We start from the raw sequence: 72,089 nt of genomic DNA on the forward strand, positions 1-72,089 counted from the left end.
TATTCATTATCTATGTAGACTAATCATAAACAGATGGCTACGTCCATACTGTGTCTACAAAAGTCTATTAAAATGATGTACTGCAAGATCATTCATGTATCAGAATAGTTAGTCCATTAGTTAAATTTTTGAATCTGAGTATGGGAATGCCTACCTCAGTGATGATATAATCTTATCCATGTATTTTGTGTTGAAAATTGCAAGTTCCTCCCAGGGTCCATCAAGGGTTTTCCTCTACTTTGACAAAGCTCACCCTCTTCCAAGTAGAATCAAGTAAAGATAATCTCTCCTTACAAAGGCTCTAATGGAAGACATAAATCCTGCAGCATTTACCCAAAGAAAATGTATAGCTCCAAGCTCTCCTCCTTCTGGCTCAATGCCTTTATTTATAGTGCTGTAAAGAGGTTATTCAGGTCCACTATCAATGGGATCATCCCCCTCTTTGGGTGGGATAGCTCCCTTATTGATGGGATTAGTTCCCCCTTAATAGAGATACATGAACCAACTGGAGGCGCATCCATTTCATCAAACCGACCTCTAGAATGTCCTAGAAGTAACCACAAGTAACTTTTTCAAGATAAAACTCGCGCATTTTGCCTTTTACAGAGGGACGCACCTGTCCCTTAACATACAGAGCGTCCATGGACGCAGATTTTGTGAACATGGTCAGCGTCCCCGCAGGTAAGGCTAGAGAGAACCTGCGACCCCAGAGATAAACATAGTTTTTACAAGACTTTCTCTCTTCTTTGAGTTTGAGATGGATAATAGAGGCATGAGACTTGCCTAAGAGGGTAGCATGACTGTTGATTTGAGCCATACTAACTGTAAGTAGTCAAGGTGACATTTTTTAGTGTAACAATGTCCACCTGAGAAACATTCAATCATCATTGGTATCCTTGTTATGAATGAAAAATACTGTACTTTTGAAATTTGTGTTCTAGCAAAGCATAAAAGTGACAGCGTTCTGACTTCTTCCTCTAGGGAAAAAGAGCCTTTAGAGTTATTCCATAAAGATGTATGTGGCTCAATGTAGATCCAGTCCATTAGTGGTAATATTTACTTTCAAACCTTTATTGATTATTATAGAAAGAATATTTGGGTGTATTTTCTCAAAAGTAAATTAGATACTTTCTCAAGATCTAAAGAGTTCAAAGCAGAAGATGAAATGTAGAGTGGAAAGCCTTTGAAAGTACTCATATTCAACAAAGGAGGAGAATAGAGCTCCAAATAATTCAAAGTCTTTTGTCAAAAATAAGGAATTATCATGCATAACACAATAAGATATACCGCAAAGCATAAAGGATTAGCAGAAAGGAAAAATCAGTCGATCATGAACATGACCAGATGTATGCTTCATGAAAATAAGTTGACAAATGACTAGTGGGCTGAAGCAGTTTTGACAACAGTGTATTTTCTCAACAGATTGCCAACAACCATTCTCAAAAATACAATATATCAAGAAGCATGGGATGGTAAAAAGGTAAATGTATCTCACTTTAGAATTTTTGGATCAATAGCATTTTCACATGTTCCTCAACAGCCAAGGAAAAAGCTTGAAAATAGGAGTAAAAGATATATTTTTGTAGGCTATAGTGAGTAGTAAAATCCTACAGAATTTACAATAGATTTACTAAGAATGTTGTTTTAAGTAGAGATGTTAAATTTTTAAAAAGTAATTCTTGGTTTGATCAGATTAATGAAGCTACAAATCAGCCAGTTTATACACCACATCTACCAGGATTGCAGGTTGAACAAGAATTATACCATTGTGAAAATGGTACATCTTCAAGCAGTTAATCCATCCATGATTGAACATCTTCATAAGGAAATCATAAAACAAGAAGCCTCAGAGAAATATATGAATAGGAGGATGAGTTTGGCCAGTAAAATATGTTTCCATTTATTTCATCTCAAGAAACTCATTTTGAAGAAGCATTTAAAGAAATGCATTGGGTTGATCCAATGAATCAAGAAAGTTCTTCCATAGAGAAGAACAAGACTTGGGAATTAGCTAATCTTGCAATAGACAAAACTAGAATTGGTGTAAAATGGGTATATACAACCAAGCTAAATGAAAAAGGTGAAAGTGATAAACATAAGGCAAGGGTGTCCACCAAAGGATTCTCACAATAGTTTGGTATCGACTATGGTGAAAACATTGCTCCAGTACCAAGGTTATACACAGTGAGAATCATTTTATCCACGTCATCTCAGCAAAAATGGAAAGTCTATCAGCTTGATGTAAAATTAGCCTTACTAAATGGTATATTGATGGAAGAAGTTTATGTTGGAGAAGCCTCCCTATTTTAATGTTCGAGGACATGATCATAAGGTAGAAAAAGTGAATATATATATTTGTATGGTTTGAAAGAAGCTCCAAGAGCTTGGTATAGTCGCATCGACACTTATCTAGTCAAAAGTGGTTTTTGAAGAAGCGATCATGAGCCAATTTTGTATACCAAAACTCATGAAGGTAAAATTCGTATTGTATGCCTTTATGTAGATGATCTTCTTTATAAAATAAATATGATGTTAAAATATTTCAAAGCAGCAATGAAAAAAAAGTTGTATATAATTGATCTAGGAACCATGAAGTACTTCTTAGGCATTGAAATTCAACAATCTGCTAATGGCATTTTTGTTGTTAAAAACAATATGCCACTAACATCATACAAAAATTCTGAATGGCCAATTGAAAACCAGCTAATACAACAATTGCTCAAGGAGCCAAACTAACATGAGAAGATGTAACACCACACGTTGATCCCACATTGTATAAAAGTCTAGTTGGTAGTTTGTTATATCTTACTACAACTAGACTTGATATCATGTTTGTTTCTAGCTTTGTCTCTAGGTTTATGCAATCACAAAATATTACTCATTGGAAGGTTGCAAAAAGGACCTTAATGTATATTAAATGCATATTGCAGGGACCATAGAATATGGTTTTTTCTATACACATGTTAAAAATTGTTAATTTTCATGTTATACAGATAGAAATTATGTAGGGAGTTTAGATGATCGCAAAAGCACCTCATGGTATGCTTTCCATCTTGGAACCAATCTAATTTCATGGGTATCCAAGAAACAATCAATCATTTCAATATCTTCACCGGAGGAAGAATATGTAGCAAATTTTCAAGAAATGTGGTTAAGAAGATTATTGGAAGATCTATCAAATGTTCAAAAGGATCAAACTCATATTTACTATGACAACAGTTGAGCAATGTCTTTATAATAAAATCATGTTTTCCATAAAAAGAGAAATCACATTGACACACGTTTTCATTTCATCTGTGAGCTTGTCAACGATGGGGACATGATACTTTCATTTTGTGGTTCCAAAGATCATCTTGCAAATATCTTCACAAATCCATTAGGCAAATATGTATTTGAATTTCAAAGAGAGAAATTAGGCATTGTAAATTCCTCCAATTGTAACAATTGTGGTTAGGAGGGGATGCTGAGATATTAATTTCATTGCCTGCTAGTTGCCATTGGTTTTGATTCTCTTACCTGCTAGGTGTCATAGAAATTCAGTTTTACTTGATAGTTCAATTTTATTTCAGTTCTACAACATAGGCATCGAGTTCTACTCCAATCATTTATTATTGATGTTTTCAATGTAATCTTATTTAACTATTTTGAATATTGAGAAGAGCAATCTTTGCTCCACTTTCCATTTTTCATTATTTGTCATGGTATCATAGCTGCAATTCATATAAGACTCCAAAGAGAGTAGAAGTGACCAAGAACTCAAACAAGCCCTATAATAAAATGATCAAGAAGCCTTTCAATATATTCAATAGCCTGATCATCTTCAATAAAAGACTGCAACTACGAACCAAAATTATATATATTTATTTTGTGTGCAGCACACCCATGCTCAATAAAGCAAATGAGTTGATCTAGGCCAAATTAAGATTTCCAAAAAAAGCGTGGCTCAATGTTTCCATATAGTGTCAAAAATGCGGTGAACGAGCATGAGCTTTAGTCACATTAAATTTTAAAAAAACACATCATGAATGAACCAACCCGGAATAAGGAGTCAGAGAAGTTGAGAATTCAGTAATTGAATCAGTCATTGAACCCGTTCAATGTTGCGTACCAAGGTTAATATTTTTTAAAATTTCAAAAATCTTTAACATGAGCCCTTAAGAATATTCAACAAGCTTTCGTTTGTTTAAAAAAAAATGGTTATGTTTGAAGGGTTCCCATATTCAAAAAGGAGGATGCTCTTTTTATAAAGAGTCTCATTTTTGTAAAGTGATCTTATTTAAAAATGGCCTGTTGTGTTATTCTTTTTATTTAAAGTAAACCTTTTCAAATAAATATTATTTTTCCAAAAAAGGAAAGATAAAGAGTATTCTATTAAAACAAATATGAGCGTTGGTTTTTAAGAATCAAGACATTTCTGCAAGCCCAAGAATGTTGTGATACCTAGTTGAATGTTTATGTATAGCCAAACCAATAACAACTGGCATTTATGAATAACAATCAGAGAAATTTTACTGCAGAACTCAGAAAGAAAGAACACAGAGCGAAATGTTGGATACAAAACTTAGTTGACAACTCTCCCTTCTACAAGACAACTGGTGCATCAACAGGAAAAGAAGCTTGGGATATTTTAAAAAGTGTGTATCATGGTAATGATAGAGTGAAGATGACTAAATTTTAGACATTGATAGGACAGTTTGAAACCTTGAAGATGACTGACACAAAGAATGTGGATCAGTTCATGCCAAGAGTCATGGGAGTAGTCAGTCAGGTCAAACTCATTGGAAAAGCCATTATAGATTAGAAGATTGTTGAAAATTTCCTTTCGAAGCCTTCCCAGAAAGTATGACAGGATTGTAACAACATTATGGAATCCAAATATTTTACAGCCTTCTTCGTAGAATAGTTGATTGGATCACTTCTAGCATAAGAAACAAGAGTAAACTTGGCATAATATTCCATGGAACAAGATTTCAAAGCACAACTCTCTTTTTGTAGAGGAAGAGATAGATGATATAGAGGTGGGAACAAGCAAGGAAGAGGCCAAAGAAGAGGTAGACCAGAACATCAATATGTATCAGAGTAGTGGGGACCTCCACAAAACCAAACTCAGAGAAGCAGACCATAGAGAAAATCTAATTTCCAATGCTATTACTGCAAGAAATTTGGGCATTATAAACATGAATGCAAAAAAAAATAGTTAGATAAGCAAAAAGACAGTGTCAATCTCTCCAACAATGAAGGGGAACTCTCTAAAACAATATTTCTTTCATGCCATCTTTCTGAAGACACTCACAACAAGGACCTTTGGTTGTTGAACAGTGGCTGCAACAATCATATGACAAGTAACAAAAATGTGCTTTCTTATCTTGATGCTTCCATAACATCAGAAAATAATCTTAGAGATTGTTCTTGTATTAAAGTTGAAGGGAAACGTGTTGTCCCTACTCTTACTAAACAAAATAAGGAGAAATGCATACATGATGTTTATTATGTTCCACATCTGAGGCATAACCTCATTAGTGTAGGACAGTTGATGGAACATGGTTATGATGTAGTATTTAAAGGGAACACATGTTATATCTATGACAAACCTCGCAATAGAGGATTGATAGTAAATGTTGAAAAAAGCAAGAATAGAATGTTTCCAATGACTCTTAGATGTCGAAATATCTCACAGTCTTTTCTCCACAATGTGTCAAGTATAGATGAGTCGCAGCTATGGAATTCAAGATATGGCTACATGCCATTTAAAGGTCGAATTATGCTTCACAAAAATTCAATCGTCATTGGTCTCATTGTTATGAATGAAAAATATTGTACTTGTGAAATTTGTGTTCTAGCAAAGCATAAAAGAGATAGCTTTCTGACATCTTCCTCTAGAGAAAAAGAGCCTTTAGGGCTATTCCATAAATATGTATGTGGCCCAATGCAGACATGGTCCATTAGTGGTAGCCTTCACTTTCTAACCTTCATTGATGATTATAGCAAGAAGATATGGGTGTATTTTCTAAAAAATAAATCAGATATTTTCTCAATATTTAAAGAGTTCAAAGCAGAAGAAAAAATGTAGAGTGGAAATCCTATGAAAGTACTCTGATGTGACAAAGGAGGAAAATACATCTTCGATGACTTCAAAGTTTTTTTTCAACAACAAGGAATCATAATGTATAACACAACAAGATATACTCCACAACAAATTGGAGTAGTAGAAAGGAAAAATCAGTCAATCATGGACATAGACAGATGTATGATTCATGAGAAGAAGTTGTCCAATGGCTACTAGGCTGAAGAAATTTTGACAACATTGTATGTTCTCAATGGATCTCCAACAACAATTCTCCAAGATATAGTATATCAAGAAGCACGGGATGGTAAAAAGGTAAATGTATCTCACTATAGAATTTTTGGTCAGTAGCATTTTCACATGTTCCTAAGAAGCTAAGAAAGAAGCTTGATGATAAAAGTGAACGATGTATTTTTGTAGGCTATGGTGAGAAGTAAAAGTCCTACAAACTTTACAATTAGGTTGCTAAAAAGTTTATTTTAGGTGAAGATGTTAAATTTATAAAAATAAATCTTGGTCTGATCATGTTAATGAAGGTTTAAATTAGAAATTTTATACACCACAAATACCATGATTGTAGTTTTAAGAAGAGTCATACCATGAAGTGAATCCACCCATGATTCAACATCCTCAGAAGGCAATCAGAAAACAAGAAGCATCAAATAAATATATGAGCAGGAGCATGAGTATGGCCATTAGAATATGTTTCCATTTGTTTCATTTCAACCAATTCATTTAGAACAAGCAGTTGAAGAAACGCATTGGGTTGATGCAATGAACCAAGAAATTGTTACCATAGAGACCAGACTTGAGAATTAGCTAATCTCCCAAGAGACAGAACAAGAATTGGTGTAAAATGGGTATATAAGACCAAGATGACTGAAAAAGGATAAATTGAGAAAAATAAGGCAATGATGACTTCCAAATGATTCTCACAATAGTTTGGTATCAACTATGGTGAAATCTTTTCTCTAGTAGCAAGGTTAGACACTATCAGAACCGTTTTATCCATATCATCTCAACACAAAATGAAAGTCTGCTAGCTTGATGTAAAATTTTCCTTCCTAAATGGTTTATTGTAGGAGGAATTTTACGTTTTGAGCAACCTCCTGGTTTTGACATTCTAGGACAAGAGCATAAGTTATAAAGATTGAAGAAAGATTTGTATGGTTCAAACAAGCTCCAAAACTTGGTACGGTCACATCGACACTAATCTCATCAAAAGTGGGCTTTGTAGAAGCGGTCATGAGCCAACTTTGTATACCAAATCTCATGAAGGTGAAATTCTTATTGTATGTCTTTATGTAGATGATCTTATTTATACAAGAATTATGATGTTAGAATATTTCAAAGAAGCAACACAAACAATTTTGTATATGAAAGATCTAGGAGTCATGATATACTTCTTAGGCATTAAAATTCAACAATATTCTAATGGAACTTTTGTTGGTCAATAAAAATATGCCATTGACATAATACAAAAGTTCAGAATGAATAATTTCAAACTAGCTAATGCACTAATTTCTCAAGGCACCAAAATGAGCAAAGAAGATGTAGCACCACAAGTTAATCCCACATTGTATAAAATTCTAGCTAGTAGTTTCTTATATCTCACTGCAACTAGGCCTCATATCATGTTTTCTGCTAGCTTTGTTTTGAGGCTTATGCAATCACCAAATATTACTCATTGGAAGGTTGAAAAAATGATCCTAAGGTCTATTGCAGGGACCATAGACTATGGTTTGCTCTATAAACATTATGAAAATTATTCGCTTTCAGGTTATACAGATAGAAATTATGAAGCGAGTTTAGATGATTTCAAAAGCACCTCATGTTATGGTTTTCATCTTGGAACCAATCTGATTTCATGGGCATCCAAGAGATAGTCAATCATTTCAATATCTCCTGTAGAGGAATGATATGTAGTAGCTTTTCAAGTAGTGTGGTTAAGAATATTATTCAAATATCTATCAATTGTTCAAAAGGATCCAACTCCTATCTACTGTGACAATAGTTCAACAATTTCTTAATAAAGAAATCATGTTTTCCACAAAAAGAAGAAGTACATTGACAGATGTTTCTATTTCGTCCATGAGCTTGTCAATGATGGGGACATAGTACTTTCTTTTTGTGGTTCCAAATATCAACTTGCAAATATTTTCACAAATCCAGTGGGAAAGAATGTATTTGAATTTCAAATAGAGAAATTAGGAATTGTAAGTGCCTCCAATTGTAACTGTTGAGATTAGGAGGGGTTGTTGAAATATTAATGTCAATGTCCACTGGGTGTCATCAAATTTGATTCTCTTATCTTGTAGGTGTCATAGACAACTAAGTTTTACTAGACAATTCATTTTTACTTCAGTTCTACTAGATAGGTTTCAAGTTCTACTCCAGTCATTTATTATTGACGTTTTCAATGTAACCTTATTTAACTGTTTTGAATATTTGGAAGAGAAATATCTGCTCCACTTTTCGTTTTTCATTCTTTCTCATGGTATTATAGCTTCACGTGACATAAGACTTTAGAGAGAGTAGAAGAGACCAAGAACTTGAACAAGCGGTAGAGTAGAAGGATCGAAAATCCTTTCAATGTATTCGACAATCTCATTCATCTTCACTAGAACATGGTGCCTACGAACCAAAATAATTTTATTTTAAATTTTTTGTGGCAACACAGCTGTGCTCAATAGAAAAATGCACTGATTGAGGCCAACTTATTATTTCATAAAAAAGTGCATTTCAATGATGTCGTATAGTGTTGGGAAATGTGGTGCATGAGAATGAGGTTTACCCATGTCAAAGTTTAAAAAAATACAACATGAATGAACCAACACGGAACGAGTAGTCAAAGAAGTTGAGAATCCGGTCATTGAACCTATCCAAAGCTACGTACCAAGGTTAAACAAAACATAAAATTTCAAGATCCCTTAAGAAGATTCAACGAGCCTTCGTTTCTTTAAAAAACAATTTAAAATGGCTATTTTTAAAGGTTTCTCATATTAAAAATGGAGGATGCTCTTTTTATAAAGAGTCTCGTTTTTGTAAAGTGTTTTTTTTAAAAGGGTCTTTTCTGTTATTGTTTTATATTTAAAATAAACCTTTTCAAATAAAACGTTTTATTTAAATAAAATATTATTTTCCAAAAAAGGGAAAGAGAATGAGTTTTCTATTGAAACAAATATGATTTTTGGTATTTAAGAATGAAGACTTTTTTGCAAGCTCAAGAATGTTGTGATACCATGTCGAATAATTATGTAGAGTTGATCCAAGAAGAACTAGGATCCATGAACAATAATCAAAGGAGTGTCACTATAGAAATCAGAAAGAAAGAGCACAAAACCAAATGTTGGATACAAAACTTAGTCAATGACACTACCTTCAACAAGATAACCGGTTATCAACAACAAAAGAATCTTGGTGTATTTTGAAAGGTGTGTCTCAAGGTAATGATATAGTGAAGACAATTAAATTACAGATATATAGAGCACATCTCGAAGCCCTAAACATTATTAACATAGATATTGTGGATTAATTCATGACTAGATTCATGGGTATCAGGTCAAACTCATTGGTGAAACCATTATAGATCAAAAGATAGTTGAAACGTTCCTTGGAAGCCTCCCTAAGAAATATGACATGATTGTAACAACCATTCATTAATCCAAATATTCTACAACCTTCTCAGTAGAATAGTTGATTGGATCTCTTCTAGCAAAGGAAACAATAATGAACTTGGAAGAATATTCCATGGAACAAGCTTTCAAATAACAATATCTTTTTAGATAGGTAGAGATAGAGGATATAGAAGCAACAAAAAGCGAGGTAGAGGCCGCAGAAGAGGCAGATCAAAACATCATCATGTAGTAAAGCAATGGAGATCTCCAAAAATCCAAGCTCAAAGAAGAAAACCATGGATAAAATATAAGGTCCAATGTTATTACTACAATAAATTTGGGCAATATGAAGATGAATGCAAAAAGAAATAGTCATATTAGAAAAGACGCAGTTCCCATCTCTCGAACAATGAAGGAGAACACACTCAAACAATGTTTCTTTCCTGCCATATTTCTGAAGACACTCACAACAAGGACTTTTGGTTGTTGAACAATGGCTGTAGCAATCATATGACAGGTAACAAAAATATTCTTTCTTATATTGATGTTTCCATAACATCATAAATTACTCTTCGATATCATTCTTGTATTAAAGATGAAGGGAAAGGTATTGTCCCTGTTCTTAGTAAACCAAATAATAAGAAATACATGACTGATGTTTATTATTTTCCACATCTAAAGCATAACCTCATTAGTGTAGGGCAGTTGATGAAACATGGTTATGGTGTAGTATTTCAAGGGAACAAATGTTATATCTATGACAAACCTCCTAATAGAATACTGATAGAAAAGGTTAAAAAAACAAGAATAGGATGCTTCTATTTACTCTCAAAACTTGAAATATCTCACGGTCTTTTGTCCACAATGTTTCAAGAATATATGAGTCTTGGCTATGGAATTATAGGTATGGCCACATTTCATTCAAGAGTCTAAGTATGCTTCAAAGATATATGATCATCATTCGTCTCCCTATTATGAATGAAAAATACTGTATTTGTGAAATTTTTGTTTTAGCAAATAATAAAAGAGATAGCTTTCTGACATCTTGCTCTAGATAAAAAGAGCCTTAAGAGGTATTCCATAAATATGTATGTGGCCCAATGCAACAAAGTCCATTGGTGGTAGTCTTTACTTTCTAACCTCCATTGATTATTATAGCAAGAAGATATGGTTGTATTTTCTCAAAAGTAAACCAGATACCTTTTCAATTTTTAAGGATGTATGCTTCATGAGAATAAGTTGTCAAATGACTTCTAGGAAAAGCAGTTTTGACAACAATATATGTTCTCAAAGGATATTTAACAACGAGTCTCCAAGATATAGTATCTCAAGAAGCATGGGATGGTAAAAAGGTAAATGTATCTCACTGTAGAATTTTCAGATTAGTAGCATTTTCACATGTTCCCATGGAGATAATAAAGAAGCTTGACACTAATACTGCAAGATGTATTTTCATAGCCTATAGTGAGTAGTGAAAGACCTATAGACTTTACAATCCAATTAATAAGAAGTTTGTTTTAAGCATATATGTTAAATTTTCAGAAAATAAATCTTGGTCTAATCATGTCAATGAATATTCAAATCAACAATTTTATACACCACAACTACAATGATTTTAGGTTGAAGAAGAGCCATACCATTCTAAAAATGGTACATCTTCAAGCAATGAATCCACCCATGATTCAACATCTTCAAAAGATAATCAGAAAACAAGAAGTGTCAGAGAAATATATGAGCAGGAGCATGAGTTTGGCCAGTAGAATATCTTTCCATTTGTTTCATCTCAACCAACTCATTTTCAAGAAGTAGTTAAAGAAACACATTGGGTTGAAGCAATGAACCAAGAAATTGTTACCATAGAGAAGAACTAGACTTGCGAATTAGCTAATCTCGCAAGAGAAGAAACCATAATTGGTGTTAAATGGGTATATAAAACCAAGCTGAGTGGAAAAGGATATATTGTGAAACATAGGGCAAGTGTGGCTTCCAAAGGATTCTCACAACAGTTTGGTATAGACTATTGTGAAACCATTTCTCCTGTAGCAAGGTTAGACATTGTCAGAACCATTTTATCCACATCATCTCAATGCAATTGGAAATCCTATCAGCTTCATTTAAAATATGCCTTACTCAATGGTATATTATAGGAATAAGTTTATGATGGAGTAGCCTCCTAGTTTTGACGTTCCAGGATAAGATCATAAGGTATACAAATTGAAGAAATATTTGTATGGTTTGAAACAAGCTCCAAGAGCTTGTCATAGTCACATCGACACCTATCTCATCAAAATGGTTTTTGCAGAAGTGGTCATGAACCAACTATGTATACCAAAAGCCATAAAGGTAAAATTCTTATGGTATTCCTTTATGTAGATGATCTTATTTATACAAGAAATATGATGTATAATATTTCAAAGAAACAATGAAAATGAAGTTTTATATGATTGATCTAGGAGTCATGAAATACAACTTAGGTATTGAAATTCAACAATATGCTAATGGCATTTTTGTTGGTCAAGAAAAATATGCCACCGACATCATCCAAAAGTTCACAATGACAAATTGTATATCAATTAATACACCAATTTCTCAAGTCACTGAACTCACCAAAGAGGATGCATCTCCACCAATTGATCCCATATTATATAAAAGTCTACCTGATAGTTCGTTATATCTCATTGCAACTAAACCTGAAATCATGTTTGCTGCTAGTTTTGTCTCTAGTTTTATGCAATCATAAAAGATTACTCATTGGAATGTTGCAAAAAGGATCTTAAGGTATATTGCAGGGACCATAGACTATGGTTTGTTCTATATACATTCTGAAAATTCTTCACTTTCAGTTTATATAGATAGTGATTATGTAGAGAGTTTAGGTAACCAAAAAACTAACTCACGGTATTTTCTTCATCTTTAGACCAAACTGATTTCATGGGCATCCAAGAAATAGTCAATCATTTGAATATCTTCCCTAGAGGAAGAATATGTAGTAGCAAATTCAGCAGCTTTTCATGTAATGTTATTAAGAATATTATTGAAAGATCTATAAATTGTTCAAAAGGAGAAAACTCCTATCTAATGTGACAACATTTCAATAATTCCTTTATCAAAAAATCACGTTCTCCGCAAAAAGAGAAAGCACATAGACACATGTTTTCATTTCATCGGTGAGCTTCTCAATTATGGGTACATAGTACTTCCATTTCGTGGTTCCAAAGACCAGATGCAAAATATTTTCACAAATCCATTCAGAAAGAATTTATTTGAAATTCAAAGAGAAATTAGGCATTGTAAGTGCCTCCAATTGTAACAGTTGAGATTAGGAGGCGGTGTTGTAATCTCATTGTCTACTAGGTATCTTCACATTTGATTCTCTTGTCTGCTAGGTGTCGTAGACAATTCATTTTTACTTGACAGTTAATTTTTACTTCAATTCTACTCCATAGGTGTCAAGTTCTACTCCAGGAAAATATTATTGATGTTTTCAATGTAATATTATTTAGTTGTTTTGAATATTGAGAAGAGTAATCTTTGCTCCACTTTTCATTTTTCATTCTTTATCATGGTAACATAACTTTAGGTTGCATAAGGTTCTAGAGAGAGCAATAGATACCAAGAACTCGAAGAGGCCATATATTAGAAGGATCGAGCAATCTCTTATTGTATTCAACAACCTCATCGTCTTCAGTAAAAGATGGTGCCTACTAACCATAATAGGTTTTATTTTTATTTTTTGTGTGTGCAACACACTCATGCTTAGCATAGCAAGTGTGTTGATCCCGACCAACTTTCTATTGCCCAAAAAAATGTAGTTCGACACTTCCATATAGTGTCGGGAAATGTGGTGCACCAGAAAGAGGTTTAGTCACGTCAAAGTTAAAAAAAAAACCACCGTGAACAAACCAACATGGAACAAGGAGTCAGAGCAATTGAGAAGTCGGTCGTCATTGAACCTATTCAAAGTTCCATACCAAGGTTAATATTTTTTAAAATTTCAAAAAACTTTAACGTGAGGCCTTAAGAAGATTCAATGATCCTTCATTTGTTAAAAAAGAAAAAAAATGGTTATGTTTAAAGGTTTTTCATATTCAAAAAAGGAGGATGCTCTTTTTATAAAGAGTCTCACTTTTGAAAAGAGATTATTTTAAAAAAGGGTTTTTTATGTTAATTTTTTTTTTAAATAAAATATTTCGTTTAAATAAAATATTTTTTTCCAAAAAAGTGATAGAAAAAGAGTTTTCTATTGAAACAAATACATGTTTTTCTCTTTAAGAATAAATACATTTCTGCAAGCCCAAGAATGTTGTGATACCCTTTCGAATGGTTATGTAGAGCTGACCCAAGAACAATTAGAAGCCATGAATAATAATCAGAGGAATGTCAGTACAGAACTCATAAAGTAAGAGCACCGAGGCAAATGTGGGATAAAGAACTCAGTCGATGACTCTATATTCAACAAGATAATCGACACATCAACAATAAAAGAAGCTTGGGATGTTTTGAAAGGTGTGTATCAAGGTAATTATAGATTATAGACAGTGAAATTGCAGACATTGAGAGAAAATTGAAACCCTGAAGATGAATGACGCATAGAATGTGGATCAATTCATGAATAGATTCATGGGAATAGTCAATTATATCAGACTCATTAGTGAAACCATTATAGATCGGAATATTGTTGAAAAATTCATTCGAAGCCTAGCCAAGAAATATGACATGATTGTAACAACCATTATAGAATCCAAATATTTTGCAATTTTCTTAGTAGAAAGGTTGACTGTATCACTTCTAGCACACGAAACAAGACTCAAATTTGTAGAATATTCCATGGAACAAGCTTTCAAAGTGCAAGCCTCTTTTGGCATAAGGAGAGGTAGAGGATATAGAGGCAACAACAGGCGAGCCTGAGGTTGAAAAAGTAGAATATTAGAAAATCATCATGCAACAGAGCAATGGAGACATCGAAAAAACCAAACTCAAAGAAACAAACCATGGAAAAAATATAATGTCTAATGCTATTACTGCAAGAAATTTGGGCATTATGAAAATGAATGTAGAAAGAAGCAGTCAGATCAACAAAGATGCAGTGTCCATCTCTCCAACAATACAGGAGAACACTCTAAAACAATGTTTCTTTCCTGACATCTTTCTTAAGACACTTACAACAAGGACCTTTGGTTGTTGGACAGTGGCTGCAACAATCATATGATAGGTAAAAAAAATCTACTTTCTTATCTTGATGCTTCCATAGCATCATAAATAACCCTTGCAGAGAGTTCTTCTATTAAAGTTGAAGGGAAAGGTATTTTCCATGTTCTTGCTAAACATATCATATGATAGGTAACAAAAATATACTTTCTTATCTTGATGCTTCCATAGCATCAAAAGTTACCCTTGCAGAGCGTTCCTCTATTAAAGTTGAAGGGAAAGGTATTTTCCATGTTCTTGCTAAACATAATAAGCAGAAATACGTGCATGATGTTTATTATGTTACACATCTAAAGCATAACCTCATTAGTGTGGGACAATTTATGGAACATGGTTATGATGTACTATTTCAAGGGAGCATATGTTATATCTATGAGAAACCTCTCTATAGAAGACTAATATAAAAGGTTGAAAAAACAGGAATAAGATGTTTCCTTTAACTCTTAGAAGTTGAAATCCCTCACAGTGTTTTGTCTACAACGTGTTAAGAATAGATGAGTATTAGCTATGCCATTCTAAGTATGGCCACATCCCATTCAAGAGTCTAAGTTTGCTTCAAAAACATTCAATCGTCACTGGTCTCCATGTTATGAATGAAAAATATTGTAGTTGTAAAATTTGTGTTCTAGCAAGGCATAAAGATATATGTTTCCAAAATATTCCACTAGAGAAAATGAGCCTTTAGAGTTAGTCCATAAATATTATGACAAGAAGATTAGGGTTTATTTTCTCAAAAATAAATCATATACTTTCTCAAGATTTAAAGAGTTGAAAGAAGTAGAAAATTAGACAGGAAATCCTTTGAAAGTACTCAGATTTGATAGATGAGAAGAATACATCTCCAATGACATCAATTTTTTTTGTCAACAACAAGGAATCATCCTGCAGAACACAAAAAGATATATTCCACACCATAATGGAGTAGAAGAAAGGAAAAATCAGTCAGTCATGAACATGGCCAAATGTATGCTTTGTGAGAAGGAGTTTTCAAATGAGTACTCAGCTGAAGAATTCCAAACAACAGTGTATGTTCTCAACAGATCTCCAAAACCCAGTCTCCAAGATACATTACCTCAAGAAGCATGGGAAGGTAGAAAGGTAAATGTATCTCAATTTAAATTGTTTGGATCAGTAGTTTTTCACATGTTCCTGAGTAGCTAAGAAAGAAGCTTGATGAGAGGAGAGAAAGATGTATTTTCATCGACCAAAGTGAGTAGTCAAAGGCCTGCAGAAGTTACAATCTAGTTACCAAGAAGGCTGTTTTAAGAAGAGATGTTAAATCTTTTGAAAATAAATCATGGTTTGATAATGTTAATGAAGCTTCAAATCCGCCATTTTATATACCATATCTACTAATATTCCAAGTTGAAGAAGATCCATGCCATTCTGAAAATGGTAGAACCTCAAGCAGTGAATCCACCCATGATTCGACATCTTCATAAGACAATCAGAAAATGAGAAGCACTGGAGAAATCTATAAGCAGGAGCATGAGTTTGGGCAAAATAATATGTTTCCATTTCTTTCATCTTGACCACCTCATTTTTAAGAGGAAGTTAAAGAAACACATAGGGTCGATCCAATGAACCAAGAAATTGTTGCAATAGAGAAGAACTAGACTTGGGAATTAGTTGATCTCCTAAGAGTAAAACCCAGAATTGGTGTAAAATCGGTATATAAGACCAAAATGAATGAAAAAGGAGAAATTGAGAAACATAAGGCAAGGTTGGTTGCCAAAGGATCCTCACAACAGTTTGGTATCGACTATGGTGAAACCATTGCTCGAGTAGCAAGGTTAGACACTGCCAGTACCATTTTATCCACATCAACTCAACGGAAATGGAAATTCTATCAACTTGACATAAAATATTCCTTCCTAAATGGTATGTTGTAGGAATAAGTTTATGTTGGAGTAGCCTCCTGGTTTTGAAGCTCCACGAGAGGAGCATATGTTATACATATTGAAGAATTTTTTGCATGGTTTGAAACAAGCTATAAGAGCTTCGTACAGTTGAATTGACATGTATCCTATCAAAATTACTTTTTGTAGATGTGGTCATGATCCAAATTTGTATGTAAAAACTCATGTAGGTAAAATTCTTATTGTATGTCTTTATGTAGATAATCTTATTTTTACATGAAATATGGCGTTAGAATATTTCAAAGCAACAATTAAAACAAAGTTTGATATCACTGATCTAGGAGTCATGAAATAATCCTTAGGCATTGAAATTCAACAATCTGTTAATGCCATTTTACTTGGTCAAAAAAAATATGCCACTAACATCATCCAAAATTTCAAAATGACTAATTGAAAACTAGCTAATACACCAATTTCTCAAGGCACCAAACTTGGAAAAGAATTTGTAGCACCACCAATTGATCCCACATTGTATAACAGTCTAGTTGGTATTTTGGTATATCTCACTACAACTAAACCTGATATCATGTTTGTTGTTAGCTTTGTGTCCAATTTTATGAAATCACCAACGATTACTCATTGGAAGGTTGCAAAATGGATCTTAAGGTATAGTGTGGGGACCATAAACTATTCTTTGTTATATACACATTCTAAATATTGTTCACTTTCAAGTTATACAGATAGTGATTATGCAGGGAGTTTAGATGATCGCAAAAGCACCTCATTGTAAGTTCTTCATCTTCAAACCAATCTAATTTCATGGACATCTAAGAAAGAGTCAATCGTTTCAATATATTCTATAGAGGAAGAGTATGTAGTAACAAATTCAAGATATTTTCAAGCAGTGTGGTTAAGAATATTATTGAAATATCTATCAAATGTTCACAAGGAGACAACTCCTATTTAATGTGACAGTAGTTCAGGAATTTCTTTATCAAAAAATCATGCTTTCCACAAAAAGAGCAAGCACATTGACACACATTTTCATTTCATCAGTGAGATTGTCAATGATGGGGACATAGTACTTTCTTTTTGTGGTTCCAAAGATAAACTTGCAGATATTTTCACAAAGCCATTGGGAAAGAATTTATTTGAATTTCAAAGGGAGAAATCAGGCATTGTAAGTGCCTCCAATTGTAACAATTGTTATTAGGAGGGGATATTGAGATATTAATCTCACTGCGTGCTAGGTTTCATGAAATTTTCCTCTCTTGTATGATAGGTGTCGTAGACAATTCCATTTTACTTGACAGTTCATTTTTACTTCAGTTCTACTCCATAGGTGTTGAGTTCTACTCCATTCATTTATTATTGATGTTTTCATTGTAATCGTATTTAATTGTTTTAAGTATTGAGAAGAGCTCCAATTTTTATTTTTCATTCTTTCTCAGTGTAGGGGCTCCTTGCATGGTTAATAATCCACCAACTATACAATGTCTTTAGTCAATTTTTTTTTTATTGTGTTGTGCAAAGGTGCACAGTAACTCCACGCAATGAAAATCTTTGCACATTGGATCTATCCACACAATGAAAGGATGACAATATTATTTCTTTTATTGATTGCAAGAACATGGATATGAGGGGCGCATATTTATTTTCTCGATAAATATGGACCCTTCTATAGAATCATGGATTAATTACTACATTCTCCAACTCAAATATTACTATGTTCATCATGCAACAGGGAGGTGGATATATTACTACGTTCATCATGCAACAAAGCAGTGGATACCTCCACATAACCAAACTCAGAAAGGAATACCATAGAAAAAGATTAATGTCCAATGTTAATACTACAAGAAATTTTGACATTATGAACATGAATGCAGAAAGAAACAGTAAGATCAGCAAAGAGGTGGTGTCCATCTCTCCAGCAATGAAGCAGAAACCTCTAAAACAATGTTTATTTCCTACCATATTTTTGAAGACACTCATAATAAGGACCTTTGGTTGTTGGACAATGGCTATAGAAATCATATCATAGGTACCATAAATCTACTTTCTTACCGTGATGCTTCCATAACATCAAAAATTACTCTTGGAGATCGTTCTTGTATTAAATCTGAAGGGAAAGGTACTACCCCTATTCCTATTAAACAGAATAAGCATCAATACATACCTGATGTTTATTATGTTCCACCTATGAAATATAACCTCATTAGTGTAGGATAGTTGATGGAACATGGGTATGATGTAGTATTTCAAGGGAACACATGTTTTATCTATGACAAACCTCCCAATAGAATATTGATAGATAAGGTTCCAAAAAACCAAGAATATGATGTTTCCATTCACTCTTAGAAGTTGAAATCTCTCATCATAATTTTTCCACATTGTGTGAAGAATAGATGAGTCTCATATATGGCATTCTAGGGATGGACACATCCCATTCAAGATCCTAAGTCTTCTTCAGAAACATTCACTCATCATTGGTGTCCCTATTATGAGTGAAAAATATTGTACTTGTGAAATTTGTGTTCTACCAAAGCATAAAAGAGATAGATTTATGACATCTTCCTCTAGAGAAAAAGTGCCTTTAGAGCTAATCCATAGATATATGTGGCCTAATATAGATACATTCCATTGGTGTTAGTCTTTAATTTCTAACCTTCACTAATGATTATAATAGGAAGATTTGGGTGTATTTTCTCAAAAATAAATCAGATACTTTCTCAAGTTCTAAAGAGTTCAAAAGAAGAAGCATAAAAGTAGAGTAGAAATCCTTTGAAGGTACTCAGATCCGATAGAGGGGAAGAATACAGTTCCAATGACTTCAAAGTTTTTTGTCAACAACAAGGAATCATCATGTAGAACACAACAAGATATACTCCACAACATAATGGATTAGCAAAAAAGGAAAAATCATTCAATCATGAACATGGCCAGATGTATGTTTCGTGATAAGAAGTTGTCAAATGACTATTGGGTTGAAGAAATTTCGACAATAGTGTATGTCCTCAACATATCTCCAACAACTAGTATCCAAGATACAATACCTCATGAAGCATGGGATGGTAAAAAGGTAAATGTATCTCACTTTAGAACTTTTGGATCAGTAGCATTTTCACATGTTCTTGAGAAGCTAAGAAAGAAGCTTGATGATAGGACTGAAATATGTATTTTTATAGGATATAGTGAGAAGTCAAAGGCCTACAAAATTTACAATGCAGTTACCAAGAAGTTTGTTTTAATCGGAGATGTTAAATTTTTTGAAAATAAATCTTGGTCTGATCATGTTAATAAAGCTTCAAATCTTCCAGTTTATACTCCACATCTACCAATATTGTAACTTGAAGAAGAGACATACCATTCTAAAAATAGTACATCTTCAAGTAGTGAATCCACCCATGATTGAACATCTTTAGAAGATAATCACAAAATAAGAAGCATTAGAGAAATATATGAGCGGGAGCATGAGTTTGACCAGCAAAATATGTTTACATTTCTTTCATCTCAACTAACTCATTTTGAAGAAGCACTTAAAGAAACGCATTGGGTTGATGCAATGAACCAAGAAATTTCTTCCAAATAGAAGAACTAGACTTCGGAATTAGTTGATCTCCCAAGAGGAAAAAACATAATTGGTGTAAAATGGGTATATAAGACCACACTGAATGAAAAAGGAGAAATTTAGAAACATAAGGCAAGGTTGGTTTCCAAAGGATTCTCACAATAGTTTGGTATCGACTATGGTGAAACGTTTGCTCCAATAGCGAGGTGAGACATTTTCAAGACCATTTTATCAACATCACCTAAACATAAATGGAAATTATATCATCTTGATGTAAAATCTGCCTTCCTAAATGGTACATTATTGGAAGAAATTTATGTTGCAGCAGCCTCCTGGTTTTTAAGTTCCAAGACAAGAGCATAAGGTACACAGATTGAGACTAGGAGGGGATCTTGAGATATTAATCTCACTCTCTGCTAGGTGTCATCACATTTGATTCTCTTGTTTTCTAGGTGTACACAATTTAGTTTTACATGACAATTTAGGTTTTCTTTAGTTCTACTCCATAGGTGTCTAGTTCTACTCCAATCATATATTTTTTTTTTCTGGATAAAGGCTAAACTATTGTATTAAGAAAAAGAAAACTATTTACAAAGAGGCCTAGGCCTCTGAAGATGCAGGGGAGCATCCTCTGTCAAAGAAGACTGCAGGTGCTCAAGGCAACCTGGATTACAAAGATGGAGATAATAACAGAGAGCATTACAAAAGTTGTAGCTGATGGCCTTCTGGCTTACAAAAAGATGACTATGCAAAAGAACAGCAGTTACTTGATTTGAGAAGTTTGCCTGTCGAATGTATCTTGCTGCTGAAAACAAAATACCAAACGGAGGTTGGAAATCCAAATTCTCCAGTCTCCTTGAAGAGATTAGATTTCTTGAGGGCTCCCTACTATAAAACCGACTGCTGGACCCTTCTAAACCAGAAGGCATCCCCTCAAAATTCCAAAACGCGTTCATTAAGCAGCAGAAGAAAACAAAAACTAAGCCCTCGAAGGCTCACCTTGTTCAGTGCCCAGCTTGTAAGCCTCTTCATTCATCTCCAGACGGTTGGTGAGCTGATTGCCGAAGTTGGCAGGATGCTGAGACGAACCATGAGCCAGATGCTGAGACGAATCATGAGCTGGTTGCTGAGGCGAGCCTAAACCCGGAAGAGGCTCCATCAAGTTGACATCAACAGCAATTTCATTATCAATAATTTCCCCCACTACTGGAACCCGAGGATGATCCAGTTGCTCCGGCTCCCTGTCAGGCTCTTCCTGACTGGACGAATCATCCTCCTCCTCCGTGGCAATGACTGTTATGAGCAGAGAGAGACGGGTCTGGTTTCTCCGGCAGTGAAAAGTGCAGCGAGAAGTATGGACTTGACTATCCACCTGGTCTGAGTCTTCAGAGGGAGAGGATGGAGGCTCCAGCATGGCAATTGGCTGAATTGCACTAGCCTGAGCCTCTTGCCTGCCGCGAATTCCCCATACTCCTCCACGCCTTGGGACTCCCCTCTGTCTCGGCGCCATTAGCCCGGGAGAGTGCACTTTGCAAACAAGAGACAGTAAAAATTCAGGATTGTAACTAGCTAACAGTTCCTCCTTAATGACAATTGCCCAATTTTTGTGCGTTACTAAACCTTCCTCCCACGAATGCCCAGAACACACAGTCGGAACAGAGGTTAGGCTATGGCATCTACCCCTGTCGCCAGCATTCGGCTCAATCTCACCCTCAAACAAATTAACATCACAATACCTCATGTAACTGACCTGATTCATGAGCATCGTTATATAGGACTCGGATCTGAACAATCCGGCGGCAATGGAGCCAAAACTCCATAAATCGTCGTACAGGAAAATCAATTTGCCTCGCGTGAGGCCATCACTCTTCTGCAGAGCCATCCTCTCAGACATAAACTGCGTTAATGCTTGACAGGGGCAAATTAATATACCGTCCTGCCAGACGATCTTAGTATCACAGCTGCCCCCCATCGCATGTTCTCTGATGAGTCCATGTATCACCCGCATCCGGGTGTGAAACAACCTGTGGCTGCATATCTTCGTCTAATAGTGCCTGGAAATTGGGAAGATGATCCTCCGAGACTGTAGCATTAAGAGGTCCAGCTGAGAAATCTTTCTCCTTATCCACCCCTAAATTAGCTAGGAAGTCCGCAGGCTTGTTCCCTTCCCTTTTTGTGTGCTTGAAGGAGACTGCTCTGTTCGCTTGCAACCAATGCTGAACCTGATCCAATCTGGATGCCAATCTCCAACTTCTACTAATCTTGTGAACTGGGGATCCCTGTTGTAGCTTTAGTGCCATGTTTATTAGAATCTGTGAATCCCCTTCTACTATCAAGGGAAAATACTTGCCTTGCTGCGCCAAAGTGAGACCTTTCCAAAGGCCTTCCAGCTCCGCTGCATTATTTGTATTCCACCCAATTGTGCCAAAGAAAGTAATAAGAGGATTTCCTTGATGGTCTCTTATTACTCCTCCATACCCTGTCTGTCCCGGATTACCCTTCGATGCACCATCGAAGTTCAATTGAAATGTATTGACTGGTGGTGGCCTCCATTTTGCTGTGTGGGTTCGGTGTTGCTCTGGGTTGGGTCTAGCCAGAATCTTATCTTGTATCTTTATTTGCCAATTATTCCAGATGGCCCATTCCTGAGGTTGCTTCGGAAAATCCTCTTTTGACCAGGCTTTTGTTGAGAGAGTTTCACTGATATTGATATGAAATCCTTTCCAAACCTGCTCTAGAGTCATTGATTGATGCTTGAATATCCTCCTGTTACGTTCCTTCCAGATATTCCACATTAGGAATCCTGGGATAATTTGCCATAGGATATTAAGGATTGTGCATTGATATGGTGCTTGAGGCCATTGGCGGATTGTTTCTCTTATATCCCCTCGAATTCGTCCTTCCTTCTGACAACGAAAAGAGACTTTCTCCCATATCTTTTTGCTCAGTTGGCATGTCTGCATTAAGTGGAGCACAGATTCTTCTTCCTTATTGCAATTGAGGCAAATAGAGGGTCCTAGGAAGCCTCTTTTCCTGAGGTTATCCCATGTTAGGATTCTATTGTAAGATAGAAGCCACAGGAAGGTGGATACTTTCGGCCATATAGGGGGTTTCCAAATTTTGCTCCATATTTGGTCCTTGTCCATCCTGTCCCTGATTATGATTCTGTATGCCTCCTTTGTAGTGAAAGTACCCCTCTCCTCATACCCCGACCTTAAAGTATCTTTCCCTGCTTGCTTTAATATCTTGCGTTTTTTTAGTTCTGAGTGGAGAGCGAGTTGGTTATCATTTGAGCTGTGAGGTAGGATCAAGCTTGTTTGTTTCCACTCTCTCTGCTCTTGATTATTTGGATCTTTCCAAAACTGACTTATTTTTTCTTGAGGAGTTCTCTCCCTTTCTGGGATGGCTTGCAGGCTGTCTAAGAGTTTAGGTAGCTGCTACCAGGAATCTTCCCAGAACCTGGCAGTTTGACCATATTTTATCTCCCAAAAACTATGTTTTTGAATTATATCTCTGTGCTGAATAGCCGAGTTCCATATCAACGATCCCTTACTGCTTTCCGACATTCTGATCCTTTCTTCTAGGGGAAGATTCCTTGTGTATTTTGCAGTCCAAATACGTGCCCACGGGTTGTTGAAATCTGAGAGCCACCTCCACCATACTTTTGCTCCCATGGTCTTATTGCTTTGTTCTGGATCCCTGAGTCCTATTCCCCCTGCCATTCTGGGAAGACATGCTTTGTCCCACCTAATGAGGGCCCATTTTCTGTTTGGGCCTGAACTGCCCCACAAAAAATTCCTCTGCAACTGTTTAATTGTCCTTAGAACCCATTTTGGCGCTGCTAAGATGGAAAATAGATAGAGCGGCATAGATTGCAAGACAGCCTTTATTAGTACTACTCTGCTGGCCATATTCAAGGATCTGTAAGTCCAAAGTAGCAGCCTTGCTTCCAATTTCTCGAGCAGGAGAGACCATGAAGAGTGCTTGAGGGCGGAAGCAGTAAGAGGAGCGCCTAGGTAGGATGAAGGAAGAGACGCTTTTGAGAATCCGAGAATGCGAGTGATGGCTCTTTGGGTATAAGGAGGGGTGTTAAAGAAGTAAACCTGGGATTTGACATTATTGATGCAGGCTCCGGAAGCTTTTGAGAAGGAATCAAGGATTGATTTGAATGTGCGGGCTTCTTGAACAGATGAATGGCCGAATAACATATTGTCATCAACAAATTATTGATGAGAAATTGCAGGGAGGTTGTGAATAGAAATTCCTTTAAGCTTATGCGAAAGGATGGCTGATTTAATGCTTCTCCCCAGACCTTCGGCTAGGATGACAAATAGGAAAGGTGACAAGGGATCTCCCTGCCTGATGCCACGAGTGGGACGAAAGGTAGGAGAGGGGATACCATTGATGAGAATGGAGAAAAAAGATGAGGAGATGAGACTGCTGACCCATCTTACCCATGGGGGAGCGAAACCAAAGGCGAGGAGAGTTTTTTGCAAGTAGTTCCAGCTTATACTATCGAATGCTTTGGATAGATCAATTTTGAGAAGCATCCCTGGCTTTTTTAAAATCTTGAGAGAGTGGATTATTTCGTGGGTGAGGATGATCCCATCAGTGATTTGACGACCCTCTACATACCCGGATTGTTCTGGAGATATGATTAGGGGCAACAAGGGTTTCAATCGTAGAGCAATAACCTTTGAAACAATTTTATAAATAATATTACATAGAGCAATGGGACGATACTTATCTGGAGTATTTGATTCCGAGGATTTGGGGATTAGAGCCAGAAATGTAGCATTCATAGCTGGATACATCCATCTGAGGGATCTTGATTCCTCCACCACCTGCCAGACTTCCCATTTTATTAATTCCCAGAAATGTTGGAAGAAATTTGACGTAAACCCATCTGGGCCTGGCGCTTTCCCTGCCTTAAGTTGGTTGACCGCCAATTCAACTTCTTGAAGACTAATCGGTTTGAGAAGCAACGTATTCTGGTCTTCGGTAATGATTCTTGGGATATGCCTTGTAATGTTATCAATGGCAGCGGACCTGTTTGTGTCTGGTTCTTGATTCATCCTTTTGAAGTAGTCTAGGAATTCCTTTTCAATACCTTCATGGTCTTCGATTTTGCATCCTTGCTCATTATTTACAAAGGAAATTTGGTTGATCATACGCCTTTGTACTGTTGTTCTGTGAAAGAATTTTGTGTTTTTTTCGCCTTCCTTGAGCCATCTAACCCTCGACTTCTGCCTCCACAGTATCTCTTCCTGCATATCTCTGTCCAGAATTTGCTTTTCTATTGCTTGCTCCTGTTGTGTCAACTCCTCGGATCGGCCATGAGAAATAATTTTTTGTTGAGTGTCCTTCATTTTTTGGATGAGGATTTCTTTTGATTTGAAAATGTCACCAAAGGTGGATTTATTCCAACGCTTTATTTCCTCTTTGAGATACTTCAGCTTCTTTTGGAATTGGGCCATTCTTGATCCTTCTGTGTCTCTGAATTTTGTCCATGTTGTCCTTATGAATTCATGGAATTCCGGATGTGATAGCCAAAAGGATTCGAATCTGAATGGTCTTTTTAGATTGTTGCCTGGTCTATTCTAGTTTAAGGCAATGGGCCAGTGGTCTGAACCTGAATAAGGAAGGATTGAGGCTGTGAAATCTCCCCCCAAATGTACTGCGTTATCAGAAACCAGGAAACGATCCAGGCGCGAGGACACTTGCGTCGGTTCCGTTCTCTTATTGCTCCAGGTGTAAAGACCGTTTTCAGTTGGAATGTCAATCATCCAATTGTCTTGTATGAAATCTTTGAGTAGATTGCCATCTCTGTTGATTCCGCTGCGGCCTCCTTTCTTTTCATCCAGAGTCGCTATCATGTTGTAATCTCCACCTGAGATCCATAGCGGATGCATTCTGGTTGCATTCAGCTGCGTTAATGCCTCCAATGTATTGGCTTTTTGCTGTGTTTCTTGTGGAAAATAGACATTTGTAATGTGCCCATTAATGTTTGTGCCATTTAGATGAAACTTGGCTTGGATGAAGTTTCTATTGGCATGTATATTGTCTAGCTGTATCATTCTTGAGTCCCAAAGGATTGCCAAGCCTCTGGAGGCTCCTTGAGCTTCCACTGCCGAGACCTGCCCTGCAGGCCACGCCTTGGCTGCTACCTTTTCTAGAACTGTATGCTTACATTTAGTTTCTTGCAGAAAAATAATTGCTGGTTTTTCTGCCATTATCATGTTTTTTAAGAGTCTACCCTTCTTCTGGCCGTTAAGCCCTCTAATGTTCCAAGATATCAATTTCATTGGGAAGATTTAGGGTTGATGTTGAAATACCTTGATAGCTGGGCATATCTCCCTGAATCTACCATGACTTCTCCGACCTTTATCGTTCTCTCCAGAGCAGATTTCCGTCCTCGCTTCTTGATGTCCTTTGCAATAAACTTTCCATCCCACTGGCTACCCGTTTGAACACCGAGCGAATATTTCTTCTGGGCTTTGTGCAGTACCTCCTCGAGTTTGTGCACTTGCGTTTCAGTTATTTTATCGAAATTTTTGGTTTTACAAGCAGTTTCCAGACCAATAATGTCCAGTTCACCTATATCAAATGTTTCTGTGTCTTCATCCATGTTCTGGGATTCTTGACGGCTTTCCTCATCTTGCCGTGCTTTGGCTGAGCCTGATTCTGTTATATCTATCTCCATATCTGGTTGGCTCCAGAACTTCGCTTTAGTGGTATGAAGATTTCCTTCATGATCCTGACTTTTTCCTTTGGATGTTTCTTTAGTTTCCTCAGACGTTTCCGGATTCGGGATATGCTTGGCTGACAGGGGGTCTTGCATATGTTGTTCTTCCTCTGCTAGAACTGCAAAGCTGTTGCTTGTTGAAGGTTTTGAAGGATCCTTCATGGCCTGCTTATTCTGAAGTGGCTGTTTCTTATTCCCTCTTCTACGGTTGGCTACTTTGATGAATCCATCAGGTGATTGCTTGTCCTGATCTTGTTCAGTGGTTTTCTTATTTAGTGGGCAATCTCGGAACAGGTGCCCTAATGCATGGCATTTACGACACCTGAAGGGCACATGTTCATAGTCTATTAGCTGTAACCATTCTACATCCTCATGAGAGAGTTTTATCTTGTCAGGCAGGGGTACTTTTAAGTCCATATATACGCAGATCCGGGCATAGGATGTATACTTCTTCATTTTGGTTTCCTCTGATACCTTAACAAAATCCCCCAGGGCTTTCCCAATCTCTTGAAGCGATTCTTCCTCCCAGTATTCCCACGGTAGTGAATACAGCCTGATCCAAACGGGTGCGCAGCTCAGATCCTCCTTGTCTGGATTGAAGCGTTCTACCCATTCTCTGAGAAATAGACCCGCTGAGTTGAAAAAATATGGGCCATTCTCGAAAACTCTGTTTCTGTCCTCCAAGCAGTTAAAGACTGCTGTAAAGAAACCTTTTGGACCCAAATGGAGTGATATGTGTCCTTTTGGGTGCCATTTAGTGTTGATCCAAGTCCTCAAAGCTTTCTCATTTGGCCAAATACCTATGAACTTACCTATGAGGGCATGATCCCTCATATATTGGATCCTTGCATTGATTCTGTGGCTGGGGAACTCCACTGTGGGTGTGTTCTTTGCTACAGGCTTGCATGTGGATGATCTCACTCTCTGGTCTTCTGGCATAGCTTGATCTCTCTGTCCTTCTGGCATATCCTCAGTCTCCTGCTCATTTGTTCTCTGATCCTTTTCTAAATCGTCCTGGTTTGCGTTCTGCGTCTCATTCGTTGGAGGGTCCCCTCCAGCCCCCTGGCGGGGGTCCATTGCCACCGCAGTCAGTCTTCTTTATCTATAATGTGCAGCATAGCCGTAGAGGGTGAGCTTCTGCCCCTGCAGTCCGCCTGCAGATGCAGGTCTGCAGTTGCCCTAGCCGTTGTGCGCCGCCTCCATGATCGTATTCTCCATAGGGTTTTTTTCGCTTCCCCATTTTAAAAAAATTAGTTGCAATCGAACATTAATCTACTCCAGTCATATATTATTGATGTTTTCAATGTAATTTCACTGTTTTGAATATTGAGAAGAGAAATCTCTGCTCCAATTTTCATTTTTCATTCTTTCTCATCGTATCATAGCTTTAGGTTGCATAAGATTCCAGAGAAGGAAGCAGAGACCAAGAACTGGAACAGGATGTATAGTAGAATAATTGAGAAACCTTTCAATGTATTCAACTCCCTGATCCTCTTCAGTAATAGATGGCACCTAGAAACCAATTTTATTTTTTTTATTCGATGTACCCATGTTCAACAGTGTGAATGCGTTGATTAAGGCCACTTACGATTTGCAAAAAAAGTGCGGTTCAATGCTTCCATATACTGTCAGGACAAGTAGTGCAGGAGCATGAGTTTTAGCCATGTCAAAGTTTAAAAAGAGGAGTAGTCTACTGAGGCAGAGGAATTGCGTGGTTTCTGTCATCGGCCAGAAAAACCTTCGGCTTCGGCCACCGACAATTCCTCCACCCTCTACCGCCCTCTGCGAGCTCCGCCCAGCTCCGCCACCCTCCACATTAATGTCGACCACTGACAGGTTCCTTACCTACATTCTGATTTCCATTGCGTCTTGCCACGGGGAAGTGGAATTTGAATTCAGAAATAACCCACGGGCTGCTCCCTCACCAATTCAACTTGAAATTCCCTGTAGCTCACCAATTCGACCCGGCATCCCCTGCTGCACTTACAAGGTACTCCCTACATCTCATAATCCATTACACCAAATAGAAAGGATTCAAAGGTCTAATTTGTCCATTTAGAATTGGAATTAAAGGTGGGTGGCTCCTACATCAAGAATTCCAATCACAGTGGTTTGCACAGGGATCCTACTTCACAAAAATGTTGGGCTTCTCACTGCTCAGACATCTTGATTTGAGTTGCTAAAGTCCATTAGTAGGCATATAGAAAAATCTGAAAGTGATTTGGGTTTGGGATTATCGAGCACCCTTGAAATCTACGGAAGGGTAATCGTGATGAAGAAGAGGGACCTTGTGAGAAGGTTCCTCAATCCAAATGGTTCCATTACAATTCCACCCTTGCCCAGGCGATTCTGATGTCTCTGGTCTACTTCTGTTGCTTGGGCATGTTCAACGCCCTCATCGGATTGGGGGGAAGCGGGCAGTAAAACGACCAGGCATCCAATGATGCTAACACTAATTTGTACGGGATGCTTGTAGTGTTTGGAATTTTCGTGGTAGAATCTACAACATCCTCGACCCTTGTGGGACCATCTTTGCAGGCTGCTGCACTTATGCTCTCTACGCAAGTTCTTTTCTCCACTACAATCATTATCATGATGAAACTGTTCCTGTTATTGTAGGTGGAATTCTGGGCATCAGAGGTGGATTGCTATAGGATGGACAAGGATCAATCATGACCTCGTATCCCACCGAGGACAAGAAAGGAAGATACATTCCTCTCTTCTGGGTTATATTTAATCTAGGAGGAGTTGTAGACAGTTTCATTCCCTTTATATTGAATTATCATAGCAAATTCACGTCTGTTACTGATTGGACCCATATAGTTTCATGGTCTTTGGGGATTTTGTGAGTTTGGCGTTAGTTCCACCCAACTAGGTGGTCAAGTGCGATGGCATCAAGGTTACTCTGCATAAATATTCCAGTGTGAGCATCGAGGCTATGGAGGTTATCAAGCTATTCTCCAACTGGAAGATGCTTCTTCTCTTCCCTGCTGCATGGGCCAGCGAGTTCTTTTACACTTTTGAATTCAACAACGTTAATGGCAGGATCTTTACAGTCTGGAGCAGAGGGTTCAACAATGCTTCTTTTTGGGGTGCTCAGATGTTAGGGTCTATGATAATCGGGTACGTTCTAGATTTCAGCTTCATGAGCAGGAAGAAAAGAGGGTTTTTGGGCGTGGCCATCATTGCAGTACTAGGGACTGCAATTTCGGGAGGTGGTCTCACCAATCAGCTGAGATATAGCAGAGATAAGACCTTGTAGCAGCTCGATTTAACCGACTCCGGCGTTGCTTTTCCAGGGCTGTTTGTTTTATATTTCAGCTATGGATTATTGGACTCCATGTTCCATACTCTGTGTTATTGGACGATCGGAGCTTTGGTAGATGATTCACATAGTCTAACCAGATACAGTGGACTCTTCAAAGCCGTGCAGAGTGCAGGAATAGCGGTGGGCTGGGATATAGACAGATATAATGCTTCTATGCTAGGGGAGCTCATAATCAACTGGAGACTTGTTACAATCAGCTACACGTTCTTGGTTATCCTCACTGCCTTGGCTGTAGATGATGGTGAGACTGCTAGTTCCATTGAACACAAAGCAGGCTTTGAATCTGAAGTGAAGCAAGTATCAAATTGAAGAGAAATAGTTTTGTACGTTGACTACATCTGCAAAAGGCTATGCATTGATCAGTTTCTCAGAAACAAACGTTCCCTTGAGTGGGAATCCATGGGAATTAATGGTTATACATCTGTTGAAGCTTTGTCATGGAGTATTGTAGTGTTCGATGGGATTTTTGTCCAAAGTGTGCTTTGTCATATTTATTATGAAGTATATATGTCTGCTCTATTGGATTTAGTCTCCAAAAAAAATTTACTCACTTTGCTTTAGGTTAAAAAATTCTTTGGAATACAAAGTTATCATTGCATTACTTAAACATAGAATTTCTTCTTAGATCAAGTGATGCAATCTAGATTTTGAATCTAGGTTTTACGAATCTTCTCAACTTCACATTAATTTTTGAGTTTAAACAGTGTTATTTTATTTTTCAAAAAATTTGACAATACCAGTGTTTAATTTTTTTTAAAGATGGAACTAGGACACCCTAAATTCTGAAGCCTGACTACTGTAATACAAATTTCCCAAATCTTAATCTAGATTTTTACCAAAATCATACCAGGAATTTTGCTATTTCCCTAGCAAATTTGTAGATTAAAGTACAATTATTAATGAATGGTAAGGATTTAATCTTAATAATATTCACAAATTAAAAATTCAAATTTATCTCCAAAATAGTTATACTCTTTTTCCATTTTAATTAAATCACTTAATTAAAAAAAAATTACATGAATAAATCTCATATGAAATGACTTATTATTTTTTGGACATTTGGTTTTGAAAAAAAATGGTATTGACACATGGTATTGTAACAATTTGTATTTAGAAATTAAAAATATCTATGGTAAAGTGAACTAACTCTTTTGTAAAGTATAGTGAATCTCCATATTAAAAATTTCATTATATGTTTTTAAATGTCTATAATATTAATTGTTTTTATAATCATAAAATTATAGTTTAAACATAATAGATGGCTTCAAACATCTACTTTGAAACAACTATGTGATGATTCGGAAAATTATTTTTGATAATAATATAAATCACAGAAATCTAAAATCAAAAAAGTATCATGAAATTGTATTTTGATAAGTGTTAATAATATCACCGAAATATCGGCGATATTTCTAAATATCGCGATATTTTCAGCGAGCCGAAATATCACCGAGAAAATATCATGATATTTTCGGCTCCAGAAAATATCGCGATATTTCTGAAATATCACCGATATTTCGGCAAAATATCTTGTGACCATGCAATTTATCACCGGGAGATGGTAGAAAATATTGGCGCGGGTTATAAAATTCAGATTTTGGTTTTTTATGAATCATTTTCATTTCTGATTGCTCAAGAAGGAAGGGGAGAGCTATGTGTTTGCTCCCAAGGAGTGTTTGGGTGTTCCATAGCTATGATCACCACCGACAATGAAGGTTTCATTGATCTAAGCTTCAAGAACAGTGAGACAATTTCATTTCTTCCATTAACAGGTATGTTCAAATAAACCCCTATTTTAATGAATTTTTTGTTAGTTTTAGGATTGTTCTTGCTTGCCTATTTGCCTACAATCATTTTTCTTGATTTTTTTTTTTCCAGTTGAAGAGATTTTCATGCCCATGAGCAAATGCAAGGGTTTTAAGTTTTTAAGTTTTCAAGTTTTCTCTATATTTGGAGAGCAAACTCCATTTTTTTTTTAGTTCATAGCTGCAGAGGCTATTTATTAATTTTATTATATATTAGGGGTTCATCTCTATAAAGAATTTCTTCACCTTAGGAATTAGTTTCTTATTATGCAATGTGAACAGTGAGGTAGGTTTACCATTTTCCTATTAGGTTATTTCTATGTATGAATTTATGAAATGATGTGCTCAATATTGGATGTTGTGTAATGCCTTCGAAGTGAAACGTATTCCTCCTCTTATTGACAGTGTTGTTTATTCATGTAGCTATGATTATCTACTTGGTGTTTCCCTTAAATATTTCTCTGATATTCGAGAGCAAACTACATTTTTTTTTAACCTTCAAATACACCCTCTTATTGTCATTTATGGTTTTTCATTGAATTTTCAATTTTCAATTCAAATTCCAAAATTGCAAATAATGTAGCAAAAAAACTGTTTTGTAAAATGATGTGGTTATTACTTATTAAGTTACTAATTCCAATTTTTTTTGGTGCCCTAGGTTTGAGTTAGCCAACTACAAAATACAAATATGCCAAAAGCCTTGGACCCATTTTGGGAGTATGGGAGCTATGATGGTGGGACAAATCGCGCATATATTACATGCAAATTGTGTGGGACCACGATGACAGGTGGGGTTACACGACTGAAATACCATCTTGCTAGACTCAGTGGACATGTTGATGGGACTTTTACAATTTCTAGTCTGGAGCTTATACAAAAAGCTCTTGAGGCAATTGATGAAAAGTACGGAAAGAAGGAAGAGGCAGAAAGAAACAAAGCTGAACGTGCAGGTAGATCTTTCGGGATATCTTCTCCTGATTTTGATGTTGAGGATAGTGGGAGGGGCTCCACAGCTGGCACTAGCACATCATCACATGCTACTGCTAGTGCAAGGTCATCATTTTTTGTTCCACAAATAGGACCTGGAGCACAACCTGGCATAAAATCACTTGTTAAAAAAAAGGAGAAGCAAGAAGTAGATATACTCATGGGGAGGTGTATTTTCTGGAGCGACTTACCTCTCAACATCACGAAAACCAATCCATTTTTGGTAGCCAATGTGTGATGCTATTGCTGTTGTGGGCACAGGGTACAAAAGTGCCACAAATGAGGAGTTGCGGGGGCCAATTCTTCAAGGAGAAAAGCAGGACATCAACTCTAGATTGGCAGAGTTGAAAAAGACATGGGAAGTTACTGGATGCACAGTAATGTCTGATGGTTGGACAGATGGGAAGGGTACGACCCTTCGAAATTTCTTAGTACATTGTCCTAAAGGTACCATGTTTATTAAATCGTTGGATGCATCATAACATATCAAAGATGCAACAACGATATGTGAGTTGTTAAATGGGTTCGTTTGGGAGATTGGTGTGCAGAATGTGGTGCAAGTCATAACAAACAATGCAACTAATTATGTGTCTACCGCATGGATGCTTATGGAGAGGCATCCCACATTGTTTTGGACTCCATGTCTAGCACATTGTTTCGATTTGTTGCTTGAGGATATGGGGAAACACTCCTTCATCAAGGAGGTAGTTGATATGGCTAGGAGCATCCCCAAGTTTATTTATAACCATGCTTTTGTTCTTAGCCTCATGAGAAGGTTCACTAGAAACAAGGAGTTTCGGTGTCCTGCGATCACACATTTTTCCAAAAACTTTATTACTCTTCAGTCTTTGCTTCGATGTCAGTTCGAGTTGAAGCAAATGTTTTTTCGTGATGATTGGCATAATCGTAGATACAACAGGAGATAGGATGGGAAATCCATTGCAAAAATGGTGTACTCTGAGACGTTTTGGTGTGGAGTAGAAGAAGCATGCGCAGTTAGTGAACCTATAGTAAAGGTTTTCATATTGGTGGATGGGGAGAAGCCTACAATGGCTTATTTGTGTGAGGGCATGGATAGGGCCAAGGAGGCCATTCGTTCTTATTATGCAGACAAGGATTCTGTTGGCCTTGATAGGTAGATGATGTTATGGGATATGATTGATAGACAGTGGATAGGGATGCTTCATCGACCCATTCATGCAACAACACTCTTCCTCAACCCTACATTTTCATAGAAATGGGGCTTTGATTTTGATGGCGAGCTGATGGAAGGGCTCCATTCCTATATTCAGAGGATGGTTCCTGATCCTGAGCTTCATAGCAAAATCAATCATGAGATATAGTCTTATCGGGATTTTGTTGGCCTATTTGGCTTTGATTATGCTATTAGGGAAAGGACCCTCTTCATGCCACGTAAGTGACAAGTCATCTCAAATTAGAAATTAGAATTGTCAATTTAGAATTTCCTTACTTATAATTCTATTTTTTTTAAATTCTATTATGTAACTTTTATTTGAAAGTTTAATTATGTTTTAAGTTTTTTAATTTTTTATTTCATTATTTTGTTATAGATATTTGGTGGCGAAGCTCTGGTGCAAGGGCACCAAATTTGCAGAAATTGGCCATACGAATCTTGAGTCAAACATGTAGCTCTTCACGGTGTGAGTGCAATTGGAGTGTATTTGAGAAAATACATGCAAAAAAACGCAACATGTATAACTTTGAGCTCTAGCCTTCAGTTGAGCAATTACACTTATTGTAATTTTTAATTTTTAATTTATGACCTTCAAGTGTCAAGAGTCAAGACTCATTACTTTTTTTGACACTCTTACAGGTTGGAGTTCGCTCCACGCCTCAACTATTTGCTGTATGTGCATTATAACATCCGACTTCGAGTGAGGCAAATAGAATCACCAATGGATCCAGATGCCATTTCCTTAGACAATATTGATGTATTGTCTCAGTGGAGGCTGGAGTTTGAGGAGCCCATCTTGGAGGAGTAACCTTCATGGTTAGAGCCAGTGGCAGATGATCCATTAGAATAGGGGTAGCAAGAGGAGGAGGACTCAAAGGAGGAGCAAGAGGAGGAGGAGGAGGACACTGTGGGAGCATCTGCATCAACACCATCTACTATAGGTATAGGAGAGAATAGCCCCATACCTAGCACTCATTATTTGACATTAGGTACAGAGGCAGGGTCAGGGCCTTCTACTACTAGTGGTAGGCCTGGCAAATGGCCCATCATGTTTTCCTGTAAAAGAGGGAGAGGGCAGTGATTTCAGATAGATAGCTGCTAGCCTGCTAGTTTTATTTTTTATGCTAAATATAACTCATGATGATGAGATACTTTCATATATGTGATGTTATTTTGTATTGGTTCACCACATTTGAGTCCTTGAATGGACAATTATCAGGGATTAGCAGGATTTGGTATCACCTTTGATGTACCATTTCTATTTGACATCATATATATCACTGCTTTCTTCATATTTATGTGCCAATGTCTTTATTTCATGTTGTTATTGCTTTATATGTTTAAAAATCTGAAAAAAAAAAATGAAGATATTATGCATTTTTTATGCTTGCCGATATTTGTCAACATTTTTGTTGATATTGCTGATAAGATATTTTCTGGACCCTCGCCGATATTTCCTCGATACCGATATTTTCAACACTGATTTTGATATTCAAAATAATGCATATCAATATTTATGAGCTATTTAATTTATGTAAATGTATTTAAATTCCTAATAAAAATATATATATAAATGGTTTATATTTTTAATAAAAAAATATATGAATTATTTAGATTCCTAACTTCTTGTTAGGACTATTATAGAGTATGCTGCTAAAGGCACTAATAAATGTTGTTAATTGTTTTTTTTTAAGATACCGATCATGTAGGGTTAGATATTGAGATTACTTGAAAGGGGATATAACGAATTTATGTTATGGGAAGATTAATAATGATTTATTCTAATTATATAAGGATTTATAGTAATAATATTAATAATGTTTAAGTGCATAACTAAGTTAGACATTAATTTGGTATATGAGAATTTATATTAGTATCAAATGATATTTTAAGGAAATTGGTTAAATACAATAAAGAAATAGTTGATATAAATTATCACATTATATATTTTTATAAACTAATACAACCATATATAAAGTAAATGGATGGTAAATGTAGATAAACATTAATAAGAATCAAAACACTTAAAAAAAAAAAAAAAACTTAAAAATTAAGTATATTATTTTTATTATTGTTAATTAAAAAAGAAATGATATATAAACTAAATGCTTATACAATAGAAAAAACTATGTAAGAAGATTCTTAACTATGAAGGTTCACCCCCACATTGTTTTGGAGATTTTTGATATTAAATAGGTTTTGTTACAGTGTCAATACCATGGCTTATCAATGCTAAAAAAACATAACTCCTTTTATATGAGACTTGTTTATATGACAAAAAGATGTTGGACTAAGGGGCTTCAACCCAGGTTCAAAGTATATTTCACACCAACAAAACCCTCAACCACTAGCCCTTTCAGCAATGACCTGCAAATAGATGGCAGAAGTGGTTATGGGAGGTTGTAGAACTAGGTTTCTGCAGCCAGAGGGATATTGAGGGATATTGCATGTGGAAACGATGAATTTTGTTATATTTTATATTGATTTACAACTTCACATACATAAAATACTTCGCGCTAATGCTTTACTTCACAGATTTGTGCTCATTACATAAACATATCAAAGAAGAATATAACATGTATACTTTAACATAAATAGGTAAAAAGCATGCATATGAGTACATATGAACATAGATTATGAATATAGATACACAAGACTTTTCCAACACTTCTTCTTCTTTATTAAGATAGATCTTTAAATACTTATAATTTCTTCGACCTACGCACCTAGCTGCAAGTGATCTGTGCACTTAGTTGTAGACTCTTTCAAGGCCTCTACGCACTCAGCTGCAGAATCTTTCAAGGCCTCTGTGCACTCAGCTACGGAGCCTTTCTTTAAGGGCCAAAAATACAGACTAAAGACATAAAGTATGATCAAATAATCTATGATTGCCTCTCCTTGACAAAGCTTCACATCTCCTTATATATATTTCATTATTAAGAAACCATGGTCCACATACTATGGTTTCGACAAAAAAATGAACTAAAACACCAATAGTTGTTACAAAACGAGGGGCTTTGACCCACCCCAAAGCCCCAAGACACTTGCATGGTAAATACAACTTTGCGGACTCCACGCAGTCCGCTCCTCAAAAAGTGGAGTCTTTGACCAAAACTGGACCAAGTTGGGCCGCACCCTATAGGCCCCCAACACTCACATGTGACTCATCCTGAGTCATTCAACCATTGTGCCCCGAATCTTTTTTGGGATGATCATGTAGGAGAAATTATACTATTGAAGTATTTCTAATGCCTACTTCTCCTCTCGGAGCACTTCTTCTAGCAATGCCTATGTGGTTCTTGTGAGAGTCTCCTGCAACACTTCCTTCTCCTTCTATTGTAGCTCTGTGAGCTTACTTTCCACTGTGTGTGAAAGATGGAAGGCCTCATCCTTCCACAGTTCTATCATGTCTGTCAAAATCTGCTCTTTTTGTCGAAGGTCTTCATTCTGCTTTTGAAGAGTCTTTCCTTTAGTGATCCTTGGGAGCCTCTACAAGATTGGTAAGATCTTTGTAGTTGCCTGGATTTCATAAAAATGCATCTACTTTTTCTAGATCTCCTCATCAATCCTCTGAATCTTTAGATCCCCTACCGTGAGGTCAAAATCAACATGGTTTCATCTAGTACTTTGGCAGAGTCCTCCACTGTGCCAGAGGTGTCTTTCAATGTAAATTTCAAATTCCTTTCCCTCCACTCATGTACTTCTGGTGGTGTGACTGGTTGTAGCCTCATTTACAACTCAGTAATATTTACTTCATACTCAAACTTTATCTTTTCGAGCTTATTCTTTGAGTCTCTTATCATGAGGGCAAGCTTTGGACCTTCTCTGCTGGTGTCTCCTCTTCTCGGACCTTCATGTCCGAAACTATGCTACAAGTATCTATAATGACTTTTTCTATATGATGATGTGGCTATCATTCTCCATCCCTGTTATGAAACCAACTCAAGAAAAGATAGAAAAGATAAATCCACGCCTTAGAATTCAGCCTCTTCGAGGGGGCAACCTCCTTTACATTACATAAATGAACAATTCTTCGATGATACAAATGACAAAACCTCCTTTCTATATATAGGAGTCTAAGGAGTCACAATATAATCCAGCCGACCTAACAATAATAATATAAAGCCACAAAAATAACAATAGAGGGATTCTAAGGGGCACAGAAATAACAATATGGGGGTAATAGGGGCACAACAATATAAATAAGGGGTATAACTACAATAGTAATGGGGTAATCACTAGTATTATAGGGACCCAACATGCCCCTCTCCTTCAAAAAAGTGTTGTCCTCAACGCTTGAGCAGTTCTGGATACTTATGCATAAAATTCTCATCCTCCCATGTGGAATCTTCAGCGAATAAGTTCTTCCACTTGATAAGATACTCTGAAATTGATCAATTTCGTAGCTGTCGAGTTCTTGTTTCTGTGACTGCTTCCGGTTCCACTATAATTTTTCCTTCCTCGTTAAGTTCTGGCAATATTATTTGAACTGGGAGCTTGTCGCCTATAACCTTCTTTAAACATGAAACATGGAAAACTGGGTGCAATCGAGAAGCTGCAGGAAGCTCCAATTTGTATGCCATAGTACCAATCTTTTCCAACACCTTGTATGGACCATAATACTTTGGTGATAATTTATTATCCTTATTAGCTTGCTTTAGGGACATTTCCTTATATGGTTGTAGCCGTAGGAATACCCAATCATCTACATCAAAACTTCTTTCACTGCGATGTTGATCTGCCTGTTGTTTCATTCTATTTTGTGCCAACACAAGGTTATCCTTTAAGAGTTGGAGGACTTGTTGTTGATGTTCGATGTGGTGTTCCACTGCCTGAACCTTAGAATTTTCTCTTAAATATGATGTGATTGATGGTGGTTGGTACCCATAAAGTGCCATAAATGGGGTCATTTTTGTTGTTGTATGGAAGGAAGTGTTATACCACCATTCAGCCAGAGGCAACCATTTGACCCATTGTGTCTGTTTATCAGATACAAAGCAACGAAGATATCCTTCCAAAAATTTGTTTACTATCTCAGTTTGCCCATCAAATTGAGGATGATAAGATGAGCTATGAGCTAACTGAGTACCAAGACAAGAAAATAATTCTGTCCAAAAATTTCCAGTGAAAATGGGATCTCTGTCACTTACAATAATCTTTGGGTTTCCATGTAGCTTTTGAACTATTTCCATAAATGCAGTAGAAACTGTACTGGCTTTAAATGGATGTGATAATGCACAAAAGTGTGCATACTTGGTAAGTCTGTCAACTACCACCATGATGACACTCTTTCCCTTAGACTTGGGTAAACCTGTGATAAAATCCATTGAAACCTCCTCCCAACGTTGGCTTGGAATGGATAAAGGTTGTAATAGACCCAGTGTCTTAATTGTTTCAACTTTATTTTGTTGGCAAACCAAACATTCCGCCACAAACTTTTGAATATCTGATTTAAGGCCATCCCAAAAAAATTCCTTCTTAACCTTGTGGTAAGTTTTTAAAAATCCCGAGTGCCCTCCTAAGGGAGAAGTGTGCAATTCCATAAGAATCTTTTGTTTTAGCTGGGAATTCTTACAGAGGTATAAGCGATCTTTGTACCACAACGAATCATTTTATCAGCTAAATGTATCAGAAGTACTGGAATCTTGTTGTAGCTTTCGAATAAGTGCCCACACTTCTTCGTCTTTCTTCCATTCCTCCTTTGCTTCGTTTATCCAATCTGGTTGGATAATAGAGATGGCACACAACAATGCTTCCATATCCTCATCCTTTCTTGAGAGTGCATATGCCACCACATTTTGCTTCCCTTTTTTGTAGATGATTTTAAAGTCATAACCCAACATCTTTGTGACCCACTTTTATTACTCTTCAGAGGATAATCTTTGTTCTAAAAAGTATTTAAGGCTATCATGATCCCTTTTTACCTTGAAGTGTCTTCCCGTTAGGTAGGGTCGCCATTTCTTAAGTGCATGGAGTATTGCCAACATTTCCTTCTCATAAATAGCTTTTCTTAAAAGCTTTCCCTTGATTGGACGACTTTCAAAAGCAATGGGTCTTTCATCTTGCATTAAAACAACACCAACTCCATTTCCTGAAGCATCACATTCCACAATAAAGGTTTTTGTGAAGTCCGATGTAGCTAAGACCAGTGCTTGGCACATTGCCTCTTTAAGATGTTTAAAGGCCTTTGTTGCTTCCGGAGTCCATGAAAATGAATCTTTCTTCAATAATGTTGTTAGAGGTGCTGCTATTCTCCCATAATTCTTAACGAACTTGCGATAATACCCTGTCAACCCAAGAAATCCTCGCAGATGCTTTATGGATGTGGGAATTTTCCATTCCTTAATGGCTTTAATTTTGCTAGGGTCTACCTTAACTCCTTCATGAGATACAATATGACCCAAATATTCCACCTCCTGGACTCCAAAGAAATATTTGGATCCTTTTGCATATAATTGTTTATCCTCCAATAGTTGTAGCACCTTGTCAACATGTTCAACATGCTCCTTCCAAGACTTGCTGTAGATTAGTATATCATCAAAAAATACTAACACAAATTTTCTAAGGAATGGTTTGAAAATTGAATTCATCAAACCTTGAAATGTTGAAGGTGCATTGGTAAGGCCAAAAGGCATGACCAAAAACTCATAATGACCCTCATGAGTTCTAAATGCCGTTTTCGGAATGTCTTCAATCTTCATTCTGATTTGATGATATCCCGAACGAAGATCCAACTTGGTGAAGTAAATAGATCCATGCAATTCATCCAGTAATTCATCAATGACAGGAATGGGGAACTTATCTTTAATAGTGAGCTTGTTGAGCTCCCTATAATCTGGACACATGCGCCATGATCCATCCTTCTTGTGCACCAATACTACTGGAGCTGAGAAAGAACTTTGACTCGGTTGAATTATACCAGCCTCTAGCATTTCTGCAACCATACGTTCAATTTCACTTTTTTGGACATATGGATATTTCTACGGCCTGATGTTTGGAGGAACACTTCCTGGAATCAGATGAATAGCATGATCATGATCACGCATAGGTGGGAGACCTTTGGAAGTCTCAAATACCTTGGAATGATTGTCCAGGACTTTTTGGACATCTGGAGAAATAGATGATTCCAATTTGGAAACATCTAGCGAACATAATTGTGAAATGACACCTCTTTTCTCCTTTTTTAGAAGCTTTGTCATGCCATTAGAGCTGATTATCTTTCCTGGTTTCCCTGCAATACCCCTTAATTCAACTTCCTTTCCTTCCACAGAAAATTTCATGAAAAGTTCTTGAAAATTAAAAGCTATTGTACCCAAGGATTGTAGCCATTGGACTCCTAGTACAACATCAACAACTCCCATTGGAATGGAAAGCATTGGGCTAGTCAATACATACTCTCCCATGGATAGCTTGATATTATGGCACTTTCCAGAACAATTTATTTTTCCTCCATTTGTAATCATCACTTGACACTCTGGTGCTGGATATAGGAAGCAATTCAATTCTTTTGCTACCCTACAATCAATAAAATTTTGGGTGCTTCCAGAATCAATCAACACTATTACCTTTTTCTTCTTGATTTGTCCTTCTATCTTGATGGTTTGAGGAGTGGTAATTCCTGCCAATGCATTACAAGATATGGTCGGATTTATTTGTTCTTCATATAGGCTTTGTTCCTGGAATATATCCTCTTCTTTTGACCTTTCTTGCTCCTTTTCTTCTTCCTCTTCACAATCTATGTAGAATAATTTCTTCTCATCACACTTATGACCTTTTGTGTATTTTCTATCACAATTGTAACAAAGCCCTTTTGCTCTTTTTTCTTCCAATTGTTGCGGTGTCAACCTTGTACGTTGTGGAAGACTATGGGCAACAACACTTCCATCTTTATAGTTGTGAATGGTATGCTTCCTAGTTGCCATAATTTTGCTTTCCATTTTTGTTGCTAACCTGAATGCCTTCTCTAATGAATCAGGTTCCCAAAGGCGCACATCATGTTGGATATTATCCTTTAAAGACCCTATGAACACATCAATCCTATGCTCCTTTGGAATATCTTTTACCCTTATGTTCAATTTTTGGAACTCCTCAATGTGCTCCATTATTGAACCCTTTTGTTTGAGACTTATCAATTGGCTAAAAAAAGTGTTGCTTTTTGTATCCTCATAATGTGCTATCAATTCTTCCGTAAAAATTGCCCAAGTGATAAATTGTTTACAAGAACAAAGCCATTGATACCATACAAACTGATTTGGTTCCAAATATAAAGTTGCCATACGTACCTTTTGTGTGTTTTTGACATTATTGAGATCGAAGAATTGCTCCATCTGTAATATCCATGTGGCGGGATCCTTGCCATCAAACTTCCTCATATCGATTTTTGGAACATGGTGAGTCTTCGATCCAACATTAGCATCTATGGTATCATGATTAACATTTCTTTTGTTCTCATCATGAGTTTCCTTTACTACCTTTTCACCATTAGTGACACTTTCTTGTAGCAACTTCTTCAATTCTTCCATATCTGTCTTCAAATCTATCTTCAAATCTGCCATGTCTGTCTTCAAATCTGTCTTCAAATCATCCATCTTAACTTCCATGCCCTTTATCTTAGATTCCACGCCACTTATCTTAGCTTCTGTTAGCTTTTGTGAGCGTGACATTTGTTGCACTTGTTCTTGTAATTTTGATATATCATGTAGCATTTCTTCTTCTTCTTCATGAGTCATGCTAGAGCTTTCAGGTTCCTTACTAGGTGTTTGCATTTTCTTTCCTCAGGGAATCAGTTACCGATAATAATGCTTTACTATGCCCTTTGAATTCCGTTAAACCAAGCTTACACAAAAATTTAAAAAAAACTACACACCTTTTTTCACTTTATAGAAGCCTGATATTGAATCTGATGTATCTCTGTAATTTCAAATCATCCAGTTCTGAAATTGCTCCCTGCAGTAGCCTTCTGCGTCCTCTTTCCAATTCCACAATTCTGAGCCAAATTGGATTCTCCACGGAAGAGTTATGTGAAATCTCCCACAGTGACTTGCTTTTAGACTGGTTCAGTAGAGCGAACTTGTACGACGTGCCACGAGTCACTGTTTCAACCTTTGAATCTGAAACACACATACAAGAAACTAAAGTCCGTCATCTTTTTGTACCTTTTTACGAAATTTCAATCCAATCCTCAGAGATAGAGTTATGACGATTTTCCCCAGGTCACCTGTTTTGAATGTAATTCAGGAGTCTGCAAAAAGGCCAACTTCCTCACATCATATCTCCGAAAATATCATGCGAAAAGCTCTGAAATTGGGATCCAAGGTTCAACGCCAATTCTTCTCAAATGGGGTTTTTTGCGACTTCTGAAACGTCACAGAAAAAAAGTTATAACGAAAATGCCACGATGACCTGTTTCGAGCAGCGAAACCCTAGAATCCAAAGCTCTGATACCAAATGTTATGAAACCAGCTCAAGAAAATATAGAAAAGATAAATCCATGCCTTAGAATTCAGCCTCTTCGAGGGGGCAACCTCCTTTACATTACATAAATGAACAATTCTTCGATGATACAAATGACAAAACCTCCTTTCTATATATAGGAGTCTAAGGAGTCACAATATAATCTAGCCGACCTAACAATAATAATATAAAGCCACAAAAATAACAATAGAGGGATTCTAAGGGGCACAGAAATAACAATATGGGGGTAATAGGGGAACAACAATATAAATAAGGGGTATAACTACAATAGTAATGGGGTAATCACTAGCATTATAGGGACCTCTGGCAGAGTCCTCCACTGTGTCAGAGGTGTCTTTCAATGTAAATTTCAAATTCCTTTCCCTCCACTCACGTACTTCTAGTGGTGTTACTGGTTGTAGCCTCATTTACAACTCAGTAATATTTACTTCATACTCAAACTTTATCTTTGTGAGCTTATTCTTTGAGTCTCTTATCATGAGGGCAAGCTTTGCGACCTTCTCTGCTGGTGTCTCCTCTTCTCGGACCTTCATGTTCGAAACTATGCTACAAGTATCTATAATGACTTTTTCTATATGATTATGTGGCTAGCATTCTCCATCCCTCTCCTTGATCAATTGATCGAGCTCCTTTTTCAATGAAGCTCTATCCTTTTCCACCTGCATGCTTAACAACGAAGTCCGTTGTTCTTGCTCCTTCAATTCATTTGTAATACTTTGATGGAGCTCATGTAATACCTGAATCGACAGTGCAACAATGCTCATGTTGACATTGTCCCAAGATTTTTCTCGTTCTCTATCCTTTGGTGATTCAAACTATAATGCTCCAGATGGTACCTGCAAAATCCTTACTCCAAAAATTGTTTCTATTGATCGCTCTAGCTGTGGTAGCTGACCTATCTGTGTTGGTCGTCTGGTTGCTTGTGTTAGTACCTTTAACTCCACAGATGCACCTTTGTCAAGATCATTTTGTAGCAATCATCGACCTTGTCCAAGGTCTGAACGGTTACTTCTTGGACCTTCTCCCTAATCTCATCATCGTCCCAACCAACGAGTACAAGAGATATCACGCCCTCAGATTTTCCCACCTTCTGTTTCTTCCTTGGGCATGGCATAGTTACTATAGGTACCCTCTTTTTGATGATGAATGTTGATTTCTCTATTGGATCTATGTCGCTAAGAGGGTTATGGATATCTTGTTCTTTCTTGGGTTCTATCTCTGGCTTTGGTTCCTCTCCTTCTTTTCCTTTTTCCATCCCACTTGGATCTGCATCCTACCCGGGGCTCCCTACTACATCAGTGTCATCTATGGTTGGGGTCATCCGTTCCGCTCACCATTGTTGTATTACTATGAGCAAGTTGTGTTTAGTGACCAAGTATGGCATAGGGTGCCATGTCACAGACGGATCCTTCCATACTTTGCTGTAGACTCTATGAAAATCAGCCTTGAATGATGTGATGTTGTAATACTGCTCGTGCAAACTAAGTGATATCCTGGGATATTGGTTCACCACCATGTGCATATCCATGCTCAATAGCACAAAGAAAATTATGTTCTCCTGCACATGCAATGGCTCCTCCGTATGCCACAGTGAGGTATACCTCGTGACTTCACATACATCTGTTTCGAGAGGAGGAAACTGTGATTCCTCCGGCTCCTTCCATGCAATAAGCATGATGATCAAGATCAACCTCGCGTAATGAAATTTTTTTCCTTCCTCCCGCACTTCCTAACAATCCTTCAAAAACTCTCTGCATAAGTACTCGACCCAGTTGAACAAAACCCCATCACTGCACTACGTAGCCAAAGAAACCACGACGGTGGGGAATTTGTTTTCTCTGCATTTCCCCATTAGTTTCCCTGCTAAAATGTATGCATCAAAGCAAAACCCTTGGTCACTTATAGAGTTAATATCATAATCCTGTGACTTCTTGATAATCCTAAACTTCTCCTTCATAGTTTGTGCCATTTCCTTGTCTTGGTTCTTACCAACGAATTCTTCATCAAGGTCCTTTCCATAGTGAGGTAACCTAGTAATCCTCTTGATCAGGATTTCTTCGATTGGGATCCGTGTCCCCAACCAGAGGCATCCATTATGCACTAATGCTAGTAACTTTCGCATACACGTTGTGTTGGATGTAATTCTACCAAAGTGTGGTACATATAGCATGTTTAACAGGCTTGATCTCTACAATCCTACAGCCCACTAGTGTGGCTCCAACCTTGTAACTTCGCTCTCTAGATAATAGACCTAGTGTATGTACCTGCTCAGTTCGAACTACGGATATTTAATTCTATCATTAAAGTCCCGATCCTCCAATTTAAGTTGTAGGATTTTCCCCAACACTTCACCTTCAAATGACACTTTCTCTAATAGCAATAGTTTGAATGTGCTGAACTTCGCATCTTTTGGATCTTTGACCGTCTTGGCGCTCAGTTTTCTCGGTGGAAAATATGGTGGCAGTTCAGATGGAATTTATGCAACCATTGTCTCTATCTTAGGCATCTCATCTTCCTCCTCACTGACATGGATTTCCTCTAGTTTCTCCTGATGTACTTACTTCTTCGCCTTCTCTTTAGGTTTCTTATCTTGCGTAAGCTTTTTTTGTTTCTCTTTTTCTATCTTCTTCCTTGGGGATATTTTGAGCTCTACTCCTTCAGCTGGCCTCTTTTCAGGTTTTTTTCTTGGGTTATTCTCCTGGGATTACTTGTTTCCATGGCGACCTCGCATGCCTTGGGAACATGGGTACATTTGTCGTTCTGTTTAGACCAGCCTGGGCTTCCATGACTCTTGCTAGACATTTCTTTGCAAATGCTTTAGTAATTTCCTCAAAGATTCTCTCAGACATACAACAACTCACTTCTCTCACACTTAGTTGCAATTTATAAAATTGAATTCTCTAGATATGAAAGTGTAAAATGTTGTATGGGACATGGCCTTTATAGAGAATTTGAATTTTGAACCCCATAATTGGCTTAGATTTTTCTCATTTAATGTAGGTATGGCGCTAGATTCAGTTAGTTATTCTTCATAAATGTGTTTCTCTTGTGACTTTTAACGACAAATTTCTTTTAAAGGTATCTTTTTCCTTCCAACTGTCATATTTAACTGGTTATCTTCGGCAATCGCGCAGTAATCTACCCTCTGTCGTGGTTCTTCTGAACTTTGACATACTTCTTCATATCGTGCAGTTATCCTCATTTGGCGCAGTTCTTCCAAACTTCGACATACTTCAAAATATTTGGCAATAATTGTCCTTCGACGTGGTGGTTTTAGAATTTGACATACTTCTAAATATTGCGTAGTAATCCTCCTTTGGCATGACCCTTTCGAACTTCCACATACCCCTGAATAACACATAGTAACCTTTTTTTCAGTGAATTCCCCTTCTGAAAAGTAGTTTATAGTCCAGTGCCCACTTTCAACAGCAAGTGGCACTAAGAAACTCCTCCTTTCATCTTTGAGTGTGAAGCTCTAGGGACAAAGTCATCATGTTTACCTTCAATCTACTACTTCCATGGAATCAACTAACCCTTTAACTTCACGAGCTGAATTGTGCCACCATCAAAGACATGTTTGATGATATATGGTCCTAGCCAATGTGTCTTAATTTTTCATGGGGACATCACAAATTTTCTATCATATAAGAGTACAGTATCTCCTTCCCGAATATATTTTTCTTGATGTGTGTGTCATGGCAGTCTTTCTCCCTTGCTTTTTTCACTTGTTAATGAAAACCTACTATAAACTTGTCCTCTTCCAAAGCAAGAAATTGCCCCATCCTCTCCTCCATTATATCAGAATCTTCCATGTCTATGAAGGGTGCAGTTCTTAAACTGGGCACAATTTACTCCATAGGCATGACTGTTTTCTATCCATATACCGACCTAAAAGGTGTCTCGCCCATCAATTTATTACATGTTGTCCTGTATGACCACAACATCGCTAGAATTCTTAGATCCCAGTGATTTCTATTCACATTGCACACCTTTGTGAGTGCATTCTCTAGAATTTTATTGAAATTTTTGACTATCCCATTCGCTTGAGGGTGATATGGGGTACTTTTCTGATGGTGTACTTGAAATTCCTCAGTTAATGCTTCAATGGTCTTATTAAATAAATGTGACCCTTGGTCACTCATCAATATCCTTGGACACCCAAATCTAGATAAAATGTATTAAAAAATGAACTTCACGGTGATATCTAAGCTACAATCCTTCACTCACTATGCCTTGGCCCATTTCATCAAATAATCAGTTGCAGTGATTATGTATCTTGCACCAGTCTTCTTTCTTGGTGGGTTAATAGGTCCAAAAAATTTAATAGCCCATTTTTAAATGCTTGCAATGTTACCTATGGATTTAATGGCATTTTGTCTCTTCTAGATTGCCTTTGTTTCCTTTGACATATATCGCATGCTCAAAAAAATCCTTTTGCATCCTTATCTATTGTGGGCCACCATAACCCAAATCTCAATATTTTCTAGGTAGTGGCCTTTCCTGCATAATGTCCCCCTATGACTCCTCCATGAGCTTCTGCTAGAATACTCTACCTTTCATGTTCTAAGACGTATCTTCACAGTATTTTATTCGGTCCCATCCATTTACTTTATATATGGTTGTATTAGTTTATAAAAATATATAATGTGATAATTTATATCGACTATTTCTTTATTATATTTAACCAATTTCCTTAAAATAATAATATAAATTCTCATATACCAAATTAATGTCTTACTTAATTATGCACTTAAACATTATTAATAATATTATTATAAATCCTTATATAATTAATATAAATCATATTAATCTTCCCATAACATAAATTCGTTATATCCCCTTTGCACTAATCTCAATATCTAACCCTACATGATCGATATCTTAAAAAAAAAACAATTAACAACATTTATTAGTGCCTTTAGCAACATATTCTATAATAGTCCTAACAAGAAGTTAGGAATCTAACTAATTCATATATTTTTTTATTAAAAATATAAACCATTTATATATTTCTTCTATTAGGAATTTAAATACATTTACATAAATTAAATAGCTCATAAATATTGATAGGCATTATTTTGAATATCAAAATATAATTTCATGATACATTTTTTATTTTTGATTTATGTGATTTATATTATTATCAAAAATAATTTTCCTAATAATCACATAGTTTTTTCAGAGTAGATGTTTCGAGCCATCTATTGTGGTTCATACTTCTTAGATTGCTAAAATAAAAAAAAAAAAAAAACACAAAAATATTTAAACTATAATTTTATGATTATAAAAACAATTAATATCATATACATTTAAAAACATATAATGAAATTTTTAATATGGAAATTAACTGCACTTTACAAAAGGGTCACTTCACTTTACCATAGATATTTTTAATTTCTAAATACAAATTGTTACAATACCATGTGTCAATACCATTGTTTTTCAAAACCACGTGTCCAAAAAATAATAAGTCATTTCATATGAGATTTGTTCTTGTAACAATCCTTTAATTAGGGGATTTAATTAAAATGGAAAAAGAGTATAACTATTTTGGAGATAAATTTCAATTTTTAATTGGTGAATATTATTAAGATTAAATCCTTACCATTCATTAATAATTGTACTTTAATCCACAAATTTGCTAGGAAAATAACGAAATTCCTAGTATGATTTTGGTAAAAATCTAGATTAAGATTTGGGAAATCTATATTACAACAATCAGGCTTCAGAATTTAAGGTGTCCTAGTTCCATCTTTAAATAAAAAGTTAAGCACTGGTATAGTCAATTTTTTTGAAAAAGAAAATAACACTGTTTAAATTGAAAAATTAATGTGAAGTTGAAAAAAATTGTGGCAGAGGTAGATAACACCTATATATAGAACACTACTAATAAACTGTACAAATTAGTTGGACCATTAGTTCTGAAGAAAATAAACTGGAAAACGAAGAATTTAACATTTCTCCACGTATTATTAGACCTTAAAAGTGCTGCTAAAACTATATGTATTATATGTTTGTCTGTCATGTGAACATGATATTGCGAGGTATGTATCTGATTGCAGTGTGACAGGGATTTCTTCTGTCGAGTATTTGCACGTTCAAGAAAAATGGAGGCTTTACTAATTAAATGCCATCTGATAAAAAGAAAACGATCTAGTTATTAATTTTGAATGAGATTTGTTAATTTTGAGAGGTCAACTGCTTTCCTCTATGATACTAAGAGCTTATGCTCAGTATTATAGAGGTTATGCTCAGAACTAAACATTTATTAGGGTTATTAGATTCTCTTAAAATAATGATTATACAATGTTACATTTGAACCTTTCCATGAAGATTTCAACTAGACATAATTATATATTTATTTAAGGATGCATAGCTAATGATTCTATCTACTCTCTTATGACTATGTTTCGTCGTATTATGACAGAGCTATTTGAAATGCCAAACAAGTTCACAGAATGACCATTTTTCCACCATCTCTGACAAATCTGTGCCAGCACATCCCAATAATTGAGTAAAGAAAACTTGTTCAGTTGCTACTAGAGCAGAAGGCAGAAGATTTGTAAAACCTAGATTCAAAATCTAGATTACATCCACTTGATCTAAGAATAAAGTATATGTTTAAGTAATGCAATGATAGCTTTGTATTCCAAACCATTTTTTAACCTAAAGCAAAGTGAGTTTTGGAGACTAAATCCAATAAAGCAGACATATATACTTCATAATAAATACGATAAAGCACACTTTGGACAAAAATCCCATCGAACACTACAGTACACCATGACAAAGCTTCACCAGATGTATAACCATTAATTCCCATGGATTCCCACTCAAGGGAACATTTGTTTCTGAGAAACTGATCAATGCATAGCCTTCTGTAGATGCAGTCAAGGTACATAACTGTTTCGCTTCAGTTTGATACTTGCTTCACTTCAGTGTTGAAGCTTGCTTTGGGTTCAGTGGAACTAGTAGTCTCACCATCATTTATAGCCAAGGCAATGAGGATAATCAAGAACTGGTAGCTAATCGTAACAAGACTCCTATTGATTATGAGCTCCTCCAGTAGAGAAACACTATGCCTGTCCATATCCCAGCCCACCTTTGTTCCTGCACTCTGCACGGCTTCGAAGAGTCCACTGTATCTGGCCAGAGTGTGTGAATAATTTGCCAAAGCTCCGATCATCCAATAACATAAAGTCTGGAACATGGAGTCCAGTAATCCATAGTTGAAATATAAAGCAAACTTCCCTACAAAAGCAGCGCTGGAGTTGGTTAAATCGAGTTGCTGCAAGGGCTTATCTTTGCTATATCTCAGCTGATTGGCGAGACCACCTCCCCAAATTGTAGTCCCCAGTACTGCAATGATGCCCATGCTCAGAAACCCTCTTTTCTTCCTACACACGAAGCTGAAATCTAGAACGTACGCGATTATCATAGACCCTAACATCTGAGCACCTGAGAAAGAAACATTGTTGAACCCTGTGGTCCTCACCGTAAAGATCCTGCCATTAACGTTGTTGAATTCATAAGTGTAAAAGAAATTACTGGCCCATGCAGCAGGGAAGAGCAACAACATCTTCCAGTTGAAGAATAGTTGGATAACCTCCATGGAATTGGTGCTCACACTGGAGTATTTATGCAGAGTAACCTTGCTGCCATCGCTCGTGACCACCTTGTTGTTGGAAGTAATACACACCTACATGTGGACTCTTAGTTAGAGCATGCGACTACATGCAAGATTCCTTCTGCATGATTTACTCCCTGATTTTCTCCTTCTTTAACTCCGCAACTGGTTAGTTCTTCTGCATGATTTACTCCCTAATTTTCTCCTTCTTTAACTCCGCAACCGATTAGTTGTTCTGGATGATTTACTCCCTTATTTTCTCTTTCTTTCACTCCGCAACTGGCTAGTTCTCTCTGGAACTTGTTGTAGGTGTTGAGTCTTCTCATTGATCACCATTATGGTGCATTACCTTGGGATCCTCACCCAGTAATTCTATATCATGAGCATTGTAACCTATTTTCTAAGGAACCATTCTTTTGTTCTTTCGATTTTCTTTTAGTGTTTTTGCTCTGCAAAGCTCTGTGTTCAACCTTTACTAGCTAGATTCATCTGTGCAGGTTTTCTAACACATTTACATGGTATCAGAGCTTGGACCCAGGTTTGATTCCCCCAAGTTGCGTTTGAGGGTAGGTGTTGGAAGAATCACCGCGGTCCGCACCTCTATGGAATCTGTAATTTCCACCCTGGGGATCCTAGTTATTGATTTGTAACATTTACCATCACCTGTGGGTTTTGGTGTAACGGAAAACCTCCACATGGTATCAGAGCTTGGACCCACGTTCGATTCCTCCGAGTTTCGTTTAAGGGGTGGTGTTGGAAAAATCACCGCACCTCTATAAAATCTGTAATTTCCACCTGGGGGATCCTAGTTACAAAATTACTGATTTGTAATGTTGACCAACACCTGTGGGTTTTGGTGTAATGGAAAACCTCCACACTTGTTGGGTGGAACCGAGGTCAAACTCACAAAATCCCCAAAGGCCATGAAACACATGAAGGTTATATAGGTCTAGTTGGTAACAGATGTGGCTTTGCAGTGATAATTCAATATAAAGGGAATGAAACAACCTACGACTCCTCCCAGATTGAATATAACCTAGAAGAGAGAAATGTATCTTCTTTTCTTGTCCTCGGTGGGATACGAGGTCATGATTGATCCCTGTCCAGCCCAGACCAATCCAGCTCTGATGCCTTCCACTTGCAATAACACGAAAAGTTTCATCATGATAATGATTGTAGTAGAGAAAAGAACCTGCATAGAGAGCATAAGTGCAGTAACCTGCGAAGATGGTCCTGCAAGGGCCGAGGATGTTGTAGATTCTGCCAACAAAAACGTCGAACACTACAAGCATCACATACAAAGCAGTGTTCGCATCGTTGGATGCTTGGTTGTTATGCTGCCCTCTTCCCCCCAATCCAGTGAGGACTTTGAACATTCCCAAGCAGTAGAAGAAGACCAGAGACATCATAATCACCTGAGTGAGGGGGGAATTGTAGTGGAACCATTTGGATTGAGTAACCTTCTCATAGGGTCCCTCTTCTTCATCATGATTACCCTTCTCCAAGGGAGCTCGATAATCCCAAACCCAAATCACTTTCAGATTTTTCTATATGCGTGATAATGGACTTTGGCAACTCAAAGCAAGATGTCTGAGCAGTGAGAAGACCAACATTTTTGTGAATTAGGATCCCTGTGCAAGCCACTGTGATTGGAATTTTGGATTTAGGAGCGGCCCGCCTTTAATTCCAATTCTGAATGGACAGTTTAGACCTTTGAATCCTTTCTATTCGGTGTAATGGATTGCGAGATATAGGGAGTACCCTGTAAGTGCAGCAGGGGATGCCGGGTGGAATTGGTGAGTTGCAGGGGATGCCACGGTCATTTCCAAATTCAAATTCCACTTCCTGGCGGCAACATGCAATGGAAATCGGAATGTATCTCAGGAACCTGTCGTCGACATTAATATGGAGCAGAGGGTGGCGAAGCTGGGCGGAGCGCGCGGTGGATGGCAGAGGGCGGAGGAATTGTCGGCTACCAGAGCTGAAGGTTTTTCCAGATGACGACGGAAACCGGGTAATTCCTCCACCTAAGTAGACTACTCCTTTAAAAAAATACACTGTACAAACCAGCCTGTAATGAGGAGTCAAATTAGTCGAGAAGTCAGTCATTGGATGCATTCAAAGATGCGTACCAAGGTTAATTGTTTTTAAAATTTCAAAAAACTTTAATGTGAGCCCTTAAGAAGATTCAATGAGCCTTCGTTTGTTTAAGAGAAAATTAAAACGGTTATGTTTAAAGACTTCTCATTTTCAAAAAGGAGGATGCTCTTTTTATAAAGAGTTTCATTTTTGTAAAGTGATTTTTTTAAGAGGGGATTTTGTGTTAATTTTTTTTTTATTTAAAATGAACTTTTTAAAATAAAAGAGTTTATTTAAATAAAATATTATTTTCTAAAAAAATTGAAAGAGAGAGTTTTCAATTAAAATAGATAGAAATTTTGGTCTTTAAGAATGAATACATTTATGCAAGCCCAAAAATGCTTTCATACCCTATCGAATGGTTATGTAGAGTTGACCCAAGAACAAATAGTAGCCGTGAATAATAATTAGAGGAATGTCACTGCAAAGCTCAGAAAGAAAGAGAAGATAGCCAAATTTTGGATACAAAACTTAGTCGATGACTCTATCTTCAACAAGATAACTCGCACATCAAAAATAAAATAAGCTTGGGATATTTTGAAAGGTTTGTATTAAGGTAATTATATAGTGAAGATAGGTAAATTATAGATATTTAGAGTAGAGTTTGAAACCCTGAAGATGACTGACACAGAGAATGTGGATCAGTTCATGACTAGGGTCATGCTAATAGTTAATCAGATCAAACTCATTGGTGAGATCATCATAGATCATAAGATTATTGAAAAATTCCTTCGAAGCCTACCCAAGAAATATGACATCATTGGAGCATACATTCTAGATTGCAAATATTTTACAACTCTCTCAGTAGAATAGTTGATTGGATCACTTCTTGCACATGAAACAATACTCAACTTGGTAGAATATTCCATGGAGCAAGATTTCAAATCACGAGTCTATTTTTGGCAGAGGAAGAGGCAACAGATATAGAGGCACTATCGAGCAAAGTAGAGGTCGAAGCAAAGGCTGATTAGAACATAATCACGCTGCAGAGAAGTGGAGACCTACACAAAAACAAACTCAGAGAAGTAGACCATGGGGAAAATCTAATGTTCAATGCTATTACTACATTAAATTTGGGCATTACGAATGTGAAAGAAAAAAGAAATAGTGAGGTTGGCAAAGTGCTAGTTGGCCATCTCTCGAACAATTGAAGGAGAAAACTTTGAAGAAATATTTCTTTCCTTCCATCTTTCTGAAGACACTCACAATAAATACCTTTGGTTTCTGGACAATAGCTACAACAATCATATTATAGGTAACACAAATATGCTTTCTTATCTTGATGCTTCCATAACATCAAAAATTCCTCTTGGAGATCATTCTTGTATTAAAGCTGAAGGGAAAGGTATTGCCCCTATTTTTATTAATTAGAATAAGCAAAAATACATACCTGATGTTTATTATGTTCCACATGTGAAGCATAGCCTCATTAGTGTAGGATAGTTGATGACACATGATTATGATCTAGTATTTCAAGGGAACACATTTTATATCTGTGACAAACATCCCAATAGAATACTGATAGAAAAGGTTGAAAAAACAAATAATAGGATGTTTCCATTGACTCTTAGAAGTGAAAATATCTCATATTCTTTTATCCACAATTTATCAAGAATAAATGAGTCTCAGGTATGGCATTCTAGGTATGGCCATATCTGATTGAGTTGTCTATGTCTGCCTCAGAAACATTCAATCATCATTTGTCTCCTTGTTATGAATGAAAAATATTGTACTTGTGTAATTTGTGTTCTAGAAAAGCATAAAAGGGATAGCTTTCTGAAATCATCCTATAGAGCAAAAGAGCCTTTAGAGCTAGTCCATAAAGATATATGTATCCCAATGCAGACACAATCCATTGGTTGTAGTCTTTACTTTCTAACCTTGTTTGATGATTATATATGGAAGATATGGGTGTATTTTCTCAAAAATAAATTAGATACCTTCTCAAGGTATAAGGATTTCAAAGTAGAAGTAGAAAAGTAGAGTGGAAATATTTTGAAAATACTCAAATCTAGCAGAGGAGTAGAATACAACTCCAATGACATGAAAGTTTTTTTCAACGATAAGGAATCATCATGTAGAACAAAAAAAGAGATATTCTATAGCAGAAATGAAAAATCAGTCGACCATGAACATGGCCAAATGTATGCTTCGTGAGAAGAAATTAGCAAATGGCTACTGGGATGAAGCAGTTTCGACAACAGTGTATGTTCTCAACATATCTCCAACAACCAATCTCCAAGATACAGTACCTCAAGAAGCATGGGATTGTAAAAATGTAAACATATCTCACTTTAGAATTGTTGGATCAGTAGCATTTTCACATGTTCCTGAGTAGCTAAGAAAGAAGCTTGATGATAGGAGTGAAAGATGTATTTTTGTAAGCTCTAGTGAGTAGTCAAAGGCCTACATACTTTACAATCTAGTTACCAAGAAGTTTATTTTAAGAAGAGATGTTAAACTTTTTGAAAATAAATCTTGGTGTGATAATGTTAATGAAGCTTCAAATCAGCTAGTTTATATAGCACAACCTCCATGATTTCACGTTGAAGAAGAGCCATATCATTATGAAAATGGTAAATATTCAATTAGTGAATCCACCCATACTCCAACATCTTTAGAAGACAATCAGAAAACAAGAAGTGTTAGAGAAATATATAATAACTCATCCTTAAAAACATTGTGTGCAATTCTTTTAAAAAACACATGTAATGTCCTAAGATGCATGCTTTACACTTGTCGAGATGTTACTATTTCATAGTGGACCTTGCTCATGTTTGAGTGTTACTCATGTTTCAGTGTTGCACTCTTGGCTAGTTGTTGCCTCTACGCACGAGGTGAGGTATTTGATCGCAAAAGATTAGTAACTTGGTTCTCTATTTCCTCCTACTCTTACATAGTGAGGCTACCTATATCTCCAAAACAATGGAGGCAATAATGCGTAAATCAGTCACTAGTTTTCAAACGCATCATTCAGACTTAAATTAGGATACCTTTTGTGCTAGGTAGTAGCTATGGCCTTATCAGACTTATATGCTCACCTTTAGATGAAATTATAGTTACTTATTGTGAGCTGAAAAGTTTCTTTCATTCTAATGTGACTCGATATTGTTGTGACTTGTAGGAGTTTAACAACATTGGTTTATGTTATTTTGATATAGCTAGATTAATGGGCGTTATCCAGAAGAAATTAAACCTCCAACTTTATAACCATGGTCGGGCTTAAAGTTTTCTTGGATAGTGTTTTTTTTTATTATTCTCATCCAAAACACTTAGATTAGTTAAGGGCAATTTATACTTTTTGGTACTCTCATCAAGAGGACTTGAGATTGGTTAAGAAATTAGTGATAGTCGAAGTCACTATAGGAAACTATTTTTCATCTCCATCATATAGTGGAATATCATTTTAAGAATTTGTACTCTTCCTTTTCATATCATGAGTTATCAGTTTAAGACATTACATGACCTATTATCAAAGTAAAGAGCCTCAACCTTAATGCCATAGTTTGCCTAACTATTTTCCATTTTTCTTTTCCCAACAAAAATCTTGAACCTCAAAGCCAAAGTCATGGGTTGCCTAACCATTTTCTAGTGTGCTTTTTCTAGCAATATTTTTAAGTCTCAAAGTCAAGGGTTGCCTAACAATTTTCAAGTTTTCTTTTTCTAAGTAGATTTTTAAGTTAGGCCCATTTCTAATTGTTTTATTCATGGTGGATTTTAACAACAATTTCCCATTTGTGGGAGTGCAAGAGTTCAATTGGAATTTACAAGTGCTATGTTTATGTATGCATGAAAATAAATTTGGGCAGTTGTTGTTGTGAAATTTGAGGACTCATGGTTCTAGGATATTTTTCAGATACCTTTTCACATCTGAATTAGTTGAGTTGACAATGTGAATGTTCAACTTACAATTTTGAATTCATCAATATATGATGAATTTTCTTTTATGGTTTCCTTCTTTAGGACGGTGTAAAACATAAAATTGTAAATTTAAGTAAAATAATGCAATGCAGAATTAGATGAAATAAAATTAATTTCTTTAGTTACACTCAATATTATGCTCAATAGCCCAGATGCGGGTGACAAGGCGCGTGTTAATGAAGAGCCACATGCTAGCCATGTGCTGCCTCAAGATTAAGGCAGGCAAGTTGATACGACGCTCGCCGCCAAGGAATAAAAGCATGGGAGAAGAACAGAAGCATTTCAATGCTCTGTCCGGTTCACTGGTGCAATTGCAGCAAGCATTTATGGCGAACAGGATTCGACGTGGTGATGGGGAGGTTAAAAAAGGTGGTGGGTCGGCTCTCCATGTGCCGGTTCACGCTCAGTTTATGGTTCTCGGTGTTCATGCTCTTGCCTGGTTTATGGTTCTTCAAGCAACATTTCTTGCTGTCAAAGCCATTTTCCTGACTGTTGGGTGCCATCTCAAGTCTGAAAGGTTATCCTATTCCGCATTGCTCCATACCCCTGGTGTCCCTGCAAATATGGTGAGGCCTCGACAGCGATTGCTCAGCCGTCGAGGTTCTGCCCAGGGTGGGTCTTCGCGTCCTCCAGTTGATGCGTCCCAATCCCACTGTTGCCTTTGCCATTGTCATCGAATCGCTGAGGCCAACCCCCTCCAAACAAGTCAATTTCTGGACTCAAGCGCCCTAGACTCTGATCCAGCACCTACGCATGCCTTCGGTTCTGCCATTTTCACCTTTAGCAGTTCTCTGAACAAACCTCGTATCAATGCCCATGTATCGGTTCTCTTCCTTGAGGACTCTCCGGATGGAGGCGATGTTCATCAGAATAAGGGGAAGCACCCATGTGGAAGCTCAGAGGACGTCATGGAGAAGCCTGCGGATGCTCCAGAGCATGTTTCTAACCTTCCTCAGGCTCTGGAGGTGTCGACATCCAAAATGGACAATGTCAACATGGACTCCTTTCCCACTGCAGAGGAAATTGAGAAGTATGGCTAGTGCACGGTGGTCGAGGAGGAGCCGGACGAATAGCCGCCCATCTGTTCGGAATCATGACCTCCATCGCTGCTCAGGTCTTGTTTTGGTTTTACTGTTTATGTCATGTTGGCTTAGAGTCTGTTCATGCTATGTCTGTACTGCCCGAAAGGGATAATGCTGAAGGTCTTTTGATGCCCCTGCGAGGGATGAACACTTTTGGTCCAGCGCCCCTGCGAGGGATGTCTAGTTTTCGTGTGGCTGCTCTTTTGTGGTATAGTGCCCATGCGAGGGTTGTTTCACTCAGACGTGGTGCCCTTGCGAGGGCTGCTCTTTTTTGGTCACTCCTATTCCAAAGTGCCACTGTTGGCCTCTGGTAAAATGACTCTCTGAATGTAACTGTTTTTCTTGATCGTGTAAATAATAGAACAATTTTAACGAGAAAAAAAAAATATTACGCTCAATAGGTAGATGAAATTAAATCAATTTCTATAGTTAAAGTTGTTAGAAGATGAAATTAAACTAGTTTGATTGTGTATTTTGGAAGGGAAGAATGGAAATCCCATCATCAATTTCTATCGTTGAAGTTGTTAAAAGATGAAATTGAACTCGTTTGATTGTGTAATCAATGATGAATTATATGTACTACCTCAATTTTATTATAACATTAATTAAATCAGTGTAAGTTGACAAGTTTATGTTTTTAGCATCTTTAATTTGAAGAAAATGTTTAGCAAGCAATTAAATTCCTACCTCCTCCCTTCGGTATACAACATGAGTGGGCCTAATGGTTAATAGCATGTATTTCCTCCTAAGAGGTCACACTTTCAAAACCGGAGGGGGTAGAGTATGTATTCCTTCATATACTTAGTAGTCAAATTATTTCACGAAGGTGGGTCCCTTGTCCCACAAGTTGTCTCTTACAAACAAGGGGGTCTCATACACCAATTTGGTGTCTGCATTGGCAGTGACCTTAAAATTGGATAACAATAACAATAGAGCCAAAATAATGAAATGAATTGATCTCTTTAGCTAAAACATGATTTTAGATTACTAAAATCAATATGAGTTGATATACCTATGTCTTTAGGTACCTTGTCCCACAAACAAGGGGATGTCATACACCAATTTGGTGTCTCGCTTGGTTGTGACCTTAAAATGGGATAACAATAATAATATAACCAAAAAACTGAAATTAATTGATCTCTTTAGCTAAAGTATGGTTTTATATTATTACACCTATGTCTTCAACATATTTAATTAATCTGAAGAAAACTATTAGCAAACAATTGCATTTATATCCCATCTCGGCATATATAACAAAAACGCTAAAATGAACTATTCTCACTAGCAAAAAAATATTTGCACCTTAACCTTCAAATCGATTGATGTGTTTGACTAAGCCAATATCATTGGGGTAATTTCAATCTCTTTATCTATCCGAGCATCCATGTATAGGAGCTCCAAGTTTTTATTTATTTATCTAATTATGTTTTACAGGTAACTCTTATGCAATCGACACCAAATTGTAAAGTAACAAATAATTTCTGGCACCAAAACATGTTACTGGGAGCTATAATGAGATGAAAAATACATGTATTTGAGCTGAAAATAGCTAATTGTACAAGGTGAGGTAGTTACATATTAGCATGTTGCTTCATATTAGCAAATTAAATTGCTTCATAGTTAATTGCACACTAAAATTGCATATCAATAGGGACTACATCTACTCCAGTTGCTCTTGTTATCATCATTCCTCTCATCAAAGCTAAATATCGATTTTGAATTCTAGCATGCATGTCATAGCAAAATTGAGAATCACATCTGAAAATACAAATAAAAATTCATTATTAGAAACTAAAAATAATATATAATTGCAAAATTAATTTTCTAATTTTCAATGCAAGAATATAAATCATCAAAACAATATAATAATTTAATATATAAATTTAAAAAAAAAATTGTATCAGTTATATAAACCAATATAATTTAAAAAAACACATTTGCAACAATATATACTTTTAAATTAAAATAATTATAAAAAACATAATTTTAAACTTTTCTCCTTTCAACAAATAAATGCATAATATAAAATCCCCCTTCAAAACTCCTATGAGTTTAAGAGTTTAAAATTCAATTTAATTATTAATATTCTTTTGAAAATTAAATCCAATTTATAGGAGATGATGAAATTACCCTGGGACAAAATTTATCTCTGAACCTTAAGCCCTGAGTACCAATATTCCCACGAACTGAAGTGCCTTACCCACCCTAGGACAGACCGAAATAAAGATTCGAGACATAAATGAAGCTCCGCCGAGATCTTCTACTAGAGAGATTCCTTGACGCCACAATTATTAATTGAAGACAAACCGAGGCTTGAAGATCCCAAAGATGGAGTAGTGGAAAGAATTCTCCAGAGGAGAGACCCCTTACAAATTTAAGACTTCCATTATTATCAGCACCCATCAATTTCATTATCATAGTCCTAAATTCCCTCAGCTCGACTTCAATTTCCATCATCATTAAACTTCCTATATGATATCTCCAATGCTTTGGTTGTAAAATTTTTTATGTTTTGAGCATGTGATCTAGGTAATACAAAGCATGCATCATGAATTTCCTTAATTAAGGATACATAATGGATGGAGGATGTGCCAACTTAAGAACTCTCATACAGATGGAGAAGGATTAATGGATCATAGATTGATATGGAATTAATGTGGTTGGGAGAATTAGTTAGGGAGAGGGTAGTGAAAATATTTTGAATAATCATGACAAGAGATTGAGAAGGATTAATGGATCATAGATTGATATGGAATTAATGTGGTTGGGAGAGTTAGTTAGGGAGACGGTAGTGAAAATATTTTGAATAATTACGACAAGAGATTGAGGAAGATCATTTAAACCATATTAGATAAAGCTAGGTACTTACGGAATCAAATAATTTGAATTGAGCCCATTTATGCTTCCCATGGTTTCTTCCATTGAGCAAGCTAAATTTTCCAAACTCATTTTCCTCTGTGTATTATTGGATCTAAGAATATGAAATGAGTCCACATTATAGAAGGCTGAAACCAAACCTCATTTATCCTTAGCATGGTTTCTTCCATTGAGAAAGCTAAATTTTCTAAACTCATTTGCCTCTGTATTATTGGATCTAAGAATATGAAATGAGTTCACACTATGGAAGGTTGACATCAAACCTCTTATTATCCCAACAAGAGAATTGTCCTTTGGGGACTTATTAGAATTTAGATATTGGAATGTTATTAGAGAGTCTCTAGTACAATTAAATCTTTCGCTCCTTTGTCCTTTGATATGAGAAGACCCTACAGAAGGTTATACATTTCTACTTGGTTATTTGATCTGTCCCCTAAACCCATGAAAATGTAGGTTCAACTTTTCCATCAAAATTAAATACAAATAATTAATAAATATTATTAAAATAGATTATTTATTTATTTTTAATTAAAATATTTAAAAATGATATCATCAAATATTTAAATAATAATATTACTTTAATAACAAATAATATTTTTCTACATAATGTTTTTTTATATTTAATTATATTATGTTTTAATAATATTCAACATAATATTATTATTAATATATTTTAAAAAATATTAGTAAACAATTTCTTTCTCCATTACATGAGTTTAAATGTTTGGAAACATATTAAATTGAGCTCATTTATAATATTTATGAAATAGTTTCTAGTGTGATAGTAACAACAAATCTTAGTGATTATCTAAAATTCTAGTTCCATTAATTATATAATTATAATTAAACTTAATTTCCAATTTTTTTTTGTAAGCTTGGTAGTTCTTCTCTTTTCTATTAATTTTCCATAAACATGTAGTAATATGTGTCTTCCAAAATATACCGGGTGGCCTCAACCTACCTGCAACAAACCAGGTTTGTTGGCCACTAATGGAATCAAAGGTTGTCCAGCATTTAAACAATTTAATTCTTATCATCTAGGCTACATTTGTGGCTATGTCTATTATATACGTAATACTTGAAAATTAAATGCTATTCAACATCATAAGTTTTTTTAACTAATAACATCTTTGTTTCATTCATCTAATGAATCTATTGTAGCCAGATCTTTCGCACTTGACTTGGGCACTTCACTCTGCAAAATTGTCTGAATCTTCTTTTCCATTCTCTTGAAGCTTAAGTTATGGTGATATTGCATTGGATCTCAAACTGGATATCTTTTAAGATTGGTTCTTCCTGCTTGTCCCCTTCTGGCTCTTCTCTTTCTTTATAACTTATGATTGCCTTAGCCAAAAGATTTTTCATTACCCAATATAGCTGAATGGTCTACTGGAATAATGTTTGGCACCTGTGTGTGTGTAGAGGATCCTGAATGGTGTTCTCCCAATCTATTGTTGGGATTTCATTGTTTACCATGTTGGCATTGAGCTCCGATTCCCATGAAGCTATCACAACCTTAACCTATGTTGGGGTTACTACATGGTAGGCATGCATTATATTTTGCATGCTTTCCTCTCCCATTCGTCTTCCTCTTTTCCTTGGTGGTCTGCTCATTGGTGGTCTTTTTTCATGTTCTTCTTCCCCTTTTTCGTCCCTACTCTCCTTTTTTACCATCTTCTCCTATTTTTTCAAAACACAATCTTTGCTTACCTACAACTTTAAGTGTTTTCATTTCCAACTTTACAGGGAATGGTGAACTCTTGGGTTAATGATACCTATAATGTGAATGAGTAGTAAGTTATTAAAAGCAATAATAATATCATCCATAATATTCTCCCATTGTCTCTTGATCTTATTTTCTTCCTTCTTGTTCTCAGTTTGCTCTTTAGTCCCTCTTTCTCCCTCCCATTGAGGCCTCTATGATGTTGCCTCGCTCCTTAGCTCATTGCCCCCCAGAATCCTATTCTCCAAGGCTTCCCCAGGTATCCCCTTCACTGCTTATAGTCAAATAAGATGGAGACTTTCTTTCTATCATCATGGGAGTTAAGGATTCTTTTTTTCCCAGTTTGCTCTTTAGTCCCTCTTTCTCCCTCCCATTGAGGCCTCTATGATGTTGCCTCGCTCCTTCGCTCATTGCCCCCCAGAATCCCATTCTCCAAGGCTTCCCCAGGTATCCCCTTCACTGCTTATAGTCAAATAAGATGGAGACTTTCTTTCTATCATCATGGGAGTTAAGGATTTTTTTCCAATCCACTGCTTGGTAGACCCCCTCTCCACATTTCGGTGAAGCAACTTCCTTCGAGTGCCATAACTACCCAAAGTCCTCCCCGATTACTTTTCCTCTTGTCTTGCACTGCCTTTATGGTCTCAGGTATACCCTTTTCTAGCCCACTCGGTCATTTTCCAATCCTTAGGAGATAAAATTCCCTCTCGTCTCATTACTATCTCTCCCCCCATCTGGATTTTTTGCCTCCCCACTCAGTGGTTCTAGGGGTGGTATCTTCCCTTATAGCTCATAGAGGTTTCAGTGCCTTTCCTTTGCTCATTTTGTTCGCAAGTTCTAGTGGCTAGCAATCTCATTTTCACCTCGATTTCAGTTTCCTTCCAAGTTTCTCACAAGTCCAGAATTCTCCCCCTACCCCTCTAGGGTGGCCATCCACATATACCCAAACCCTCTTAGAAAGCATTTATAATTAAAACCACTAGATTTTCCATGGATTTTCTCACCGACCAAACCAAACAGTATTATTTTGACCCAAGACCAACGAGGCTGCTTATAGGGTTCGATTTTCCACCCCCACCCTTCGAGGAATTCGATCCACTTGAACCCATACATAATAATCGCGCAATTATACTTAAACCTATGGAGTTTTTCATTTCTTTCCTTAACTCACAAACCATACATTCTTATATTAATATAGACTAGACATTATTTCTTTATTTTCCACATTCTTCTCCATTTACAAGGCATTGACCACATGAGGCAAATGTAACTACATACCCATTTCTATAGATGATTTCGAGTTGTTTTTCTTCACCCTTCTTCTCTCGACATTCACCACCTCCTTCATCCTGGCGATAACCCTAAATGCAAATTCGGTGCTGCCTTACCAACTTTTTTTCTTAACTTTCACTCCCATGTACCTGTCGTCATTACTAAGGTACCTTCCCCTTGCCCTTTCTCAATTTCCATCTCCACTTCCTCCGTGTGAGGCCTTCTCTTGAGACACCCACTTCCCATCCATTTATTACCCTCCATCATTTCCTTCCTTCCTTTTTCCAACTGCTCTAGCCACCTACTTTTCCCTAGATCCCTTTACCAACTTTCCCATCCTCCTTCCATATGTATCGCACCTCTTCCACATGTTGGCTCCCATAGCCCTACACACCCAGATCGCGGATAATTTCCAACTCATTAAAAAAATCCATTTAGTAATTTTTTTTATTATAAAAAATAGATATAAATAAAAGAAATAACCTTGTTAGTATTTATTAGTCTATCGTTTGGAATTATAGCATTTCAAAGTGCATTCAATTTTAATTAAAGTTACAAGAAAATGCTTAATATTTCTATTTTCTTGTAAATCTAAAAATAATTTTCTAATTTTCCCTTATTTTCAATTGGCTAAGTGAGCTCTGATGGTACATAATTTCCTTAGTGTAGGTAGTTTTATTTTCAGTATTTTGAGTGTCAGACAATTGATTAAAAAAATAAAAAATTGAGTAGTCTTTCCAAGCTTTGACATGAACAATTACACTAACTATGACTTTGTTATGCTATTAATCTTCTCAATAATACTAGAACTAACAAGGTTGTAGGTAGTTTAAGTAGGCCAGAAAACACTAAAAAAATTCACAGTTAATATTATTATTTTTATTTTTCATTCTACCTAGCTTTCTTTTTGCTGAGCTTTTAATGATTCTCAGACCTACATTGTTCTCCTCAGCGTCCTGCATTTTGCACAAGAAAACCCATAAGAATAGTGTAATTTATTCCGCACAAGAAAACTCATAAGAATGGTGTAATTTATCAAGGTGCCAAAAATATGGTCTTGAATGGTCCACATCACATTTGAAACACTGCGAATTTATATTTGCAAAGAACAAATCTGCTATCAATGGCATTGGATCTCAAAGTAATGATCTAAAATCCATACCTACACCTATGCCCATGCCCACGGCCACGCCCACTACTAAACACTGAAATTAAATATGGTAACTTAAACTTAACTTGGTACAATAAATGAACTATAGATTCCCTAACTTTACTTATCGTACCCTTATGATAATCTCATCATGAAACAATAATTAATTGAAAGGTCTATCTATACTTTTCTTATTTATTGAAGTTGAATATTTATTAGGCACATGTATTTAAGGGGATTAAATTATTTATCATCAATAGCAAAGAATATTGTGTCTAATATATTTCCAAATTGTGCATAATTTTCTCTCAATGTGAATTCCATGCACAAGTCTTTACATTATTCTCTGGTTGAATTCCACAAACAAATCAGCTTGTATGCTTCAAGTACCTCCACGCAACTCTCTTGCTTCACATAGAATGTGCTCCAATATGGTGTATTACTCTTAAAGGCATTTATTTTCAAAGGAATAAACATTTTAAATAACTTAATCTGGATCTTGATGGCTTTGATGTCCCATGACCAATATATGGAAAAATGTTTGAGTGGAAGAGAGAAACCCCACCAGCACCACCTTGCTCACTATTCATGCTACAGAAGTGTGAAAAACAATCAGCAATTTATTATAGATTTATTCCAGTGTTAGAAGCATATGGATTTATTCTAGTATTACAAGCATATGACCAATTTTAATTTCAACATTAGCTTATGGCATTATTGTTCTCGGTGTGACAATTTACAATATTCCTATAAATTGCTAGAAGGCTTGAACTTCTGATCTTGGATATCAATAGAGAAAATTTTAAAGGATTCAGTTGAACCTCTGAGCTTGAACTTCCGATCTTGAGTATCAAGAATTTTAAAGGTCGACATTATCACTAACAGGATGGTGATCTGGATGTCCCACCTTTATGGTTCTACTTTTCTAGGTATCGATGAAGATCAGTGAGGATCTCCCGTCTATGGGGCCTCGAATGGTGCTAAAAATTAATATATAGGGTGGGTACATACGGATAATGTTTGATTTTACTGTGATACTTGGTGGACTTTCCTGATTTGTGTGTGTTTAGATATTAATTTTAGTGTGTTAGGTGTCGCCACATTTTTTTTTTTTTGTTTTTTTAGGGGTTGTAGATAATTCAATTTTATTTCAATTTTACTCTATAGGTGTCCAATTTTACTCTATAGGTGTCCAGTTCTACTTCAGTCATGTACTATTAATGTTTTCAACATAATCTTATTTGATGCTTTTGAATGTTGAGAAGGAAAATCTCTACTCCACTTTTTGTTTTTCATTCTTTCTTATGGTATTGAAGCTTTAGGTTGCATAAGTCTCCAAAAAGAGCAGTAGAAATCAAGAAATCGAACAGACCGTATAATAAAAATATCGACAAGCCTTTCAATGTATTCAATTGGCTGGTCATCTTCAGTAAAAGATGGCACCTACGAACCAAAATATATATAATTTTTTAGCGCAAACATGCTCCGCGAAAAAAAGAGTGTGGTTCAACGCTGCCATATAGTGTCGGGAAACGCAGTGCATGAGCACGAGGTTTACTCATGTCAAAGTTTAAAAAAATACACCGTGAACGAACCAACCCGGAAGGAGCAGTCCAAGCAATTCAGAAGTTGGTCGTTGAACCTATTGAAAGCTGCGTACCAAGGTTGATATTTTTTAAAATTTCAAAAAACCTTAACGTGGCCCTTAAGAAGATTCAACGAGCCTTCGTTTGTTTAAAAAAAAAAAAAATTGTTAGGTTTAAATGGTTCTCATATTCAAACTTGTGTGTTTGATAGTTATTTGGAGTTTGCAGTTTGGAACAATGTAGCAGAAAATGGCAAAGGGGATGGGGGAATACTATTTTTAGTGAAAGAAAAAGAATACCGTCATACTAAGTTAATTAAAGAATATGCAAATAAACTATTTATGATTGAAAATATCAGAGAATGAGAATCACATAAGAATTGTAGCATGCTATTTTGCCCTCAAGTCTCAAAAACTTACAAAAGTGTGAGGGGCTTGACAACAAAGATTTGTATGCACATCTTTATAAATGGATATTGGCATGTACTTTGAGTAGGATATTTCAATGCAAGAAAAACAAATAATCAAGCTAGCATCCTTTGTTGCAAATAGGATAAAAATCCTATTTGGTTCACTGAAGAGGTGAATCCCCAATGGGAGAGGTATCCAAAAGATGAAAAAGCTAGCAATCATTTCGTAGAGGATATTCTTCCACTGTGTGGGGCTTTCAACTTAATTATTTGCAATGTTCTAGATAGATGGAAAAGATGTGAGGTGTAACACATACAATGGGGAAAGTGTCATTGACTATGTGATGTGTTCACAAAGCTTGATAGAAAAGATAGACAAAGCTAGTATTGGAGAGCATACTTGGGACTTGAAATCGTACCATAACCCAATTTATATAAGGTTATCATGGTTAGAAGAAAGGTAGCATAGGAGGAAAACCGAATGCTCTCGACAATCACTATCAAGGGGAAAATTTCTTCTAACACAAGAAAATTGTACTATCTTCAAGACAATGTTAGAGAGATTAGTTTGGAAGGAGAAAACTGGTTTCAAAAGCTTCAAGAGTCATGAGTTAACAAATATAATTTAACTGCAGTTGAGAAGTGCAAAAGGGAAAAAAATAGGAAATGAGAATCAAATTGTTTTCATGTAAATGCTTGGTTTGATGAGGAATGCAAAATGGCAAGGAGAAACTTGAAAAAGGAAGGAAAGGAGAAGATGAATATAAGTTTTATAAGAAGATACTAAAAAGGAAAAAAAATGAGTTCATGCAAACAAAGAGAGAAGAGTTAATATATTTAAGCAAGAATAATCCAAAGCTTTTGTGGAAGGAACTGCAACTAAGGAAGAAGCAAACTGAAAATAATATTATATTCAATCAATGGTTTGAATATGCAAGGAAACTCTATGAGAAATAATTTGAGGTGGAGTCCCCTGCACGATCAACACAAATTCAAAGCTATTCACACTACATGAGGTGGAGAATGGAATTAAGAAACTGGAAACAGGGAAGGCAAAAGACTTGGTTAAACTTCAAGCAGAATATCTAAAATGGGGATTGAACACTCTTTCACTACACCTCATGGAAATATTCAACAATATCATTCAAAAAAGATTCCCAAGGGACTCGACAATTAGCGGAGAAATACCCCTTTTTAAAAGTGGAGACATTAATAATCCATCAAACTATAAAACAATTATGATCAATCCTTTGTTTGCAAACCTTTTCAGGAGCATGGTAGAAGACAAAATTAGTAAGTGGGCACAAGTAAAATAAAAGAGGGCAAGAGGACAAGCAGGTTTTAGGCCGAAACACTCTACAGTGGATCATGGTATCATGTTGAGACACACCGTTGAAAAGGTTTGGGAGGACAAAGAAGATGCATGTTGCTGCTTGGTTGACTTCAAAAAAGAATTTGACATAGTCCCTAGGGATAAGTTGTGGTTTAGAATGGAAGAACTTGAAATTCTTGTGTATTATAGTCGTTTTCCATAGACTTTATGAAGAATTGAAAGTAAAAATTAGAACCTCAACAGGTATTTCAGAAAGCTTTAGAAGTGACATTGGAGTCAAGCAAGGTTTCCTTCTATCCCCTACTCTTTTTGGTCTATATAATTATAAATTGGAAGAGTGGCTAAATAGGCAAGGTGGAGATGGTGTTAGGTTGGGGGAGTTTTTGATAAAGCTTCTTTTATATGTTGATGATATTGTATTGATTTCTAAATCGCCCATGGATTGCAAATACACTTATATGTCCTTGAGCATTTTTGTAGAGCTGTGGGGATGCAAGTCAATACTAGCAAGACCAAAATAAAGACTTTTTCTAATAAAAGGAAGTAGAGCCAACATAATTTCTTCTTTGAAGACAACATTCTTGAAGAAGTAAATGAGTACAAGTACCTTGGGACTGATTTCAACAAGAAACTCAATTTGGAGGACTGCAAAAAGATGAGAATTTTAGGAGGGTGGAAAGCATTATAATCTCTTCAAAATAGATGTAGAGAGGCAAATTTATGGGATTGGAAAATGATTAAGGTGCTTTTTAGACTCCTAGTTTGTCCAGTGACGCTATATGGGTGTGAATTGTGGGCTAGTAGCACTCCCGTCTCAAAATGGAAACAAATTGAGAAAATCCAAAAAGACTTGATCATGGGCAAGTTAAAAATAAAAAGTTCAGTGCCTTATGAGATAATGTTGAGTGAAACATGAGAAACTCCCATTGAAGCAATTGTTATGGTGTGGCTCATAAGATATCTAAAAAAAATTAGAAAATGAGAGTAGGTAGATGGCCTAATGTTATCTTGAAGGGAGGCATGAGTGAAAGAAAGAAAACATGGATGAAACAAAACTATGTATGGATGGAAAAATGGAATATCTACCTCAATGTCTGTCCAACAAATAGAAAGGAGCTAAAGGATTTTGTTCTCGAGAAGTTTCGTAAAAAGGTATGGAGAAAAGAGTTGGGTATAAAGAAGAAATATTACATTGAGGAATTCAACCCTACGTGTGATCTACAACAAAAAAAGTTCATTGGAGCTATCATTTCATGGAGGGCAAAGATTCTTATTGCTTAATAAAGGACCAAATCACATAATCTTCAGTGTGAAACAAGACAATGGAAAAGGCCTAAAGAAGCTTGGGAAGAACGGGTGTGCAAATTTTTCATGTCTCGGGCTGTGGAATCAAAAAAACATTTCATTTTGGAATGTGATGCATTCAAAGACATCAGATAAAGTTATGAGAACATGTTAGCATTAGTTTCTTGCAATTGCCTTTTCAACAAGGGGATTGTTGGAAGGTTGGGCCAGCTCATCATTAATTTGAATCAGAAAAGGATTGAATTGAAAAAAGTGAAAAACAAGGAACAAATGGTCTCACAGACTATTCTTAGTCTCGTGGACCTTAAAATATCATTTTATTTCATTTCATTATTAAAAAAGGATGATGATCTTTTTATAAAGAGTCTCATTTTTGTGAAGTTATTTTTTTAAAATGGATTTTGTGTTAAAAAAGGATGATGCTCTTTTTATAAAGAGTCTCATTTTTGTGAAGTTATTTTTTTAAAATGGATTTTGTGTTAATATTTTCTATTTAAAATATTTTTTTAATTAAAAGTTTTTATTTTAATAATTATTTTCTAAAAAAATGAAAGAGAAAGAGTTTGTTGTTCAAACAAAAGGTGCTGCAATTTTTTTAAAGCAATTTTTTTAGTTTTGGAAAGAAGATTGAAAAAATACATGCACATAATCATTTGAAGAAATGGATTCCTTCAACTCGTTGCCACAAACCCCAACTTTGTTTTGCAAAAATTACAAGTTTTCGTCTTTATGAATGAATACATTTCTGCAAGCCGAAGAATGTTGTGATACCTTACCGAACAGTTATGTAGAGCCGACCAAGAACAACTAGCAGTCATGAATAATAATCAGTCGAATGTCAATACATAGTTGAGAAAGAAAGAGCACAAAGCCAAATATTGGATACAAAACTTAGTCATTGACTCTATCTTCGACTAGATAACTCGCACATCAACAACAAAAGAAGTTTGAAATATTTTGAAAGTTGTGTATCAAGATAATTATAAAATGAAGAAAATTAAATTGCAGACATTTAGAGCACAGTTCGAAACCCTGAAAATGACTAGCATGGATAATGTGGATCAGTTCATGACTAGAGTCATGGGAATAGGCAATCATATCAAACTCATTGGTGAAACTATTACAAATTAGAAAATTCTTGAAAAATTCCTTCGAAACCTAGTACCTAAGAAATATGACATGATTGTAACAGTAATTCTTTAATCCAAAGATTTTACAACTTTCTCAGTAGAACAGTTGATTGGATCACTTCTGGAACACAAAACAAGATTCAAATTGGTAGAATATTCCATAGAACAAGCTTTCAAATCACAAATATATTTTGGCAGAGGAAGAGGAAGAGGATATAGAGGCGTAAGCAAGTGAGGTAGATCAAAACATCATCATGCAACAGAGTAGTGGAGACCTCCATAAAACCAATCTCAGAGAAGTAGACCATGGAGAAAATATAATGTCCAATGTTATTACTCCAAGAAATTTGGGCATTATTAACATGAATGCAAAAAGAAATAGTTAGATTAGCAAATAGGAAGTGTCCATCTCTCCAACAATGAAGGAGAACCCTCTAAAATAATGTTTCCTTCCTGCCACATTCTTGAAGGAACTCGCAACAAGGACCATTAGTTGTTGGATAGTGGCTACAGCAATCATATGACAGGTAAAAAAAAATTATTTCTTATCTTGATGCTTCCATATCATCAGAAATTACTCTTGGAGATCGTTCTTGTATTAAATTTGAAGGGAAAGGTATTGTCCCTATTTTTTGTAAATAGAATAAGCATAAACACATCCCTGATGTTTGTAATGTTCCATATC

At 36.2% G+C, this 72,089-nt stretch overlaps 1 protein-coding gene and 2 pseudogenes across 1 annotated transcript; 1 reads left to right on the top strand and 2 right to left on the bottom strand.

Annotated features, from left to right (window-relative positions):
* Window positions 1-25,919: 25,919 nt before the first annotated feature.
* Window positions 25,920-26,552, bottom strand: LOC149227936 (uncharacterized). Its single transcript, XM_089380627.1, has one exon. The coding sequence runs from the start codon at window positions 26,550-26,552 to the stop codon at window positions 25,920-25,922; it is 633 nt and encodes a 210-aa protein (XP_089236753.1).
* A 3,450-nt stretch (window positions 26,553-30,002) lies between these two features.
* Window positions 30,003-30,701, top strand: LOC149227937 (UNC93-like protein 1 pseudogene; annotated as a pseudogene).
* A 20,062-nt stretch (window positions 30,702-50,763) lies between these two features.
* Window positions 50,764-52,883, bottom strand: LOC149227938 (UNC93-like protein 1 pseudogene; annotated as a pseudogene).
* Window positions 52,884-72,089: the final 19,206 nt, after the last annotated feature.

Source organism: Pinus tabuliformis, chromosome J (assembly GCF_031772625.1).
Source record: "Pinus tabuliformis cultivar Carrire ecotype Pingquan chromosome J, CPIR1, whole genome shotgun sequence".
Taxonomy (NCBI): domain Eukaryota; kingdom Viridiplantae; phylum Streptophyta; class Pinopsida; order Pinales; family Pinaceae; genus Pinus; species Pinus tabuliformis.

Excerpts from the sequence above, each read along its gene's own strand:
- LOC149227936 (XM_089380627.1), bottom strand. The coding sequence starts at position 26,552 with ATGGCAGAAAAACCAGCAATTATTTTTCTGCAAGAAACTAAATGTAAG.